At 32.2% G+C, this 72,089-nt stretch overlaps 4 protein-coding genes and 1 pseudogene across 4 annotated transcripts; 2 read left to right on the top strand and 3 right to left on the bottom strand.

Annotated features, from left to right (window-relative positions):
• The first annotated feature begins 14,384 nt into the window (after positions 1-14,384).
• LOC131626291 (probable WRKY transcription factor 70) lies at positions 14,385-16,562 on the top strand. Its single transcript, XM_058897123.1, has 3 exons — positions 14,385-14,877; positions 15,278-15,379; positions 15,904-16,562. Exons 1-3 carry the CDS (start codon positions 14,528-14,530, stop codon positions 16,400-16,402), a joined length of 951 nt encoding a protein of 316 aa, XP_058753106.1. The 5' UTR covers positions 14,385-14,527; the 3' UTR covers positions 16,403-16,562.
• A 3,557-nt stretch (positions 16,563-20,119) lies between these two features.
• On the bottom strand, positions 20,120-34,173 carry LOC131626299 (uncharacterized; annotated as a pseudogene).
• A 209-nt stretch (positions 34,174-34,382) lies between these two features.
• On the bottom strand, positions 34,383-34,736 carry LOC131626298 (uncharacterized). Its single transcript, XM_058897129.1, has one exon. The coding sequence runs from the start codon at positions 34,734-34,736 to the stop codon at positions 34,383-34,385; it is 354 nt and encodes a 117-aa protein (XP_058753112.1).
• Positions 34,737-43,469: 8,733 nt separating this feature from the next.
• LOC131626319 (probable histone H2B.1) lies at positions 43,470-49,658 on the top strand. The gene is made up of 2 exons (XM_058897151.1): positions 43,470-43,992; positions 48,802-49,658. The coding sequence occupies exons 1-2, from the start codon at positions 43,554-43,556 to the stop codon at positions 49,233-49,235; spliced, it is 873 nt and encodes a 290-aa protein (XP_058753134.1). The 5' UTR covers positions 43,470-43,553; the 3' UTR covers positions 49,236-49,658.
• Positions 49,659-55,943: 6,285 nt separating this feature from the next.
• Positions 55,944-57,693, bottom strand: LOC131626318 (two-component response regulator ARR17-like). The gene is made up of 5 exons (XM_058897150.1): positions 57,402-57,693; positions 57,104-57,180; positions 56,529-56,606; positions 56,349-56,419; positions 55,944-56,241 (listed from the first exon to the last, which is right to left on the bottom strand). Exons 1-5 carry the CDS (start codon positions 57,535-57,537, stop codon positions 56,145-56,147), a joined length of 459 nt encoding a protein of 152 aa, XP_058753133.1. The 5' UTR covers positions 57,538-57,693; the 3' UTR covers positions 55,944-56,144.
• Positions 57,694-72,089: the final 14,396 nt, after the last annotated feature.

The following is a 72,089-nucleotide window of genomic DNA, read 5'->3' as shown; positions in this document are numbered from 1 at the left end:
TCCCGACTATATAAACTTAATAGCACCACCGCCTCTTAAAGGTACACACGATTTCAATCCTGAAAAGCCAACACTAAGTTATGTATGAGAGTGTTTACGGATACTTTGCACATCCTTATCGATAAAACACCATCATCCTAATAACCTACAAATTGTATGGTGAATAATAACATGTTTTAATTATTTTGTTATAACAAAAAATAAATTAGTAGCTAGCTTCATAAAAATATAGTTATGCGAAGTTCACGTGTATGTTTGGATTGGCGGTGAACGAAATTAATTTTAACATAATTGAATTTGATAGAATTAACTTTAACATAATTAAATTTAGCAGAATTGATTTATTTTTGGATACATTTATGTGAAAGTGAATTGAACAATACATTTCAGTGTAAAAATCACTTAAAATTTGAAAGCATAAGCTACAAATTTTAACTTTAGGTAGAATCAATTTTAGAGGCAGAATCAATTCTACATTTAATAAATCAAACACCTCAAACCCACTCAAAATCAATTTTACACAGTTAAAATGGATTGCGCCATATGTTTCAAGGTTTATGTTATGAAGTGGATAAATTATATTTTATGTGAATTTTAAGTATTGATTTGTAAAGCAAAATTCCTGAATTAGTGAATGTCCACATCCGGTGAAGATTTCTTTTAAGCTTTTTAAAAAATTTGCTTTTAATAACGGGAGGACTTCAGTAAGTTTCCCGTATCTTCAATCAGGTTTCTTTTCGGTCTAACCAGGCACCTGAGAGGTACTTGGCCCCTGTCGTGCTCCAACTCCAAGAGATTTTTTTACCACTATGCCACTTTTATGGAACTTTAATACCAGAATGCCACAAAGTGAAAAAAAAAATACCAGAATGCCACACTTCCAGTTGGGATCCGGCCAGGCCTTGGACGGACTGGAAGTGGATTTTTTTTGCAAGTTGGGGTCCGGCCAGGGGTGGGCCGGACGCAAACTAAGCCTTTTTTTTTTATTTTAATTGATTTAAAGAATTATTAATTACAATAATAGTTTTTTTATTATAAATAATGATTAAAATACAATAAAATATAATAAAAAACATTATAATATAATAAAAAAATATTTGCCAATATTTATTTTAATTGAATTTAAGGATTTATTAATTATAAAAATTGTTTTTTTATTATAATTAATGATTAAAATATAATAAAATATAATAAAAAATTAAAAAAAATACTATTTTAATTATTAAAAATATGAGTAAGTCACGGGTTGGACGAACATGTGTCGGTTCGGCCAATAGATGGACGAGCATGTGTAGGTTCGGCCAATAGAGGAACGAGGACATATATTGGCCGAACCTACACATGCTCGTCCATCTATTGGCCGAACCGACACATGTTCGTCCAACCCGTGACTTACTCATATTTTTAATAATTAAAATAGCATTTTTTTTAATTTTTTATTATATTTTATTACATTTTAATCATTAATTATAATAAAAAAACAATTTTTATAATTAATAAATCCTTAAATTCAATTAAAATAAATATTGGCAAATAATTTTTTTTTATTATATTATAATGTTTTTATTATATTTTATTGTATTTTAATCATTATTTATAATAAAAAAATTATTATTGTAATTAATAATTCTTTAAATCAATTAAAAAAAAAAGACTTAGTTTGCGTCCGGCCCACTCCTGGCCGGACCCCAACATGCAAAAAAAATCCACTTCCAGTCCGTCCAAGGCCTGGCCGGACCCCAACTGAAAGTGTGGCATTCTGGTTTTTTTTTTTCACTTTGTGGCATTCTGGTATTAAAGTTCCATAAAAGTGGCATAGTGGTAAAAAAATCACTCCAAGAGCTCAAAGCAATCTAGTAGAACCTTAAAAGCGGATCACCTTTGGAATGGGAAGAAATTTACAAAAAGAACTTGAAAGAGAAATTTCAGAAACACACTTGAGATCCAAGGGATTTAAAAATAAGTTAAGCTAATAAATTAATCCGGGTATATATATATATATATATATATATATATATATATATATATATATATATATATATATATATATATATATATATATATTGATAATTATCATCTACAATTTTACTAAGTAGATGATAGATTATCATTTGTTAAATTCAAATTTAATTATCATGTATGAATAATTTTTTTAAGAATATCACTACATATCTCCCGTCTGTTGAGCTTAATATTTCCGCTTTTATATGCCAATCAAGTCTTTCAAGCTATGAATATGGTCATATATAATATAGCTCAAATATACCTGCGCATTATCATTCTCGGTAAAGGATTACAATTAACATAAATTTATGGCTTGTTCAAGATATCGGTAGTCGAAGTAAAATAATTCATGACAAAATCTCTGGTAAAAACAACCAGTAGACAACATTAAAATTAATATCCAAAACCATTACATGTTTCAGCAGAAAACAACATAATTCTACTGTTATTCAGCTACCTGTCATTAAATTGATCCAAAAATTCAAATTATTCTTCTCACTTCTCCATTTATTTTTGCTCAGGCTCTGGCTTTTCAAAGAAGGTCTTCTTCAAAAAGCCCCAAGGCTGCAAGTGATTTTAACAACAAAAAAAATGCATTAGAAGTTTAGAACTGCACTGAGATTTAAGAATAAACAGTGTATCAATACATAAATAACAGCAAAATGTTCACATATCAGCACAAATTAGAAAAGTAGAGCAATTCATTAAAAGCCATTTATGCCCAGATAGGAAGGATTTTCAAGTCAACATCCTCGAGATCACTGAAAATGCTTTAATGAGAAGAATCAACAAGCATTCTATTTTATTTGAAGACTTGTATCCGACTTAATATATTAAATTTGGAGCGAATACAGTAGTCCTTTTCTCACAGCTGCGTATGTAAGGCTTTATCCTTGTTTACGGTTATAAAGATATAAAAGTTATGTGCTGGACCCTTATTACCGAGGTATATGCTACAAGGAAAGGATGGAAAATAGAGGGTAAACACGTAAGGGTAAGGAGGACAAAATAGACAGGCATTTTCACGTTGTTGAATCTAGAGCATGACCAAATGCCGGGCTCAAAAAGACTAGTGGGAGTTACAGGTTTAAATGGGGGAGAAATGAGAATACAAGGGGGAAGGATAGGTAGTATTTATGGAGGGGAATGTTAGCAGACCCCGTCTATGATGTGTCGTGATCAACGTCTGGGTATTTTACTAAGAAAGGGGTAACTTCACCTCTTTTTTGCCCTTTCCATTCTCTTTTATGCTTGAAAAACAGTAACTGCCTTCAGTGGTTTCTGTGGCAATTACCTCTGATCGAGTATTCTTTTTCCCGAGTACATGGGTTCTCCACTAACTCAGATTGTTTTCCCCTAAGACAGGAATAATGCACATCGAGTGGAAAGAGGATAGGCTTAGCATTCAAATGTAGGCTGAATACCAGGTTCATATGATCCAATTCGACAATGGTCAGTTTTGGGCTTTTTAGTTTAACCTGAGAATCTTGATATAGGAAGTAGTCTATGACAGTCCAAGTAGAAACATATGCATGCATTGAGAGGAAAAGGGAGCGTTTAGGCTAGAGGTCCGATGCATCCGTCTAGCTCAATTTATATTTTCAGATTTCCAATTTTCATTTCTAGTAAGGAGCTAGTCTCTACTGTTTTTGTTGGTAAAACAAACAGTATCATAATTTGTGACATACAACAATAATTCCATTTAAACCATTATCCGATTCAAAGAGAGAAGGCTAAATTCAACAAACAACAGACTCAACAGAAAAGAATTCCATCACCATCAGAGACAAAAACCTGATACTAACCATCCATGCCAAACACGTTTGGTCCACCATAAAGCAGAACAAAAAGTTCAAAAGCTATGAAATAAAATTGTACAAGACATTGATTACGCATATCAAACAGACACCAACGAGACTACAAGAGCAAATATTGTGATGCGCACAACAGATCTACGTGTTCGTGAAATTTATCATTTATGACATGATTGCAACACGTGATTGTGGATTCAACTAACAACGATAGGTCAATTTCATTAATTATCGGTCATTTCAATAAACAAAGGTCAAAAAGATAATAAATAAATAAAACAGAATATTGATTTCATGAATGAAACATGAAAACATGAATTTTGATTAGAATAAACAGATAATTGAGGATCGAAAGCGAAATTTCAGATCCAAACACGGAATAGCGAACAAATTCTTAACATCGGGTATAATCTTCGTAAGAAGATTGAAAAGATGGTTACCTGGACAAGGTAGAGAGCGCCGGTGGCGGCGGTAACGCCCCACAAGGCGGCGGATTTGACGAGGGAGGGTTGAATACGAAGCTTCGCAGGTAAACCGGCCATTTTCCCAAATGTGAAATCTCGAATGCGAAAGAGAACCCTAGTAGCAGCACTTACAATTAGTAATTTAGTAATTCCAGATAGTCGGAGAATTATTATTATATATCAGTAATATTTAATATTTATTACAATTTTTTAGGACCGTTCCGTTATTCCAGTTCCAATCATTTTTCGGGTTGAAAAGGAATCGAGTCGAATTTGCTTCCACTCAGTTCGATTCGTTAAAAGTTGTTCGAATTTGATTTTATGATAAATTTTTTTTAGCTCAAACTCGATCATTAAAAATTGTTCGAATATGACTTTATGATAAACTTTTTTTAACTCAAACTCGATCATTAAAAATTAGTCGAGTTCGAGTTTGAGTTCATCACCAATTTTTTTCAGCTCAAATTCGATTTGTTAGAAGTTCACAAACATTTCGGTTCAACTCGTTAGGTTTATCTTGTTAGATTCAACTCACCTATTTCACGGACTTAAAAGTAATTTTTTATAGTCTATTATATATATATATATATATATATATATATATATATATATATATATATATATATATATATATATATATATATATATATATATATATATATATATATATATATATATATATATATATATATATATATATATATATATATATATATATATATATAATATTTTTTAAACAAAAAATATTAAAATAAAATAAAAATTATAAGATCGGAATTTATCCGATGTTAATTTTATTTGTAGAAATATTTTGCTCGAGAATATAATTTATCAATTAAAACTGTTAGATTAAAAAAATATATGATACTAAAATTTCGAGCAAATCTGTAAACCTACTCTTAAAGACAATATAATTTATCTCATATATAATCGAATTAACTCATGAAACTAACGAGTCGAACTATGTATAGTTCAAACTCAGCTCATTTAATTAACGAACTTAGTTTTTAGCTCGTATTCAACTCATTTGATTCATGAACCTAGTTCAACGATTTAATTTTCGAATCGAATTTCAAATTATTTTTAAGTTAGTTTGGTTCATCTCTAATTCCTCGGCTCAAATATATTTTAAAAATGGAGAGAGAGAAAATATTATAATTTTTTTAACTAAATAAAAATCATTTTTAAAATTTTTAGAATATAAATCAAATAACTTAACTTTTATATTTTTTAGAAATTAACGAGAATCAACATAATAGAAATATAATAGAAGTATAAAGACAAATGAGAGAAAGACAAGAGATAAATAATATTGTCTTATTCTCACTTCATTGTTTATTATTCTCACTTCATTGTTTATTATTCTCACTTCATTGTTTATTTCAAATATAATATAAGTCATCATTTATAAAACTTATGTAATAATGGAAAATCTATTATCTATCTATTATAAATATCTAAAAAATAAAGTACCTGAAAATTACGTGATAAGCCCTCTGATTAAAAGTCTAAGTTAACCTAATTATAAGGGATATAATTGACTTTTTGCATCATCCTGGCTTTATATTCATTTGGCATTAAATGCCGCTGATGTGGCACACTTATATTTTTTTGTTGAATTTTATATTATTTTTATTTTTATTGCCCCTAATATCCCACTAAATCCTTATCCCACTTATCACATTAATTATGTTGCAACATTAAGAGTCTGTTTGGTAAGAAAAAAAAAAGAGTTTTTAACTTTTCAGCCCGTATTAATAAAAAAGCTCTGTTTGGTAACTCTATTTTAGCTTTTAGCTTGTAGCTTTTTTACTAGCTTTTAGCTTTTTTTTCAAAAGCTAATTGAAATAGCTTTTGAGCTTGTAGCTTTTAGCTTGTGAGTTTTTCTTCCATTAATACCCTTATTATTTTAACTAAAATATATTATTACCCTCATTAATTAAAATGCCATTAATGTCATTTTGTATCTATAAGCTAATGAAACAGTTAATTTACCAAACACTCACATTAACTTATCAACTATCAGCTACCAGCTATCAGCTACCAGCTATCAGCTAGTTTTACCAAACAAAGCATAATACTGGCGGCGGAATATGAGCAGCCAGACGCTACATTGAGTATTTGGAACGATTTTCAAACAAAAAATATCCTTTCCCAAGGAACGATTTTCAACCAAAAATATCATTTCCCAATATGCAATTGTTTGATTACTAGTGAACCATATTAAAATGGTTCCATACATTTCAAATCCTACCATTGTTGTTCTTCATCCAAGCTTTTCTCTGTGCTCATCTTATACGTTTTTGGTTTTTGGTTGATTTTCTCTGTTCTCATCTTATACGTTTTTGGTTTTTGGTTGATTTCGGCTGTTTCTGTTGATTTCTGTGGTTTATGTGTTCTGTTGTGATTTTTGATCATATATTCTAACTTCAATATTATTATTAATATGACTAATGAAAAAATTAAAGATTAGAAAATATATTATAATATAAAAATTAATAAGATTATAAAGTATAGTATCGTCAGCAATCTAGAATAAGTACATAAGTAATGTGTGAATCTATTAGTATCAAAATTGTATGATAATATGAAATTTTTTTAATTATTTTATGATCACAAAAATAAGATAATATATAATTATATTCTGATACTTTCCATATAATTGTTTTTAAATTATTTATGTTGATAATAAAGAAATATATGAAACAAATATTTATAATTAAAAAGGTACTGGACAGAAAACATAAGTTATGTATGAATCAAACGACATTAAAATTATACTTTAATATAAACATTTAATAAATGTTTTATAATCACCAAAACAATTACCCTTATGATATTTTTTGATTTTTTAACTTATATTTTTATTTATAAAATTTTACAATAATTTATATATGATTTTTATTTTTTTTAAAGATTTTTATTGAAGATTAGGTGTCATACATTTTAAATTTGGAAAACTGGATTAATATCTAAAATAAGTTTAATAAATTTTTAATATTAATTAATTTGAATTCAAATAGGATTTGTTAACTTTTTCGGTTACAAGTCTAGAAATTAAATCTATAGAATTTTTAAAATCAAATAGTTTTATTATTTAATCTCACAATTATAATTATAAATTTATAAAAACTTTATTAATTTATAATAAATTTTTTAATAATATAATTGTTTATAATAATACAATTGCAACCTATATATTGTGTCTCTTTTAAAAATAAATTATATTAAATCATTATTATTGATTTGGAAACTAAATCATATTATGCTAATTTCACACGTTATGTTTTTTTATGCAAATCAATCCGTTTATGATGTTTGTACATAGATTTTATTACTAAAATAAATATTTTCGTCATTTATACAGTTTTATTTAAGTTTTTCTTTTTAAAATTTAGTAATATATTAACTATAATTAAAACTACTATTAAAATATAATAAATTATATTAAAATTTCAATTTATTAAAAAATATTAATGTTTTTTTTATGATAAAACTGTATTATTTATTATGAAAAAAGAACATGAGACAATTATGATATAAACATACATAAATTTGTTATGAAAAATATAAATTTATCATTCTTTTTACATTACTACAATTATATATAATCATTTTATTTAATTAGTACACATAACATAAAGTTTTATTACCGCATCAAAAGTAAGTTTTGTCTCTTTATAAAAACGTAGAAAATAATATACATTAATTATAATAATTTTAATTATTATAATAATATACATTAAACAATAAAACTTTTAAGTATTTGACGGGAGCTGTGATACATTTTAGAATTGAAAAAATGGGCTAATATCTCAAATAAGCTTAATAAATTTTATTCTCTAACTATGTTTAATTTCTTTATTAAAATTATATTTTTTTAAACTTATAAAATTATTTTATATTATAATAATATATACTTTAAATGTAGAAACTTTTAAGTATATACGGGAGCTGTCGTACATTTTAGGTTTGAAAAAATGGGCTAATATCGTAAATAGGTTTAATAAATTTTTAGAATTAACTCATTTGAATTTAATTGGGGTTTGTTAACTCCTCTGAATTGACGGGTAGATGTGAACGTATCGATTCAACTAGAGTTTGTTAACTCGTCTGAATTGACGGGTAGATGTGAACGTATCTCTTAGATAACAGCTATTGACTAATCATTTTAATGTGTATCTTTTAACTATTTCTTTTGTTGTTGTTTTATAAAATTGAAGTTATAAAAATAATTATAGAATTTATTATTAATACGAATCAATGCTTAAAAGATGGTACATATTATTAGTATATAATTGAAACTACGTAAATATTTAGGAATTGCAAAATAAGTTATATTATGTTTGATATTTCAAACACGTGAATTAAAATTTAATAAATTATTATAAGTTATAACTATATTAATGTTATCCAACTGAAAACATGGTGTCATACTTAACAATTTAGTCATTGATACGTGTAATGTGAATCCAGACACGACCCGTACGATAGCACGGGTTTCTTACTAGTTAATATGAAATCTTCTAATTGATAGACATCCATAATCATGTCATTTATAACACTCTCTCTTAAATATTCATAAAGAATATGTTTGTTAAAACCTTATTAAAAAAATACTCAGTGCAAATAAATTTAGTAAAGTAAAAAGAGTACAGTATTCTTTTAAGATAAATTCATTTCACCCTGTCAACTAGAGCTGTCAATATGGGCTACCCGGCCTAAACGGGTCAGTCCTGGCGGGCTCTGGGCTTTTCAGGGCTAGGCCAAAAAGGCCTAGAGTAATATGGGCTCGAGATTTACTACCTGAGCCCGGCCCTAGATGCTTCGGGCTACCCAGCCCTAAATGGGCTTTTTTTTTTATTTAAAAAAAAAATTCCATAATATTTATTATAAAAAAAAATTTAAATTATGTTATTTTAAACATAATACATTTTAAGTACTACATTATCTCTTATAAATACTATAATGTGTTTCTAAATACAATATAAGTATAAATTGTATAAAATAATACTTGAATATTATTTATAAGAGAAAAACTAATATAATGCGATGAAAAAAATGTTGATTATATTAATATATAATATTTAAAAGAGAAAGATTGAATAAAATAGAGATAAAATTTAGTGAACTGAGAAAAATCGATATGCTATTTTGGAGTAAGATAATATAAATATTAATATATTTTTTTAAAATTTATAATTATGCGGGCCTAATGGGCTAGCCCTAATGGGTAGAGGGCTTTTCAGGGCTGGGCTAAAAAGTCCCTGAAAAATATGGGCTCTAATTTTAAGGCCCAAGCCCTGTGATTTTTCGGGCCTAGCAGGCTGGCCCATATGGGCTAGCCCATTTTGACAGCTCTACTGTCAACGATCATTCTTCGACCATGAAGATCAATCTTTTATACGTTAAAAGTTTCACTAGGGAGTGACTTTGTGAAACTGCCTGCAAGATTATCACGTGAACGAATTTGTTGGAGGCTTATATCACTACTTTTCTTAAGATCATGAGTGAAAAAGAACTTTGAAGAAATATGTTTTGTTCGATTTTCTTTAATGTAACCATCTTTCAATTGAGTGATGCATGAAGAATTATCTTCATGTATGGTTGTTGTAGTTTTTTTAGAAGACAACCCACAAGTCTGTTGTAAGTGTTGAGTTAAAATTTCAACTAAATGTATTCTCTACTTGCCTCATATAGTGATGAAAGTGTTGCATGATAAAATGAAGTTGTTGTCATGATTTGTTTCATATATCTCCATGAAACAGTTGTACCACCATAAGTAAATAAAATATCCTGTTTGTGACCTACCATTGTGAGGATCTGACAAGTACTCGGTGATGTCGTTCGGTGTGTCTAATGCTCCAGGTGTGTTCATAGAGTATATGAATAGGATCTTTCATCCTTACTTGGATCAATTTGTTGTGGTTTTTATTTATGATATTCATGTGTATTCCAAGTCATATGAAGAGTATGGAGGACATTTGCGAGTTGTGTTACAAGTTTTACGAGAGAAGCATATGTATGTCATGTTGTCCAAGTTGAGTTCTGGTTGCGAGAAATGAGTTTACTTGGTCATGTAATCTCCAATGGTTGTGTAACGATTGATTTGTCTAAGGTAGACACAGTGTTACAATGGGTGGCTCATAAGTCAGTTACTGAGATTAGAAGTTTTATGGATTTGGCTGGTTACTACAGAATATTTATCGAAGGCTTTTCAAATTTAGCTTTGCCTTTGACTAAGTTGACTCCAAAGGGTGTTGCTTTTGTGTGGGATGTCCATTGCAAATAAATTTTTTCGAGAACTGAAGAAGAGGTTGACGATGGAACCAATTTTAATCTTGCCAGATGAGAAGGAATCTTTTGTTGTATGTTATGATGCGACCAAGATGGGCTTGAGAGGCGTGCTTATGTATAATGCTTAGGTTGTAAGTTATGCTTCAAGACAATTGAAAATTCATGAGAGGAATTATCCTACCCATGATTTAGAGTTGACAATTGTGGTGTTCATGCTAAAAGTATGGAGGCATTATTTGAATGGTTTGAGGTGTTTAGTGATCGCAAGAGTTTGAAATATTTGTTTGATCATAAGGAACTGAATATGAGACAGAGAATATGGCTCAAATTCTTGAAGAACTATGATTTTAGGTTGAGTTACCATCATGGAAAAGCTAATAAGGTGGCAGATGCGTTGAGCAGGAGATCCTTGCATATGTCAGCACTAATGGTTAGAGAATTTAATTTGATCGAGCAGTTTTGAGATCTTAGTTTGGTGTGCGAAGTAACTCCTTGTAGTGTGAAGTTGGGTATGCTGAAGTTGACTAACAACTTTCTTGAGGAAATTAGAGAAGGTTAGAATTCAGATTTGGGATTAATTGATCGCTTAGTATTGATCAATCAAGGTAAATAAGTGGACTTTAGAGTTGATAAGAATGGGATCTTAAAGTTTCTGGACAGAGTTTGTGTGCCTCATTTCCAGGAACTTAAGAAGATTTTGGAAGAAAATCACATGAGTAGTTTGAGTATTCATCCCGAAGCCACTAAAATGTACCAAAGTTTGTTTACACTTGTTTGATTTGTCTGAAGTCGAAGATTGAACATCATAAGTTGTCAGGACTGATAAAACCGTTGAGTATTCCTAAATGGAATTGGGATAATATCTCTATGAATCTGTGACTAGTTTACTGAAGACTGTTAGAGGAAATGATTCGATTTGGTTTGTTGTGGATAGTTTGACTAAGTCAGCTTATTTCATTACGATAAAACATTTTCCATTACACAAGTTAGCAAAGATCTACATCAGTGTGATTGTAAAGCTGCATGGTATTGTTTTTGACAAAGATCTGAGGTTCACGTCAAGGTTTTGAGAGAGTTTGCAGGAAGCCTTGGGAACTAAGTTAAGGTTGAGTTTTGCATACCATTCGTAGACGGACGATCAAACTGAGAGGTCTATTCAGTCTCTAGAGGATTTGTTGAGAGCTTGTGTCTTAGAGTAAGGAAGTGCTTGGGACAGTTAATTGTCGTTGATTGAGTTTATTTATAATTACAGTTTCCATTATAGTATTGGAATGACACCTTTCGAGGCTTTGTATTGTAGGAGGTGTATGACACCTTTGTGTTGGTACGATTTTGGAGAAAGTGTTGTGCTTGGGCCAAAGATTATTCAATGGACTATTGAGAAAGTTAAGATGATTCAAGAGAAGATGAAGGCACATCACAAAGCAGGAAAAAGAGTTATCATGGTAAACGGAGGAAGACTCTTGAGTTCCGAGAGGGTGACCATGTGTTTTTTGAGAGTCACTTCAGTGATTAGTGTTGGTCATGCACTAAAGTCTCAGAAGCTTACTCCTCGTTTCATTGGTCTTTATCAGATTATCCAGAGAGTTGGAGACATTGCTTATCGAGTTGCATAATCTCATCGATAAAACACAATGACTCATATAATCACACCAAAACAACCAAATAATATATTAAATAAATAAATATAATTTTCAGGGTGTTACAACCCTCTCCCACTTGAAGAATTTTCGCCCTCGAAAATTACCTAATGGAAACAAGAACGAATAAGACTCTCTTATCTGGTCCTCCCGCTCCCACGTCATACTTTCACCTGCTGGTCCATCCCACGACACCTTCTCTAAGGCAATATCTTTACCTCGCAACTACTTCACTTCCCGTCCTTCTATTCACACTGGTGACACTTCAATGGTCAGGTTATCTCTTACATGTATATCATCCATTTGAACCATATGTGAAGGATCCAGAATGTATCTCCTCAACTGAGACACATGAAACACATCATGAAGATTCAAAAGCGATAACGGAAAAGCAATCCAATAAGCCACCTCACCTATCCTCTTTGAAATTTGATACAGACCAATAAAACATGGTGTAAGATTTTGCGACTATAAAGCTCTACCGACACCGGTTACTAGAGTAACTCTAAAAAAACACAAGATCATTCACTTGGAATTCAAGTGCATTCCTCCCCTTATCATGATAACTCTTCTGACGACTCTGAGAAACTTTCATCCTCCCTCGGATCATCCTTATCTTTTCAGTCGTCTCTTGCAAAATCTTAGGTCCGAGCACAACACTCTCGCATGATTCATACCAACACAACAGAGTTCTACACCTCCTACCATACAACGCTTTGTACGGTACCATACCGATACTCGCATGAAAATTATTGTTGTAAGTAAACTCAATCAATGGCAAATGGCTATCCCAAGATCCTCCTTGGTCTAACACACAAGCCCTCAACAAATCTTCTAGTGACTGAATAATCCTCTCGGTTTGACCATCTGTATGCGGATGATATGCTGAAATCAACCTCAATGTAGTACCCTAGGCTTCTTGCAAACTCTTCCAAAACCTCTATGTAAACCTTGGATCTCTATCTGATACAATACTCGACGGTATTTCGTGCAACTTCACGATCTCTTCAATATATATCTCAGCCAACTTAGAAATAGGATGGTTAATCTTCATCGGTAAGAAATGAGCCACTTAGTCACTACACTAAGTGATCTAATCGGGAGCTTCTTGGGCAAGGTTGAGAATGAATTTCTCCTTCCTAGTGTGATTTAATCACAATTTGGCTTTTGGATCAAATGAGATCTAATCGTGGAATTTTGCGAGAATCCGTTGTCGATTCCCACAAACAACGTCACTGTACTGAAACTATAATTGTGATTGATTCATAGAAATAAAGTTCTGATATAAGGGTGTAGACACAATAGCGGTGATGAACTAGAAAGGTTAACCTTGTAAATCTTAAGTCATTTACAAAGCTTATAAATGTAAAAAGAGTATGCATACCTTATGCTTTCACCATGTCAATTATATATGATGAATAATTTTAATAAACTCTATCTTATTAGATTAAACCCTTAAAACTAATTCGTATTAACCATTTAACCAACTCAAAACATTATTGGATAGAAAAAACTCCTTTTAACATATTTGGCCCCAAAACTTTTTGAGAATGACTTCAATAATTAAACTTCTTTTTATTTAGTTTTCAAAAAAAAAAAATTTTAGAATATGATGAGCAACCCACAATGAAATTTCTTAACAGGGATGAATTGGGAAAGTTGTAATAATAAAAACACACATGAAATGCAATGAAATTTCTCTCCATCTCCTTCCTTATCTCTTCTTGATTATAGACCCGTAGATATCCGAACTATTTACGCCGCCCACCACGGTGGTGGGCCATTTTTAATCAGTACTACAATACTTAACACTTAAATACATATATAATTGCGTTGGTGGACAGATAAAAATTACCCTTTTGTTTGGTAGTAGCCACGTTTTAGCATTAATTACAAGTATATTATAAACTAAAAAGTGGTCCTTAGAAATGACAAAGAAATTCATCAATAATCATAGATTAGTACTACTAATTACCTCAGATTTAGATTGATTATAGATTACTAACATAGACAAGTTGATTTTTATGAAAAAAAACAAAATAAAATAGCATCAGCATTACATAAGAAACCCACGTCATGTTCACCTTTTGCAAACCAAGCCAAATATAAATTTATCATTATATGTGGAAAATTCTAATCATGTTTTCACATTTCAACATCATATACCTTCCTTCCTAATATTTTCCATTCATTTTCATCCCACTTTCCTAGAAAAACTATACCTTTTTTCCACCAATATATTTACCAAATCTTACAATCCCACAATACCAACAACTCGAACAAGATCCTTAGACACTACACTAAATTAGCAATGAGTGATGTTGTTTCTGCCACCAAGAAGAAGTTGCTCATTAAGGAGCTTCTTCAGGGTCAAGAGTATGCTACTCAGCTGAAGTTTCTGCTTAAGAATCGTGTTGGTTTAGGTTCTGATGGGTCTGCTTCGGTTAAGGAATTGGCAGCTAATGTGCTGAGATCTTTCTCTGAGACTATTTCTGTGGTGACTTCTGAAGGTTGTAATTTTGATGAGGTTGCTTCAGAGGAAAATGGTTCATTGGTTTCTGCTTCTTGTAATGATGATGTGAAATCTGAAGATTCAAGTGAGAGTAAGAAGAGATTGTTACCTAATAACACTAAAGATCGAAGAGGTTCCTACAAAAGAAGGTTTTTTTCCTTACCTTTTTCATCGAGTCTTAAGTAGATTCGTGTAGATTAGTCATAATTTAACCGTGATAAAATAAATAGAATTCTTGATTTATTATAGTTTAACGGTGACAAATCATTACGAAACTCTTTTTAATCATCTGCATATTCTAAAAGAAGGTCCTGATTTTTTACTGCTTTATTGGTTGAAAAAACATATTTTTAGTTTATTTGAGTGGATTTTTGCTGAATTGGGACATGTACGGACAGAAGGAAAAACATGTTTTTTTACATGGATGGAACAAAAACATGTTTTTTTCATATGTAGATTTTTTGTCTTGTATTTTTCAAATTTTCATTTTGTACTTGTTACATGGCATAATAGGAGGAAAATTTATATTTACCCTAAATTATTGAGCAGGAAGACTGATGAGACAAGAACCATAGTCTCTAAAACAACTGGTGACATTCATTCCTGGAGAAAGTACGGACAGAAGGAAATCCTCAATTCTCAATTTCCTAGGTAATTATTGTTCTCCTCTAATGTTTTGTCGGTGGTATTTAGAATTTGGTTTTAAACATTTCTCTATTTCTCTCCAAGATAAAGTGGTTAATAGAGACAATTAATTCTAGAAAGTTAGTAAACATGGATACAAAATAATTGTATTTAAAGTCACATATCTTTCTATGTTAGGACTTGATTGTGATTTTTAAATAGTTTTAGAAACTAGTTTTTAAATTATTTACTTTTTTTTATCCAATACTTAATTCACTGTTTAATTAAAATTCAATTAAAAATTACTAATTTATACCAGAGGTATAAGTATGAATGAACATTCAAACTCCTATTCATACAAGTCAATTCCTGTGTCAATGTCGTATTCAGTATATTTGTCTGTGCGTCAGTGATTCTAAATAAATGGTTAAAATTAGAACAAAAAGCCATATGACCACTAATTATTCAAATTTAACATAGATTCTTTCGATTAATTTTTCCGGGTTTCTGAAAAACTTGTCTTCTAAGAAACCTTTTTACTGAATTTACAGGAGCTACTTTAGGTGTACCCGGAAGCATGATCAAGGTTGCAAAGCAACCAAACAGGTACAATTGATACAAGAGAATCCAGAGACATACCAAATTACCTACATTGGGTTTCACACATGCAATGCCACTCTACATACTCCACAAATGGTCACATTTTCTTCAGATACCAATTGGGACACATTTCTTGTGAATTCTCAACCTCACTCAAAAGAAGTTCTTACAAATTATATTCAACAGGATTCCCCTATTATGAGCTCAGAAAGAGCAATTGTGAAACAAGAATATCCCAACAACGACGACAGTACTACTACTCCGAGGAGTGTTCTCGCCGATGATTTATTCGATGCGAACATGTGGTCTGATTTTAAGGATTTTGAACTATCCAAGCCAGATGCTAGTGTGTATTCATGTAGTGAATCTCAAAACCTTGAAATTGGTTTTGGGGTGTTTTCTGATTTCAGCAATGATTTAGTATATTTTGATGAAAGGCATTTGATGTAATTAGTTAGCCTTTTGAGTGTATTGTTTAGATTTTGCTTGTGATTGTAAGAGAATCACTTAATTATGTAGAATAGCTTCTTTCTACAATGTGCTTTAGAAAGATTGTACTTAGATGTTTGTATTCATGTATGTAAGTATGCACAAGTTGCTTTTGTTTTTATGTATGCTTGAATGTGTTTGATGAGCTAGTTAATGGCCTATGAAAAAGTAATGAAATTAAAAGTTGTGGGACATGTATCCAATCATCCAAACTTTGAGGTGGGGGCTGAAGAGGAAAGTGACAGAGTGTTATGAGAAACCAATACTTGACAATTGGTCCACATAATATTGTCATGTTTAGCTAAGAGATAGAGAGTGACTTGAGCAAGTTGGATAGAAAGTATATGACCCTATTGGTGTGTGGAATCCAAGGACATGCCTCTCAAGAGGGTAATGATTTAAGGGAAATGAACCTTTGAAAAATCAAAATTTAATGTCAAATTTCATTAGGTTTTTGTGTTCATATCCGAAAGGAAAAGAGATATCATAGATAAATACATATGATGTAACAAAAAAAGCATCAAAATCTGTAAAATAAATAACTCAAACGTATCTAACGGTTTTCTATTTTAAACACCCCTAAACACATCTCATCATTTATACAACCACATCTCATCACTTCTCTATATCATCATTTATACAACCACGTCTCAGCATGAGAAATTCTTACTACACCCCTTGGTCTCTTAGGCACCATGTTGCTTTCAATAATACACACTTGTTTTCGTATATGTATCTCCAAAAACACATTTTTTTACATTTGCGTGAAAACCTTCTGTATGCATATACGGAACACTTCCGTATATATATATATATATATATATATATATATATATATATATATATATATATATATATATATATATATATATCTACGGAATATACCAGATTCAAAAAACCAGGAAATCAACATTGCAAGAGAGATAAAAACAACATTCATAGATAAATCAACATTACATCGATAATTTCACCAGCAAATAAAATATAACATCTCAATAGCCTGGTGGACGCTTGCACATCTCGAAAATTTGCTCGACCATTCTTTGCACTGTCGCTACGAACTCGAGCAGGATTTTCTCTTCAAAACTGAAAAACGTTCGCCACATCGCCAAAACATCCTCTCGGTTCTTAAGCTTAATGTTGCTGTAAACAAAGTTCACTCCATTGTCAAACGAAGGTGAACGATACTCGAGCTTTACAACCTTCCGTTTGTCACCGTAAGGTAGGTGGTAGTGGATTTCGCCAATGATATCGTCGAGCGAGGTGAAATCGTTGAGTTTGAACGTCCTTCCGGGTATTCTACCGTCGGAGTAGGAGACACTTGCGACATACCAACACACGTTGTACTAAAATTGAGACTTTTTGTGTTGGTGTGAAATACAATATTAGAAACCCCAATTTTATAGAAGACCTAGGTGAATATGGACCACCCATTTTCTGTCACATCACGTTCCGTAGATATATCCACAAAAGGATGTTAGATATTTTGTTTTCGTAGATGTATCTACGGAAAAAAGCTTTAAATTTCCAATTAAGAGTCTTCCGTAGTTACATCTACTGAAGTTTCTCTGTTAGTTTTTTTAACATAACATAATTAAATAGCAGTAGCAGTAGGAAAAGAAAATACAAAATAAAGAATACAATGTTATAATTGACAAAAATTGATTACATCCCAATGTTAAAGAGTTCATATATTACACTTTGCAACTAGAAAATACATCAAAAGAACTATCGCCGGCTAAATTTATTGGTGGTTCTAATTTTGACTTTTCCTTTTCGATGTTGTTCAATCTTTCGAATTTGTGCATTCTATCAACAAAGAGATTCAGCCACGTAACAACACCTTTGGTATGATGAAGCGCTCATTCCGGTGACGTAGGTGGTAATGTGGTATGAGGCATCGCGGTTTCAAGTAAATTTTCAAAAAGTGACTCGCTTTTGAAAGCCATCCAATACACATGATACAATCATTTGGATTTGTAGGCGATGCAGTGCGGAGCGGGAAAAGGGTTTCCGAAAAACCATAACACGTCAAGTCAATGTACACCCTATTATACGCGCATGCAATAAGATGTCCCATTTCCGGGAATCTCATCCATTTTGACACCGGTGCGTAAGCGCCTAACCAAGGAACAAGAGCTTCGTTAACCGCTTCAAATTTAAATTCCTCTCCATATAACCGCATGTACGATTCTTTATGCGTCTTCAGCTCTTGGATAAGTTGATGACGAACAAGTGTATGACTATACTCTCCATTACCAAGCAACGCCGAGACGGCTTGGTAACCGCAATTACCGTCCCGTGCAACATTGATGATCCGCTCTATGTAAGGGTGCATAAAAACCGGCATCTCGTCGATGAATGGAATTTTTGACGTAATAGGCATCTCTTTGATGATTGGAATTGTCGACGGAATAGGTGTAGGCTTCAATTTGGTGTAGGCTTCAATTTCATCGGAGCACCCTTTGTCTTAACCGGTTGAGAAGGCGGTTTCATGTCGGTTGTTTCAGGTATCCAATCTTCCGCAATTGTTCTTTAATGTGAAGTTTCATGTTGTCAACGGCCTTCGAAAACCTCTCTTGTATCGCTTCCAATTTGGAAGTAATAGAGATATTCAATTTTTCTCCTTCAATGCAACCATCATCATCAAAACTAAGTCTTTTCCAATGAGGGATAACTTCGTCCATTCTTATTGGCTCACCTAATCTCACCTTTTTAGCAATAAAACAAGCACGCGGGAGACCATAAGTTCTAGTAATAGTGCAACCACACTTCACGCTATCGAAACCGACAGTTTCACCTCGTTTGGCCTCGTGAAAAATATAATTCAACCCAGCCCGAGACATGTTGCCGGTCAATTGAGAATAAAGAATGTTGTCCCTAAATAAATGTTCCAACACTGTAATGCTCTGACCAAATGTGGTTTGTATCTCATTGTGTTTGTTTTTAATCATCAGATTTACGGTGTCCCAATCTCGACACAAGTCACCCTTGCTATTAGCCAACTAATTTTTCAAACTAGCATGTTCGGACTCAACTGTGTTTGCGGTTGTATTCCCAAGATGTCAGATATTATCAGTCCACGCACACACAAACTTCTCCTTCACCTTATCAAGAATGGTGCTTTCAACATATTTCAATAAATCATGATACTTTTCACACACTTTCTAAAATTGAATAACGAGATCGGCGTATAATTATTTTGTTGAAGAATTTACAATACGAGTCCATGCATCCATTCTTTGTTCAACAATCACACCGGGCTTCACCGATTTTCCACCTTCGGTCTCTACTTGTTTCGTCTCGACCACGGATTTAACCTTACTTCTCACATTAGATGTTATGTGATATCGACAAAGTAATGCATTAGAAGAAAGAAATACTTTTGTCACCGCATTCATCAAAGCGGTATCGCGGTCCGCAACAATTTTCTTGGACATCTCGACTTGTTCCTTCAAAAGTGACTAACACACCTCTAATGCCCACCTAAAATTATCCTCTTTTTCATACTCCAAAAAAGCAGAACTAACCGCGTATGTCTTCTCGGTGGATGTAACGCCGACCATCTCAAATAATGGAAGTCTATACTTGTTGGTCTTGTAGGTAGAATCGAGAAGGAGCATTGTCGGGAAAGTGTTGAACAACTTTTATCGAATCCAAAATAGTTCAAAAAATATCTCAGACCATAACCTCGTCGTCGCAAGTTCTGTACCGCGACACGTATTTGTTATCATCCAACATCTTCACCAGTTGTTGCATCTCACTTCTATCTCCCCTAATCGCCTTATTGTTGCGGTACCGGATGTTATACACTTGCCTTATATTTGATACATTGTTGGGTTCCTTCTGTTTCAATGTGGCAAGTATATTTTTCAGTTGAACAAGATTCAAGGACATGTCATTAATACATGTCTTCTCTTTCGGATTCAGCCGACATACACTAGGATGACCTTGTAATTTTTCGTACATGTCATGGTTATGCAAACCACAAATAACACTAAATCTCCACTTCTTGCTAGCCACCATGTAACCACGGACTTTAAATGGACACTCGCATTTTCTAGTACCCGTGTCGTCTATTTTAAACTTCCTTAGAGGAGGATGGTATTTCCCGCTTCTTTCGCACAACATTGTTACGAAAGCGTTTCTTCTTGCCGTACCATTATTTGATCTTCCTATTACCGCACCAAAACCAAGGTTAGTTGCATTCCTACGAATCCATGTGAGCATGCTTTCACGGTCATCAAACTCTTGCTTGTTATTAAAGTCACTGCCGACATCTACCGCCTTTACGACTACCCCTTCAACATATGGAGAAACAATTGCGGAAGGAACTAATTCTCTTGAGATATTGTCGGGGTGCACCATACCTATTTATAAACAATAGCACAAATAACACAGAATCACAAGAATGCTTGAAAAAACAGCACAGACACATTTCGTAGATGCACATTCGAAACATGTTTATCTTCAACACATTCCGTAGATGTACCTATGGAAGCAAAGTTACATTTTTTTACAGAAATTTGATTGATAATGTGAACAATGCAACGTGTAAAGAAGAATGTTTACCTGAAATTTTGTCTTCTCTTGCTCCTTTTGATTTGCTGCACCAAAAAGTTGAAGCTTTAGAGTGAAAAATGATATTGATGGTGTAGGATTTTTTAGGGTGGTGAGAGTGAGTGTTGAAAAAGAAATGTAACAATGGGGGAGTGATCATGTTGGTTCAAACTATATCAGATTCTTCCGTAGATACATTTATTTTCCGGCGCTAAGTTGTTTCGTAAATGTACCTACGGAAATTCCCTGAACTGAATTAATCTGCATTTTCTCCCAATATACACTAGTTAAAAATACTGTCATAAATGCGCCTTTGAAAAAATTCAAACTTTGAAGAAAAAAATACTTCTGAATGCGCATTTACGGAAATAGGGAACAAAATTAAAATTTTGTCAAAGTATGTAAGAAAAACAGTGCAAATATTTCTTCTCAAATTTATTTATATTTTAAAAATAATATATCATGACATATCTAACCGGTAACAAATTAGATAATACTTTTTATTGAAAACAAACTACTAAACTATTATATAAACTTAAACTATTAAAATAAAACAATTTTAAATTTACATCCACCCTTGTCTCCCCTAGATCCAATCCAACCCTGATATTTATATAATATACAATGTTTGTACCGGTAGTAAACTAGTAAATTCTATGAAGGAAACAACCATTTCAAATCAACAACACTAAACAATGCTAGTACTACTTGATTAATTTATAAAGTACTAGTAATGCTTATTTACTATAATTTGTTGAAGAAGATACATTGAATAGTTATAAAAAGGTCATATTTGTCTTGTTGTATCATCAAGTGGTTGTTTTTGTTAATAGAAATCATGTGGTTGCAGCAACTAGATGAATTAAATGAATTGAGTGGGTTGCTGTGCGGGTAGACACTTAACATTTTGGGGGGCATCCCTTACAATTACAAGTTGAGACCTTGAAATATCATAATCAAGATGGGGCATGGCATAAAAAAATTGAGATGTGTACAATACATAAGAGACACTAGCTAGACCTATCGTTGTTACTTTTGCTTTGCATTATTAATTGAATTGAGTCTGTCAAAATCTATGTGCAAACTGTTTTGTGGTTTTGTTTTTGTTTTTAATATATCATTATTGATTGATAACTATTCTCTTCTCCTCCAATTTAAGATGGGCCAATTTGTTGTTTAAAAGGGACAAAATCCTTAAAACGCGATTCTAAGAAAATATACTTCTTAACTCTAAATTCAAGCTTAATTAATGAGATTGTGAAATTGAAGCATACCATAGAAAGTCAAAGACTTTTAACCCGTCTTTATCAAGCAAGGATAGAAGTATAAAACACTTGGTATGGATATTTATTTTGTAAGATATATTGGACTGACCACTCTAGTAATAATAAACACAACATACAGAGTATAGGAACAAAAAGATTTGGATAGTTTGAATTGATAAAGAAGAGATCTCTATATTAACTATGTACTGGTGTTTTTATCTCAACAACCTTGTTCGAGATAGAAATCAGAATTATGCGTGAATTGTAATGATGGGTTTTTATGTGGTGTTGCAAATCTCTGGTGTGGTGGAATACGAAAATGAACCTGCAAGATTGTCACTTTAACATCCAAGTTAGTGAATGAATCCAAAAAACATATAAAGTGAAATATGAAAAGTGTGAGGGTATCTTAAGTCTTACGTGTGTAGAAATATATACACATTTGAATTAAATAGCTATTAGGTTTTCTTTGGAATAACAGATTGTCCTTCCTTATTGGACTTTTGGCCAGTCCATAACAATTTCCCCCAAAATTTATTGTATTATTCAAAATGGAAAGTCTTTTAAGATATGTGTCAACCGCAAGATGTTAAGTTAACCATCATTAGTCGTGGAAAGCACCATTTGTCGGTTGCAAAGAAAGTGGGAGAAATGCGCATTAAATGCACGTCTTGTCCAGGCATTGCTTCGCCGAATTTAGTACACGTGGTTGTAATCTCGTAGACTAGGGCATGACACCTTGACTAGGTGTTCGAGTGTGAAATTCTGGTATAGCAGAACTCAGATGTCCCATAGGATGTCGAGACATCTGGTCTGTTATCACACAAGAATTGTTTACCCAGTTCGGTGAAATTGCACCTACTCTGGGGGCATACCAAGCCAGGAATGAAGTCCACTACCAGCAGTATTAATTCAGAGCTAAACTTGTCCCAAGTTTACAATCCCTCACTCAATCCCTATCCAATTACCCTTCTACCTAGGTCCTCCCTATATATGGAATATCCCCATCCCACCTCCAATCATCGCAATGATGTTGTACAGTTCTCCAATCCCAGGAGTTGTAGCAACAACATAATATCCAACAACTCTTCAAGCACCTGAAAAGTAGAAGACATGCTTCCATGATGAGAAGACACACTCCAATGTCGGACAGGAAGCTGCACTTCCCTCCATACTCAGCCTTGACTCTAGACTAAGAACACATACTTGGAGTTACTTAAAAGCTTCCTCCAAGAACAATACTCAACTAATCACCTAAAGGCTTCTGAGTGAGAACACGATGACCATCCCACAAACCGGGTGGTTCATCGACCAACACAACCCTTATAATTTACATGATGGTTGGCTTGGCTTTTTAGGTTACAATGCTTCTATTTATAACCTAGTACCCAACTGGTTTTGGGTTTCTAATCACAGCAAATATGCTGTTACAAATCTCCAAAATATTCTCCTACAAAATAGGCCTTAAATCAAATCTTCCTAATTAATCTCCAAAATTAGAAAGTCTTCATTCAAACATATTTTGATTTGATTCTTTTAGATTCTTCTTTGCGCCACATATGGTTGCATAATATCGATTAGTAATATTTTGCAGCTGTCAATTACTTGAGTCTGAAGTAACTGAAAGATAAGCCCTAGCGTGATGTCGAATGGAACATGTTTCGACATCTTCTTTGACATGTTTCTTCCAAATATTGAAATACTTCAACACAGTTGTGTTCTTCTGTCAAAGTAGATCTTCAACATGTTTTCTCTTACAAGTATAATTCCTACTCAACTAATTACTGCTATATTAGTTTTACCAAACATAATGCCAATTCAGATAATAGAGAACTAACAATCTTCCCCTTTGACTTATTTTTGGCTAAAACTAATTTATACAACCTTTGCATTACAGAAGCTAAACAAATACAATGGTCTTTAATAATTAAGTACAGCAGCAGCAATTTGGAAGTCTTCAGATAGTCACTATTTATGATCTTCAATCTTTGTATGAGACAGTCTTCAGTCTTCGTCTATGATGTCTCAACATCATACTAGGACATCTTCTTGGCAGTCCCAACTCCAATGTTCTCTCTCTGTTTTAAGGAATCGATCGCGTAAGGATGTAAGGAGTGGACAACATGGTCTCCAGGGATGATAAAGCATGTTTACACTTCGGGGTACACTTGAATTGTGCCTTTTTCCTCAACAACTTGTGAAATGGTAATGCATGTTGGGAAGATTTTGAGATGAACTGGTACAGGGTCGTTAGCCTCCCATTAAGCTTCATCGCCTCCTTCTTGGTAGATGGTGTGTTCATCTTAATGATTTCCACACACTTGTTAGTTTTAGCCTTTATCCCTCTTTTCTTCAGGTAATACCTAAGAAATTTTCCTACTCGTACCCTGAAGATGCACTTTTCTGGGTTGAGCCTCATGTTGTATTGGATGACTCTCCAAAATACTCTATTGAGATTCTGGTCGTGTTGATATTTTTGGCTAGACTTTTCAATCATATCATCCATGTAAACTTCAAGCATTTCCCATATTTCTTTGTGGAATATCTTGTTCATCTTCCTCTGGTATGTCACCTATGCATTCTTCATCCCGAAGTGCATCACATTATATTGGTAATTCACCCGTTCAATCTTTAAGGTAATGTCTAGATCATATACAGGTATTTGGTTGTAGCCAGAATACGCATCAGTGAATGACATAAATTTATAATCGGATAATTGTCCACCAAGTTGTGTATGTTCGTAAGGGGTAAGAATCTTTAAGGCATACATAGTTAAGGTTTGTATAATCAACACATATCCTCCACTTACTTGAAGTTTTTTTTAAATAGCACATCTTCCTTTGGAGATGAAGTTCACGTCCAACTTTTTTAACTATCTTGGTTGTTGCTTCTGCCTTTTTAAGAAATCGGTGCCTCCTATGTTAGGAGATGTACATGCTTCGGGATTGACGTTTAATTTGTGATAGGTCACGCTAGGATCAATGTTAGGCATCTCATTTGGTGAGACAGATAAAAGGCCAGTGTTGGATTTTAGACGTTAAATTTTTGATGTATTTATAAAAGGAGGAGTGAGAAATCAATTTTATATAATCTTACAATTTTGTTTGTCTGTGCCGCTATTGTGCAACTTTCAGATTTCATCCATTGATTTTAGGAATTATTGGTACGACAATATAATTTCTTCATATTCTTTTTTAATAATATAATTATTTTATTTTAATATTATTTTTATAATTATATTTAATAAAATTATAATGATGTATTAAAGGAAACAACCGTTTCCTTTAATGATATAATTATACCCTTAGGACTACTATTACCAGCAGAATTGTTTATCTACTTATGAAGGAAACAACCGTTTTAGATTAATTTAAAAAATTTATTTATCCACCTCCCTATGGGGGTCACCCCCAGCGAAAACCCCACTTTACCCCTTCTTCGGAAATGCTTCTCCGAAGTATTTTTTTTCTAATTTTTCTCAGACTTCGGAAGTGCATCTTCGAAAACACCAAATTGGGGGTGTTTTCGGAGATGCACTTCCGAAAACACCTTTTTTCACATTTTGGGGGGTTTCGAAAGTGCATTTCCGAATTATGCAGAAGTCTCTTTTTTTTATGCTTTTTCTAATAGTCCCGTACGAAATATATACAAAACGAGTAATATATACAAAACGAAAACGCCGAACAAAACAAACGACATATCAACGTAAAATACTAATATAATAAATAAAATCCAAATAATATATACAGACCGAGTCATAGTGTGCGAAATATACAATCTGAATACAAAAAAAAAAACTGAACCCCTACTGGGTATGCCTAACCCTCTCTCCCTAGGACCTCCTCTGCCCCCTGTATGCCGCCGCACGGCCCGCATCACCGACGATCCTCTCCACCACGGCGACTGCCTCTGGACCACCCTGATCAATGATACCTCGATCCAACGCGTCCCGCCCAAGCAGTTCTATCCGCTGGCAGATCGGCAGGAGATCAATGGCATGGTCATCCTTGGCCTGCTGGTTCTCCAAGATCTCCTCGTATGCTGGCCTAGGAGCACCGGGAGCTTCGGATGTCATCAGAAGATGTGACACCCGATAGAACCATGTGACATACCCCTCCACACTGTGTCAGTCCTGGGTGACTTGCATGCGACGATACTCCTCCGGAACCACATGACGCTCCCAATCTGCAAATATGCCAGTGAGCTGCACTCGGGTAACTGTGTCGGGAGAAGCCTCAAAAGGTAACCTGGGTATCATCTGCACAAATCCAAACGGCCACATGCACCGCTCAGGGAGATACCTCACCATGGTCTTGGTCCCGCATGCCAACCAGCCAGAATATAATGAGATGCTGTCAAAGGCGACAACATCAGTGTAGTCGGTGAATGACCTCCAACTGATGTCATCGTGCATCGTGCGGTCGAGGTACCCACAGTATGGTCCCAATGCATTGTTCCCCCTCTAGAGAACGTATCGGGCGGCCCTGGGCATGGCGTCCTCGTACGCAGGATCAACGCGGAAGCCGTGGATGCGGGGGAAGTAGGAGATGATCCAGCTCTGAAACACAAACACGATAATGTATTAAAAATAAATACGAAACATAAATAAATGTGAAACAATTTAAATGAAACATACCGTTAGTAGTGTGCAGGATCCGGTCAACTGCCTGGTCCTCCAGTTGAAGGCCTCATTTAGCTTCTAGTATAGGTATACCAGAATAGCTGACCCCTAGTTCCACTGGTGAACGATAGTCAAGTCCATGAAGTAGCGGAGGTAGGTCACGTCGACATATCTTGCACTCTTGTCCACAAAGAGTGCAACGCCTACCACAAACATGAACCAGCACCAGAGAGCGCAGGCACGGTGATACTCCACAAATAGGGCGTTATCCGCCTCCTCGGATTCGGCCGCCGCCACCAGGTGGTTCTCGAAATAAGCGCTCAGTGTGGAGAGCCGGATATGAGGCCCATTTGTCGTCTGACAGTCAAAGTCAGCCATATCTTGCTCCATACCCAGATAGAGCGTCATCCACTCGATGGCTTCGACCCTCTGGATCCGGGAATGGTCCAGCAGCATCCCCCTAATCGGCAAGTGGAGAAGACACTGCACATCGTGCATGGTGATCGTCATCTCCCCAACCGGTAAGTGGAAAGAAGACGTCTCCCTGTGCCACCTCTCCACAAAGGCCCCCTGCATGCTGTGGCTGATGGTGGTATACCCCGTCATGCACAGCCCACCTAGCCCTGAAGCTGTCACTGTGTCGTTAAACCACTGCGCCTCTAGTTTAAAGAGACGGAAAATCTTTCGGGCGTGGTTCACCTGTTTCAAAGTCTGTCTCTCTTATTACAACAAAAACAAAAAACACTGTTGATTAGACTGTTAAGAAAATGTTGAATAAACAGCTAAATAAAAAACGGTTAAATAATAAAGTCAGGCAAATTAAAAAAATACCTCTCCCCCCAGATACGACAAGCGACGTGCTCGTGGTAGGTAATCAGCAAGGTCGTATCACTGGGCCCTCCCGGGTAGCCCTCCTCCTCCTCATCCTCCTCCCCGTGTGGAGGGTCAACATCTGATACCTCCTCCGCCTCCTGGTATCTAACTGCCTCCTCCTCCTCCTCCTCTCGTACCTCCTGCTGGCGGGAAGAAGAGACCCGAGCCAGACGACTCCTGGATCCGTATGAGGAAGTACCCTCGTCCATCTGCACGGGTACGAGAGACACGACCCCGTCCCTGCGTCGACGCCAGCTGCGCCGCCCGCTCGCGTCTAGCCGACGCTGTCTGGGTCTCTCTCCCCTGTCTGATGCGTGCTGGGTTGCCTGTCATGTTCCTGAAAACAATTGAAATCAATAAGAATGCGAAAAGATTAAAAAAAAAAAAAGAAATTCTGGACCACTTCGGAACATCATTTCTCAAACTGGGAATGGAGGTGTTTTCGGAAATGAACTTCCGAAACACCCCTGCGAAGACAACTTCTGCAATTTCTATGGCAGACCCCAAAATCCAACATTAAAACAACTTATAATGATTCTAAACAACCTAAATACCACTACCAACCTACCCCTATATCATTTTTGCAATTTCTAAACACCCTAAAAGAGATTTGAATCATAAATCTAAAGATTGAAAAACTTACCAATTGAAGAGATTGAGTAGCTTTAGGTTGAGATTGAGTAGCTTTTGAGTAGCTTTGATGTAGACTTCAAACTTGATTTTGCAAAAAATCTGAAGAGAGGAAGTTTGATGATGATTTAGGGTAAAAGTGAATGGGGGAGGGGGTTGTTTTGCTTAATCTGCAAAACGCGCAGTATTTCGGAAATGCACTTCCAAAATGCTGTTTTCGAAAATGCATTTCCGAAATAAGACAAATTTTGAAGAAAAAAAAAAGGCGCTTTCGGAGATGCATCTCCGAAAACAGCATTTTTTTGCATTTCGAAAATACATTTCCGAAGTAAGGGGTATTTTGGATAAAAAAAAATTCTTAATTTATAAAGTAATGACTTATTAAAAGAGTGATAATTATTTACTAATTCATTGAAGCGGATGCATATACATTGAATAGTACTCCCTCCGTCTCAAAATAAGTGTCTTATTTGAGCTTTGCGCGGTTCTTAAGAAAATGATTAGATGTGTTGATTTTAATGATAAAATTAATGTCATTTACTAAAGTACCCTTATTTATTATAGATAGTGGAGTTGTTGAAAAACGTGAAAGTTAATATATAGGAGTATAGTAATGGAAAAAAATAATAAATGTTGCATTGGTATTCTAAAATGATATTTATTTTGAGACATAGAAAAAGTGTAAATGAGACACTTATTATGAGATGGAGGGAGTAATAAAAAGGTAATATTTGTCTTGTTGTACCAAGTGGTTGTTTTTATCAATAAAAATCAAGTCAATATTGCACCAACCAAGATGAATTAATTATTAAATGATGTGTTTGAGAAATGTTTCAAATTTTCAATGACTCGTGGATTGTTGTGGGGGCAGTCACTTAACTCTTTGGGGGGCATCCCTTGCAATTACAAGTTGAGACCCAGAAATATCATAATCAAGGTAGGGTTTGGCATAAAGAAATTGATATGTACAATACATCATAGACACTAGCTAGACCTATCGTTGTTACCTTTGCTTTATTTGCATTATTAAATGAATTGAATCCGTCAAAATCTATGTGCAAACTGCTTTGTGGTTTTGTTTTTGTTTTTAATATATCATTATTGATTGATAACTATTCCTTCTCCTCCAATTTAAGATGGGCCAGTTTATAGTTTAAAAAGGACAAAATCCTTAAAACGCGATTCTAAGAAAATAGACTTTTTAACTCTAAATTCAAGCTTAGTTTATGAGATTGTAAATTTGAAGCATAACATAGAAAAGTCAAAAACTTTAAAATAGTCTACATCAAGGATTGAAGCATAAAACATTTGGCATAAAACATGGAAAATCATCATGGACAAAAGTATCCAACAGTAGTATTATATTTAAGTCGTCCAATTCCTCACCCAAGCTAATCAAACTATCATTTTTAGAGTTCTCATATCATGTATAAACAATTTTTATTAGAAAATCCGACAATGCATGACAAAGATTTACATAGGTTGGATCCAGGTATCAAATATAATTTGAAATCAACATAATACAAAATATTGGTGAGATATAATTTGGATGAAAAAGAAACATTTTATACTTAATAAACTAAAGGGTTTAATTTTATAGAAAGAACTGAAAAAATAAAGTGAAGAGAAACTATGATAATTGGAACTAGAATTAGTTATCCGAAATTTAGACTTGGCATTGCAATGAACAAGATGTGATATTAGAGTTGTGAAACTGGGTTAGCTTATATGACGGTATGCCAAATCCGATAAATTATGAGAATATCTTTTTTAATTTTGTACGGGTGAAAAAAATTCTTAAAAACTCTAAAAAAAAATTCGGAGATGCATCTCATATCAAATTTTAAGGCGTTTCAGAGATGCATCTTCGAGCGCACCTCATATCAAATTTTAAAGCGTTTCGGAGATGCATCTCCGAAAACACCCTATTTACATTTTGAACGTTAAATTTAAACATTCAGGAGTATTTTTAGAGATGTATTTTCGAAATAATTCACTTGATACCACCTTGTTGGTAGCGTTGTTCATGGTACAATTCTGTAAAAAAACTGAACCGAACCATACCCTACCATTATATAAAGTCATCCAAACTAAACTAAACAATTTCAATTTTTTTAGAACCAAACTTAATCAAAGGTTTTAGTTATAACGGTTCTTAATTTCGAACCATACCAAACTATTAGAAGACAAATGTTTTCAAACTAAACCATTAGTTAAAGAAGCAAACGGTTGTATTTGGTTTAGAAAAAAAAATCTTTTTTTGTTTTTCACAAAAAATTAATTTTTTTTATTTTCGAAAAAAAATCTACTTTTTTTATTTTGAAAAAAAAAAGACTTTTCAAATATACCAAAAAAAAAATTTCCCAAATTTTTGAAAAAATTGACTTTTCAAATTTCTGAAAAAACTCAATTTTACTGTATTTTCGAAAAAAATCCAGTTACTGTATTTTCCAAAATCTCGATTTTACTGTATTTTAAAAAACTCAAAATTTTTAAAGTATTTTCAAAAAGCTCGATTTACAGTATTTTCAAAAAACTAGATTTACTGTATTTTCAAAAAAACTCAATTTTACTGTATTTTCAAAAAAATAGATTTTACTGTATTTTCAAAAAAAACTCGATTTTACTGTAATTTCATAAAACACGATTCTACTATATTTTCAAAAAACATGATTTTACTGTACTTCTGGGAAAACACGATTTTACTGTATTTTTGAAAAACTTGATTTTACTGGATTTCCAAAAAACTCGATTTTACTGTATATTCAAAAATCTTGATTTACTCTATTTTCGAAAAGCTCAATCTTACTGTATTATCAAAAAATCGACTAAACCGTATTATGAAAAAAACTCGATTTTATAGTATCTTCAAAAAAAACTAATTTTACTGTATTTTCGCCAAATTCGATTCTACTGTATTTTCAAACCTGAATTTTCAGAAAGACTTGATTTTATCGTGATTGTGAAAAATCTTGATTTTACTGTATTTTTAGAAAAACTCAATTATTAGAAAATACATTAAAATCAAGTTTTTCAAAAATACAGTAAAATTGAGTTTTTTAAAAATACAGTAAAAACGAGTTTTTTCTAAAGATATAGTAAATTCGAATTTTTCAAAAAAATACAGTAAAATCGAGTTTATTATAAAATACGATAAAATCATATTTTCTGAAAATAAGGTAAAATGGAGTTTAATAAAATAGTAAAATCGGGTTTTTTTGAAAATACTTTAAAATCGAGTTTTAAAAAAATATATAGTAAAATCAGGTATTTTTTAAAATACAAAAAAACGGGTTTTTTTCCACAAATACAATAAAGTTGGGTGTTTTGAAAATATTGTAAAATCGAGTTATAAAAAAATACAGTAAAACCGAGTTTTTAAAAAATACAGGAAAATCGGGTTTTTCCAAAATATAGTAAAATTGGGTTTTTCTCAAAAATACTGTAAAATTAGGGTTTTTTTAAAAAAATAGTAAAATCAAGTTTTTAAAAAATACAGTAAAATTGGGTTTTCTTTGAAAATACGTTAAAATCGGGTATTTTTGAAAATTTAGTAAAATCGAGTTTTTGAAAATTCAGTAAAATCGGGTTTTATTTTCAGGGAAATTTACTTCTATATTTTTCGTAAAAAAATGACTTTTTTTCTTTAGAAAATTCGATTTTTTGTTATTTTAAAAAAAAATCGATTTTCTAATTTTTTGTAAAAAATCGATTTTTTATTATCGAAAAAAATGATTTTTTTTTATTTTTAAAAAAATCAAATGTTTAAATTTATTTTTTTTTGAAAAAAAAATCATTTAAAAACTAAAATAACAAACGATTCGATTCGGAGTTAATTTGAGATTGGTTAATTATTTGACGGTTCGGTTCTTGAACCATTAATAAAATATAAGTTTGGTGCAATCCACTTTTGGGTTCTTTGTGGAAACCATCAAGCAACGTCAGCTTGAAGCAACCCAACTAGTTTTTCACTCCAATAATGCAACTCTAAAGAACTCATATTGGATCCCACAACTTTACTTTGTATATTAATATTTTATTCATACTAAATTTATATGATTTAAAATAATAATTTTAATTATATTAATTAAATTGATATAAAATTAATAAATTCAAATTAAACTTATAATTTAGGCTTAAACACCTTTGGTCCCTATAAGTTAGCGAGTTTTTGATTTTCGTCCCTGTAAGTTTTTTTGTTTGTATGAGTCCCTATATCTTACTTTTTGCATGCGATTTAGTCCCTAAAGCCAAAATCCACAGGAAAATCTGCAGGTTTTCTTGCGAATTTTCCTGCGAATTTTGATTTTAGGGACTAAAGCAAACGCGAAAGTGAAATATAGGGACTCATACCCAGAAAAAAAAACTTACAGGAACGGAAATCAAAAACTCGCTAACTTACAGAGACCAAAGGTGTATTTAAGCCTATAAATTAAAATGATAATTTAAATTAATCTCAAATACATAACATATAATTAAAAACAATAAAAATAAATAACATCACATAATTAATCAATTTTAAATTTCATCATATTCATGTCCAAAACGTTCTCAAATATACTTGACTAAATATCCTTGAAGTTGACGATGAACTAGTTTTTCACGAATAGTTGCTATTCTTTGAAGTCTTGTTGCAAGATTCAGATGAGGACCGCTAAATGTTTCAGCTGTTGAGTTGTTGTTATCCTCATTATCATAAGAGTAATCAAAATTACCTCCATATATATATATATATATATATATATATATATATATATATATATATATATATATATATGTCGTTCATCTTCCACAATTATGTTGTGCAATATGATACACGCATATATGGTATGCTTGAGGGTGTCCATGTGCCAAGCACGCGTTGGGCCACGTATAATTGCAAATCGAGATTGAAGCACTCCAAATGTCCGCTCCACATATTTTCTAGCTGATTCTTGATGTTAACCAAATAAACTTTTCTTTTCTCCCCGTGGCATTGAAATGGTCTTGACAAATGTAGCCCACTCAGGATATATATCATCTGCTAAATAATACCCTATATTAAATGGTGTCTCATTGATTGTATATTGCACATTGGGAGCATGTCCTTCCAAAATATCGTTAAACAAGTTGGATTGGTTTAGCACATTAATGTCATTGTTTGAACCTGCAATACCAAAAAAAGCATGCCAAATCCATAAGTCTTGTGATGCCACTGCTTCAAGCATGATTGTGGGCTTACCATGATAACCTCGACAAAACTGTCCTTTCCATGCAACATGATAATTTTTCCATTTCCAATGCATACAATCAATGGAACCCAACATACCTGGAAAGCCACGTGAGTCCCCTATTTATAAAAGATGTTCAACACCAGTGTTGTTAGGCTTTCTCACATACTCAGCCCCAAATACAACATTCATGCCCCGAACGAATCTTTGTAAGCACTCAATTGAAGTACTTTCACCGATTCGAACATATTCGTCTACAAGGTCGGCAGGAGACCCATACACCAACATATGAATAGCAAATGTACATTTCTGTAACGGTGAAAGACCCCTTTTACCAGTTGCATCGACCCTTATTTGGAAATATGCATCATGATTTCCAAGGGCATCTACAATTCGAAGAAATACATGCCTATGCATTTTGAACCTTCTTCGGAATTGAACATCTCTGAATACTGGATTTTCCGAGAAGTAGTCATTGAATAATCGATTGTGCCCTTTTTCACGACTCTGATCTACCACTATTCTCTTTGACCTAGAGGAACTTCCAGATTGGTCTTCATCACTGTCGTCCATAAATTCTTCTTCAACCAACTAGTTTGAATAACAGCTAGTTTGAACAAAATAATATTAATATTAATTATAATTTAAAGTGGTACTAATGACCATTTTACATAGGTGTTGATAACTTAAAGTGATAACTTAAAGTGGTGCTAATGACCATTTTACATAGGTGTTGATAACTTAAAGTGGTATTAATGACCATTTTACATAACTGATACTAACTACAGTCCATATTTTTTCATCTTATTACAATATGTTTCATGTATACTTCGTTGAATATCATTCATAGCAGAAGTGTCTTTCATGATGATTTGCATTGCCTTTACTTCTATCTCGTCCTGCTTACATTGAGCTAGTCTTGCCATTGTTGTTGCTCTTTTATTCCTTGCATCTTGCGTGTCATTTGGAATTTCCTTTGCCTTACCCTTCCTTTTTGCTTTTTTTTGTCCCATTGGACTATTCATTGGTGATGATGAGTTAAGCCCATAACTTGAAAGTGTATCTGGATTAGCCGATGATGCCCCACTAGCAGAATTCTTAGTTATTTTTGAAGAATTTCCAATTGATTCTCCCATCCATTTAGGTTCATCTTTTCACATTCTCCATGCATACTCAACATTGAATGTTTTACCTTCATCCCGAGTAAAAAAAGCATGTGCAACGGCCATGGTATCGATCTCCGATGTCCCATTTTTCTTTCCATTAACAACTGGTTTGTAACACCCAACAAATTTTTGAATAAAGCCATTTATTCGATGCCATCAACATTTTAATTGCCCCGCTAACTTTTCCCACGATTGCCCACAATACTGATTATAATTGGTAGCGATTCTGTACCAAAAACTCTCAACTTTTTGATTTACTCCCACAATTGAATCCTTTGAAACATTGAGCCATGATTGGATAAGAAGTATATCCTCATCCCTTGTAAATTGCTCTCTAGATTTTTTTGTAACGACAACCCTTTCATCTTTTTCATCACCAACTTGAGTAGAAAATGGTGGAACTTAACATCCGGACATAAACCCAATCGGTATTTCTGGTTCATGACAAAAAAATTCATTACTATTAAAATTCATTTTAGGCCTGGGAAACATATTTGGATTGTTTGATGACAGAAAAAATATGGTGGGATTTGTTGACACCGGTGGAATTTGAGAATTTTGAGGATTAGGATTTTGATAATTTTGCATGTAATTGAACATAACTTGTTGATAATGAAAATGATTAGGATCCATTTGGCCTAGACAATTTTTATGAAGCAAAAAGATGAAAATTTGAGAGAGAGAGAGAGAGAGAGAGAGAGAGAGAGAGAGAGAGAGAGAGAGAGAGAGAGAGAGATTTGAAGTTTAAGAGAAGATGAAAGTAAGAAAATATTTGTGTTGGTAAAATTTGTGTTAGTAAACAATATAAATATAATAAATAAAAAGTTAAAAAAAAAAAAAGAACTAGCCGTTGAACGACTAGTTTAAAGTCATATATTATTAAAAAAAGCAAATAAAGCATATGATTATCAAACTCTACTTGATCATATATTATTAAAAAAACTAAAAAAAGCCGAAGAACATATTGCTTATTTATGAATCGTTCCCCACTATTAACTCACATAGAAAGAGAAAATAATAATAAAATATTGACATCTGGCGAACCAAGAGCAAGAAACCTCCCGCTGGAGGTGCTCTAACAATAATTAATGGTTTGGTTATTTTAACTTCAGTTTGGTACAGTTCAGCAGTTCGGTTCGGTTCATGGTTTTATTGAACTACCCTACTTACTGGTGAACTATTTCATTCTCCTCTTTTCACTCCATAACGAAAAATCCTCCATAAAATTCATCCATTCTCAATCCATTTTTCGTCTTCAAACCAAGTTTCAAGTGCTTTATAATGTCAAAGAGAGCATACAAAGTTGCAATTCCAGATAAACTTTCATCATTTCATCCCTCATTTCCTTGCATTGGAGCTGATTTTTGGATCAAGATATTGTGTTGCTTCGGAAATCCAGTTCCGAAACTCACCTAAATTATTTCGGAAGTGCGTTTTTGAAACTGTTTGTTTTAGAAACAGAATTCTTAACAGATTTTCTGCTTTGCCCGTTTTAGATATGGTGCACCCCGACATGTTTCCCAAAGTTTTTTCGCCCAAGGTGAATGATGATGTTAAGCCAGATGAGGTGAATGATGATGCTAAAATGATTGTTATTGAGATAGTGGGCAATAGTTTTCAAATGATCAAGTTTTCAATGATCATTAACATATGCTTGACTGGGTCTGAATGGAAGCTAGCAAACTCGGGTTTGGCGTTGTGATTGGAAGGTCCGACAATGACAGTAGTATAAGGAAAGCATTTGTAACAATAATATGCGAGAGAGGTGGAAAATATGTTTCAAAAGTTCGATAGTTAAAACATGATGACAACGGATCAAAAAAAATTGAGTATTCGTTTAAATTGCGCGGATCATGTAAGGTGGATGATATGTGGCGGTTTAGTTTCATTTGTGATAAACATAATCATGCGTTAGACACCAAGCTACAAGGTCATCCAATTGTAGGTCGAATTAAGCCGAACGAGAAAAAAAAGTATTCCAAAAATATCGATATTAAAGTTGCACCGAGAAACATACTTGCAGTTTTGAAACACAAAAGACCACAAAATGTTTCAAATATCAAGCGGGTATACAATAAACATTATAAACAGAATATTGCGAGCAGAGGCCCGAGATCCGAAATGTAACAAATTTTGATACTTTTGGACGATAACCATTATGTTTTAAGGTACAAAATGACTGATGATAAAGTAAGTGTTCGTGACATTTTTTGGACTCATACCGAAAATATCAAGTTGTTCAACACATTTTCAATTGTCCTTATAATTGATTCAACATAAAAGACCAACAAGTATATAATTCCGCTTCTAGGTGTCACTTCTACGGAGAAGACATTTTCGGTTGGATTTGTATTTCTCGAATGTGAGAAAGAAGACAACGTTACACAGGTGTTGGACATATGCAAGAGTTTGTTGAAGGATCCACAAAATATGCCTAGTGTCATTATAACCAACCGAGATAACGCCCTTATGAATGTTGTTGGTAGTGTATTTCCTACATCCTATGCATTACTTTGTCGGTTTCATCATATAAAAAAAAGTTCCAAACTCAAACTTGCGGTTGGCACCCAAGATTTCAAGGGTGAGGACGGAAACATACTCAGATCTAGTGTCGTGATGAAGAATATAATGGGTGCATGGAAAAATATTATAAATTCTTTTACAGAAGAGTTGTATGTTGAGAATGATGTACACTTCAAGAGCTTATGTGCCAAGTATCCAAAATTTCTAAAATATGTGGAATCTACTTTTCTTGATCAGGTGAAAGAGAAAGTTGTGTGTGCTTGGACGAATCGGGTTAGAAATTTGGGAAACGCTACAACTAATATAATCCAATATGCACATACGATATTGAAGAAACGGTTGGGTGATAGCAAGGGAGATTTGTGTAGAGAATGGGACACGGTGAACCAAATGCTTCAAAACCAACATAATGAAATTCAAATAACTTTTGGTCGGAGCACAACCGTGGTAGAACACCATTTCAAAGATAACTTTCTATAATCACAGTTGGTGCTTAACATATCTCAAGCGAGATTGAATTTTATCTTTCATGAAGTGAAGCGTGAAGAGACAACGGGGCCGGATTTAAAGTATGGATGTACAATTAGGAAAATTTACGGGCTTTCATGTGCTTGTATTTTGTCCAAAAAATGAAGCTCAATACCCCCATACGCATGGAGGAGGTCTACACACATTGGAAAAGACTTTGATTTGATGACTACAATCCGACGAAGGACGGTACATTGAGTATAACCATCACAACCGAGTTAAAAGTGATCAAGGATATATTTTCTAAAGCGGAAGACACTATGAGATTGCACATTAAAGAACAACTCCGGAAAATTTCCTATCCTATAACCACTGATTTGAAACCTCCTTCGCAACCGGTAAAAATCAAAGGTGCCCCAAAAAAGGTGAAAAGTACACATGATGACAACTAAATAAAACAGACTTTGTCTTAGCATGAAGTTGCTAAGTCACGTTTCCCAGATATTTCAACCCCAAAATCCCAATAAAGTGTTTTCAAGGGAACTCGCATTTCCAAACCATCTCATACACCTCAGAGTAAGAAAACACCATTCCACCACTGATTATTCACATTGATGAGATGCCACATTTTATGCACAAACAAATTGAAAGGATCGTAGATGTGGGGGTGATAGAAATTGTGGATTTCAGGTCGTGCCCATTTTACATGGTAAGGGAGAAGAGAACCACATTCTTGTGCGAAAAACACTTATATCGGGGTTAACGGTGCATAGGGAAGCTTACACAAGACTATATGGGAGTAAGGAAGGATTTGATAAAATTCACAATGCTCTTGTTCCATGTGTTACCGGTTCACACCACTTGAAAAGCAAATGTGCTTTCTTGAAATGAGCCATCTTATAACAAATGCATATGACATGGTGTGTATCGATCTTATGATATATGATTTTTCGGAGACATTTTTCCCATTTCGGAGTCGCCCACCTCAAGATCCATTCGGTCGTATCATTTATATTTGCTATCTTAGATCGCTCCATTTTGTTCAGGTTTATTTGAAATCGGGGTGTCTTATTCCAGCTACATGAGTGGAATGGGTGGCACATTTCGCAAAAGAGAACGAAACTTGGCCGGATCACTTATTGGAAAGAATGACAGAGTTCACTAAATTGCATCACATAGGGAGAAGTCAAAGAAATAACCGATCTTAGATTTAAGTTGTGACAATTCCTTCGGTGCATTTTAGAATGTAATAGAACCATTTTTTGGATGTATTGTCGTGCACAATATAAATTATATACGATTCAATACATATATAATATATCTATTCAACATTTAATCACGCTAACTTTTGCCGATTTAATTGATTTTACGTTTCCATGGTGCTGATTCTGCCTAATTAATTTATGTTTCTGATTCTGCATAATTCATAAATACATTCCTGAATTGTTTATAAAAAATCAATCAGGGAATGTTTCGGATATGCATCTCCAAAAATAAAAGACATGTCTCTAACCCAAAAATACCCTCACCTTGCTTTTGTTTACTTCAATGGTGCAAAATCGTCACTTCAATTTAGGTTCTCTGAGGACATGTTGTTCGCCAATCTGATTACCATACTCAATTCTCTCCTGCAATATCCAAAAAATTAGAAGGTAGTCAAGCTCGATTATCGTTCACCATCATTCGACACTAAAGAAAATGTGCAGTTCATCAAGTTTGCACCGAAGACGGATGACGATTTAAAGGTTATGTGGAGTACTTTCCGCCAATACTCCACTAAGGGTCCGATTGAAGTCGATGCGAAGATTTAGAGATCTAGAGAAGATGTCATTAAAATGTTGTAACGTTCTCAGCTACCCGTTTATGACAATATGTAATGTTAAATTTTTGTTTCAATATCTATGTAATTTGGAACATTTATGTTAAATTTATGTTAAGTGTCTCTGGTTTTTAGGTTTTGTTTATGGAAATTGTATTTCGGAGATGTAACTCTGAAATCCACCAATGGTTGAATTCGAAAATACATCTCCGAAAGCACCTCTAAAAAATGAAATGTGGTGCGTTCGAAAATGCATCTCCGAATTCTGAGGATAAAAAATGAATTTCGCCAGAGACCCCTAAGAAGGTTAGGAGGTATAAAAAGAAATTCTCTTATTTATAAGGCCTATGCCTTACAATTGGAGCTTGATTGTATATGAGCTTTCTTAACCCGATTCTAAAAAGCTCAGTATTCATTAGGGTTAGCCCACATAACTAAAATTTTTAGAAATTATTCTAAACTTTATGTTGTTTCACTAAAAAATAATATATTGAGTTACTTCATTTCATTAAATTTTATCTCTTTTAATTTTTCAATCTTTAGATGTTAAATATTACAAATTAATAAAATCAAATTAATATTTAACTATCTCACTATTCACTTCATATTTTTTTATTCTATTAATTTGTGTTATGTTAAATATGTGTGTATTATTTATAACACTTTAAAATTTGTATTGTATTTAAAAATATGTTAAAATATTTATTTTAAATATTATTGTACTTAAAAATATATTATATTTAAAATAATATAATTTATATATTATATTTATAATAAATGTTATGAAATTCTCATTTAATTTTTTAATGAAAAAGTTATTACAAAAGGCTCATTTAGGGTCGGGTAGCCCGTAACCCGTCTAATGTCGTGCTCGGGTAATGAATTTTGAGTTCATATTTAAATGAGTTTTTTTGGCTCAGCCCTAAAAAGCCCGAGGTCCGCCATAGCTAGCCTGTTTAAGGTCAGATAGCCCATTTTGACAACTCTATATGATACTATGGACACCTAAGGTAGATGACCCATTTGGCGAAAGACCAAAATGAGCCATAAAAGTAGGAGTGCCTTAGTTGATACTAGAACCAACATTAGATGTTGAGGCAACTAATTTTTTTGTTGGAGCAATGATATAAAATGATCATACTTATCTTGAGTAATATTATTTCGATCTGTCAAAGCCACCTTAATATTGGCAATTGTGGTTGAAACCTCAAAAACTTCATTGTTGGACGCATTTATTGGGGAATTTGTCACTTCAAGAAGAATTGTCTTGAGAAGAAGAAAATATTTTAAATATCTGAAAAAATGGTCACTTTTAGAAGGTTTGTCATGAGATGGGAAGAAAGGATGATTATGTTAATAATTTAATTTTCTCAAATGAGGATGAGTATGGTTATAAGAGTGTTGGTGCATTGGTGGTGTCGTATTTGGAAACTGAAAAAGTTGGGTCATGAACTCGATATGCTCTTATCATATGTGTCAAAGAAAAGAATACTTTGAGACTTTGAAATTGGAAGATGGTGAACTTGTTCGAATCGATGCCAAAGAAGCTTACATGGTCAGAGTATGTAAATTCACAAGGGTAGACTTCTAGAAACATATGGAGGTGTGAAGTAGGAAACCAATAAACTAATCTAATTTGAAGGCCTTCAAATTTTTTCCCGCGAATCAAACTAGTCCAGTTTGATGGTAAGGTTGTGTTGCGAGTCTTCAATGTGTATCTAGAAGATATGAATGGCTTCAAACTGTGTGAAAAGGAACCTGGAGGATCAAAGCTCATCATGAGCATATATGTTACTTTCACTAAGACCCGTAAAGAGAGAGGAAGAGTAAAGTTATATAGATGAATATGTTAGAAACCATGGCGAATAATACTTAGTTTGAGATTGAGGCTCTTGCAATGGAGAATATGGACGAGGAGGAAACTAAGGCTTATAATCCTTTTTCTAGTGAGGAAAATTTTGCAATGACTTCTGAATTTTCATTTGACTCGTGATAAGTCAAGGAGAAATATTATACCATCTCAAAGAAAATGTTAATGATGACCTTGATTGTTATGCTATGAATGCAGCCAAATAGACTGCAAGACTCAGAAACGGAAACCTTTAAGGAGTTATAAAAGAGAGAGAGAGAGTGAGATATATTTAAAAAATATATTTTTATATAACTTAAAAAAAATTGTCAAAAAAAATATTTAAAGATTTTAAAAAATCCAGATTTTTTGTTGTTGTGATTTTTAAAAAATGAACACTAATTTAGTTTTTGTTTTCGGATATGAATGTCCAAAGTATTAAATTTGGATGTTCAAACTATTTTTTTGATAAAGGCAAATATCATTAAAACGGAGAAATTATAGACCCACGCTAAAAAATGCGCAACTTTAAAGTTAGACTGATCTAACTTGTTGAAACTATGAATTTGATTAAAATTATATTAATAAATAATAAATTTTTAATAATTGAAATAGGATAAATATATTGATAACATACATAATTTTAATCAATTTGTAAAATGAGAAGAAATATTTTTAAGAATTTTTTCATAATTTTTTGACCAAAAATATATTTAATATGAATTTTAGAAGTTAAAATAAAATTAATAGAAAAAAATAAAGCACAAAAAAAGTCAACGCAGTGGTTAGTTAACATAAAAGAGTCTAGGGGTGTAATCAAATCGGTTTGGATTGGTTTTTGGACAAAAAAAGGTCCGAACCGATAGTATTTTCGTCGATTTGGTTTGGTTTTCAATATTTTTCAAAAATGGAACCGAACAAAACTAACCGGTTTGGTTCGGTTTGGTTTGGTTTGGATGATTGGTTTACAATATTTATTTTTTTAAATATTATATTCATCAATATATTCTCCACTGTCATATTTTTTGGTGTATTTTATGCTATTAATCCATGCGAAACAATGACATGATTTTCATTGCATCATGAAATAAGTTCACTATCAAATATAAAAGTTAACATTTGACATCAGAATGTTAGAAAAAAAAATTCAAAGCTTAACAAATTTAACACATCAAAACACACAAAAATTAACATGTTTCACATCTCAAACACACATCAAAAATAATTCGTAACAAGACTAGAAGGAATTTTGTTGAAGAAGAAGAAATAAAAAAGGTAAAAAAAATATGAAAATTAACTAATAGAACGGGAACACAAAGAAGACCACCATAACATATCACAAAGATGGTAATGAGAGGAACAATGGTTGTGGGCAACAATTCACTGACTTATAGTTTCTATTTTCTATGTTTTAGAGTTTGGTTCTAACTACGTGTTTTGTTGAAAGGAAGGAAGTATAAACAAAGATGAATAATGGTTGGACAAATAAAAAAATTGAGCTTAATTATGGATGAAATAAAATATTTAAAGTGTCACTATTTCTATTGTTCGATTCTTAAAAACTAAAACTGAGAACCGAACCAAACCACTTCGATTTTTATTGGTTTGGTTCGGTTTTAGAATCAAACCAATAACAATCAATTTTATTTCGATTTGATTTAGTTTGAATTATCAATTTAATTAAATTTTTCTAATCCGCTTACAAAAGACCTACCTATAACAAAAAAAATATAAATTTTTTTTTTATTATAATTAAATAACTTAAAGATCCCAAAAATAATTTAGCTAATTTTTTTTTCTCTAGAAAATTCAGAAGATAGTAATTTACTAATTCGTAGGGATTAAATTAAAGGAGATCCGTATCCATAATCATATCACCCATGGCCATAGCATCTTCAAGATCCTTGAATCAAAGCAAGATCTGACCGTCTATCACTCATAGTGCAACGGCTAAAGGAGTTCCATGTCAACGATCCGTGAATAAGTAAATAAGCCAATAACAACGCGAGAACCATCTTATATATAAATCCTCTCGATGCTAATCTTCCTTCAAACTCATTTCCTGCATTCTTACATCACTTTCCAAACCCTAATTTCCCCCCGAAATTTCAAATTCCCAATTCCTTCAATGGCGCCAAAGGGAGAGAAGAAGCCCGCGGAGAAGAAACCCGCAGAGGAGAAGAAGTCCACAGTAGCCGAGAAAGCTCCGGCTGAGAAGAAGCCAAAGGCCGGAAAGAAGCTACCCAAGGACGGTGGTGCTGCTGCCGGAGACAAGAAGAAGAAGAGAAACAAGAAAAGCGTGGAGACATACAAGATCTACATCTTCAAAGTTCTGAAGCAAGTTCACCCTGACATTGGTATCTCAAGCAAGGCCATGGGAATCATGAACAGTTTCATCAACGACATCTTCGAGAAGCTTGCTGCTGAATCCTCCAGACTTGCGAGGTACAACAAGAAGCCGACGATTACTTCGAGGGAAATTCAGACTGCAGTTAGGCTTGTTCTTCCTGGAGAGTTGGCCAAGCATGCTGTTTCTGAAGGAACAAAGGCTGTCACCAAGTTTACAAGTTCTTAAAGTGTATAATTTGTAGGATTGTTTCAGTAGTGGATCTTGTTAATGTTTATCTCTCTTGGAGTTAGGTCTGAATTAGTGTGTAATTTTCTTTTGAAAATTAAATGAATATCTTGGGGATGAATCGAATTTGTCTTTTAAGCGTACAGATGATTTTTATTTTTGCAATATCTTTATTTTATTATGTGAATTAAGGAATGGCTAGTTGAAACGGTGATAATATTAATTTCTGGTTGCACGCATTGTGTGATGAATCTTTGATCAATGCCCTGCAAATTCCTCATAATCTGCATCTTCTATTGCATTCTACTGCTAGCGGTTTTATTTCTAATGCAAAATTGAACATTCCTTTTGAACTTCTGCTTGCCTATTCAGCCCTTCAATCCATAGTTGACAAGATCACCATCTCTTTGGTTGATAAAGATTATAAGTACATGTGGAACCATTTCCATGATGGTGAGCTAGATGCTTATAGTTTTTATTGTCTTGTTGGTCATCATGTTAGTTGGGTCAATATCTAGGATGCAACTATCCCCAGTCCAAATCTATTCTTCTCTAGAGATGATTGCATGGTAAGTCCCAGTCCAAATCTATTCTTCTCTAGAGATGATTGCATGGTAAGTGTCCAACATAAGACAACCTATCTTAGAGAGGCTGCAACCTTCCTTCCGGATGCAATCTTTGTGGTGTTGCTTCAGAAATTTCCAATCACATTTTTTAAGATTGTATTTTTAATAAACACTTTTGGTATTGGTTAGGTTCTATCCTAAATTTTTAATGCAATTTTATTGTCTTAAATGATCCTCTAAAGCTTTGCTCTAAAAATTGGTCTCCTCTTTATGAATTATTTGTCGTGGGTGGCAGCCATCATAAATTGTTTTAGTGTGATTTGGTATTGTAGAAACCAACATAGATTTTATGATAGGATTGTAGAGCCTCATCATCATAGGAGTTTCTTTCTCTGAAAATAATAATATCTTGTGTGCCAGTTTTTTTATTATTGAATTTGTTATAATAAAAGTTATCAATGTTACTCCCTCCGTCTCATAATAAGTGTCTCATTTGCACTTTTTCTGTGTCTCAAAATAAGTGTCTGTTTAGAATATCAATGCAACATTTATTAATTTTTTCCACTACTATACCACTATATATTAACTTTCACGTTCTCCAACTACTCTACTACCTATAATAAATAAGGGTACTTTAGTAAATGATATTAAATTTATCATTAAAATCAACACATCTAATCATTTTCTTAAGAACCGTGAAAAACTCAAACGAGACACTTATTATGAGACGGAGGGAGTAAGTTAAAGAATACTCATCCTCCAACTTTCAATTGGGTTAAGGGGAAGAAAAATTCTTATTAGTAAGAAAATGGAAAAACAAGAATAAATTCAAACCATTTATTATCATCACAACCCCATGATCCTAATTAAAAAGAAAATTAAATTTAAAATTAATTTAAAATTCACCACTAAAATAGTGATACATATTCATTCTTGCATTTCTTCTTCAAATTGTTTCGTACTAAATAGCACTACCCTAAGAGCAATAGCGATGATGCTTCAATTGGTAACTCTGGACCATCTTCTTGTGGTGGCCTATTCAAAGCTAAGTTTCTTGGAGCTTTTGCTTACAATTTAGGAGTTTCAAAATCTTTGGTCGCTAAATTTAATGGAGCAGTGTATGTAGTAGATAGATAATAAAAAAGGTTGGTTTAATCTTTGGTTGAAAACTAATTCTATATTGGTTTTCTAGCTTTCAAATCATCTAAAGTTATTACTTGGCAACTAAGAAATAGATGAGAGAATTATTGGCTTCATTTTATATCATTTATGACTTTCATTGTTATTCACGTTTATAGAGAAGAGGACTATTATGTTGTCAAACTTGCAAACTTAGGTCACTCTCTGACCTCTAATACACTTGATGGTTTAAAATGTCTCCTCAACTTAGAGAAGATTTTACTAAAAATATATTGGAATTGCCCTTCTTTAAATTTAGTTAGGTCCTTTTGAAGGCCAGGTCTTTGCCTCCTATTTTCTTTGTATTGTTTTTCCCTTTATTTTATATATTTTCTTGGGGCTTGCTTCTTTTGCAAGCATTCTTTATTTCAAAAAAATACTAACAAAATAAAAAAAAAATAACGAAAATGCAATCTCAATAAAGATTATATTTCATGCTAAAAATATACTCCTTCTATCATAAATCGTAAGACGTTTTGGCCATTAAACACGAATTAAGAAATATAATTATTTCTTTATGAGAAAGTGAAATATGTAAGAATTTACATAAATGTCCTTCAATAATTATATTGGGAGTCGAAATTAAAAGAATTGAAAGAAGAAAGAGAAATAAATAGTAAAAGTTATATTAAAAAAAAAGTCATTAATGATGTATTAGAATTATAAAATGATTTATAATTTGAGACATATTTTTTAACAAAGTGACTTATAATTTCAGACCGAAAGATTATTTCACAACATAATTTAACATCTATGATACTTGCAATATTTTTAAATAATATTTTTTTACATCCGGATAAAAATAAAATAATAAATCTATTAAATGTATATATTTTTCCTCTTACTAAATAAAATCATATAATATTAATATTCACCTATAATATTTTTTATTTATAAAAGTATAGTAAATAGTTTATTATATGTTTTGGGCCGACTCATGGATAAAGACTTGATAATAGAGAAATGAGAATGAAATGGAGAACATGTAATCTCTTTTTCTACTTTGAGTAGGTAATTCTGTATGCAAGGACTTTGCTAATAGGCTAGATCAATTGCAAGGACTTTGCTAATAGTCTAGATCAACCGGACGGCTAACCATTATCCATGCTTTTAGTTACCAGCCTTTTTTCAATTTATAAGAAAAACATGTTATTTTTCAGGTATTCAAATTCATTCTCTCTCATACATTTATTTTGACTCTCACATTGACTTGTGCGTTGGAGTGTTAATCTTGTAAGTCAATCCCCTCTCTACCACATCAAAAGCTCAAAACCACAGTAACAAGCTATGCATCCTCACTTGTCAATCAATTATGGTTCCGTTATGGAACAACACAAAAATATTATACAATTATACAATGAAACATAAAAATAAAATGATCCACTAATTACTCTTCATTTTATAATACATTACTATTTTTTTTAAAATTATATAATTATTTATTATATAATATATAAAATATAAAGTTAAATAATATGGTCGGAGTTGGGGAATCCACGGGATGGATGATACTTTCCCAATCTTCGTCCCAAAGTGTCTTCAGTGGAACTTTTCCCTCCATTTCCACAAAGAAAAAAAATCCACAATTCCAATGCTTCGAACAAATAATTCTCAGAGAGATTTTCATTAACAAATGTAAATTGACATCCCTATTCATGTTCGATGGTCGAACCGAGACATAAGTTACGAACTCTTGTTTTGCAAAACTACTTTTTGCTACCTGTCAAATCCAATGTAACCGCTAACAGTGCAAATTATCCCCTTTTGACCTCATCAAAAACACAACCACTACGACAAACTCTATATCCTCACTTATCAATTCATTATAGTTATGCTACGCAGGGCCGGTCCTGCGTCAGAGCAAGCAGATCACAACTCAGGATCTCAAAAATTTAGGGGCCTTAAACTATAGATTGAGTATTTTAAAAATATAAATTGTGTTAAGGCTGTATATATTTATTGTTCAGATTATTTAATCAACCGATTAAGTTGGTCGAACGTAAATGAATTAACCTAGGTACCAATAGATAATGTTTTCGAATCATGTTCACACTTTTTTCAATTAATTGTTTTAAAACATCAATTCATTCAAAAATTATAGAAATAAATGATACCTATGATATCCACCATTTCACACCTCTTAAATTAGTATTTAATTTTTTTTTATTATTTCAATTTTATTTATACTACTATATAACTAATGTAAAATTTTGAGTATTCTTTTAAAGTTATATCCTTAGAAAAATCATGTATTAATATATGTTTTGTACAAAAATTATTTATTTATATGTACATGTTAGGTATTATTTGTACATTTATATTTTTTATCTGTCAGACACGTATGATTGATCCAATAATTCTTAGATATGATAAAAATTCAATAAATAAAAAAATTTTACACAAAAAAGTTATGAAAAATAATTGTATAAGACGATTCTAATTTTGATTAATTAAGTCTATTTTATTATTTGCCTCGGGCCTTTTGAAACTCAGGAACAACCATGCTGCTACGCAACAAACTAGGAAAAAATCACCTTACATTTTTGTTGATATTTATATGCATGATCTTTATAAAGTATTATATTTAATTCATTCTATAATTAAAAAAGGTTATAAATAAATTTTTATAATTTTCTAAAAACATGTTTTAAGAACCCATTAAAAAATTAAAAGTTTCTAAATTCTAATAGATAATTATGCTTTATTTAAACAACGGTCAAAGTTCAGAAAATAGTTTTGTTGGGATTAAAATCATTAAATTAAAGCGGATCCGCATATATCCATAATCATCACCCATAGCATCTTCAATATAGTTGAGTCAAAGCAAGATCGTGACCGTCTATTACGCACAATGTAACGGCTAAAGAAGTTCCACGTCAACGATCTGTGCATAAGCACATAAGCCAATAACAACGCGAAACACATCTTATATATAAATCCTCTCGGTCCTTATTTTCTTCCAACCTCATTTTCTGCGTCTTATTTCATTCCAAATTCCAAACCCTAAAATTTTTACCGAAATTTCAAATTCTCAAATCCTTCAATGGCGCCAAAGGGAGAGAAGAAGCCAGCGGAGAAGAAACCCGTAGAGGAGAAAAAGTCTACCGTAGCCGAGAAGGCTCCGGCTGAGAAGAAGCCAAAGGCCGGAAAGAAGCTCCCCAAGGACGGTGGCGCTGCCGCCGGAGACAAGAAGAAGAAGAGAAACAAGAAGAGCGTAGAGACATACAAGATCTACATCTTCAAAGTTCTGAAGCAAGTTCACCCTGACATTGGTATCTCAAGCAAGGCCATGGGAATCATGAACAGTTTCATCAACGACATCTTCGAAAAGCTTGCTGCTGAATCTTCAAGACTTGCAAGGTACAACAAGAAGCCGACGATCACTTCAAGGGAAATTCAGACCGCAGTTAGGCTTGTTCTGCCTGGAGAATTGGCCAAGCATGCTGTATCTGAAGGAACAAAAGCTGTGACCAAGTTTACAAGTTCTTGAACTGTATAATTTGTAGGGTTGTGTATCTGAAGTGGTTCTTGTTAATGTCTATCTCGCTTGGGATTAGATCTGAATTAATGTGTAATTTTCTTTTAAAAATCAAATGATTATATTGTGTATGAATTGAATTTGTTATTGGTTCTTTTCATAATATTTTTAATTCAGTTTTCGAATTAAGGAATAACTGGTTGAAGAAAATTAAGTTTCTATTGAAATTGTGTTGTGTAAGAGTCATTGTTTGTAATGTTTGTAATTTGAGATGAAATCTGATGCAACAGGTTCAAACCATTTTGCCATCAGCGGTTAGGGACTTTGAAGTCAACATTCATTTCTCGGATCTTATCAAAACCAAAGAATCCATTGGTGATTCTTCTTGAATCTACCAAACCCTAGTGAAGTCTTATCTATGGTCTAAAGTAACAAATGTAAGTGTTAGTGATGTTAGTGGATTGTTTTTCTTCTGATTTAATAGCAACAATATTGTCTATGTTTAGGAATCTTCAATAGAGAAATCTAATTCAATTCTAGAACCAATACCAAGTCAATGACATAGAAATGACTAATAATATTATCTTCCAAGTTATCATTTTCATTTTGCAATAGAGAAGCATACTTTATACCCCGCTGGCCACCATGCCTCAAACTCAGAAATGTTTGATCAACTCTCTGCTCGTTCCTTTGGATGTACTAGTTTTCTAGTTAGATTTTGAATTGAATTGATTGAAGGAAGCATTATCATCTTTTTGGATCTGGTAATTTGTAAGTTTTATTTGAAACCCAAAAAATTGAAATGCAATAAAGTAGTTTGATGAAATACCAAAGTATTTTGGATATGCGTCCGATTTATAGATTAACTAAAATACCAAAGAAAATACTCATCGTTAATTGGCTTAATGGTGATTAATTTAATGCTAAACTTAGTAGAGAAAATCACGGTTCGAACCGGACTAAACCGGGTGATAAACAAAAAAAAATCAAATAAGATAGGATGTAATATTTTTTAACCTTTAAGAAATTATCTCATAAACTTATTTCACATATAGTACATACAGTTTTGTCACTCTCTATTATCATATTAGGATGAGAATCTTTTATTCCTATTGGAATAACAATTAACCACTTATAACTTCTCACTTTTAAATATTTATGTCATTTACTTTTTATTTTAAAATTTAAATTAAATATATTTTATAAATATTCTTAGCAAATTAAATTACTTACAAATATCTTGATAAGAATAAAATTTTCTGTATAATGTTCCCAAAAATAATATTATCAGAATTATATTTTTAATTCTTGAAACAAACACACTCTAATAAATTATACAAAAAATATAAAGTAAAATATAAGACGATTTCTCAATGCACCCCATGAATCTCTCATACACCGCGTGAAATTCAAAAAATGCCCCTAGTTTCCGTAGAAGCATATCTGGAAGAACCTTTTTTTAAAAAAAAAAAATTGATTTTTTCCGTAGATACATCTACGGAAGCGTTAAAACATATTGGAACTTAAGATTTCCCAATTAATTGAGAAATTAATTTGAGATATTCCCACTTAATTGAGAAAATACCAAGAATTAATATGTTTTAAGACTTCCGTTTAGGGGTGGCAAAACGGGTCGTGGCCTGCCGGGCCGGCCCGCGCACCCGCCAAAAATTGGCGGGTTGGGTTGGGATTTTAGGCCCTCCGCTCGCTCAAGCCCACCCCGCCAAAACCCGCTGTCCGCCATACCCGCCCCGCAAAAGCCTGCCGCCCGCTCCTCCTCCAAAACTCACTCTTTTTTTAGTTAATTCTAATAATTGCAATTGTTGATAGTTTATTTTATACATTTATCTATAAATATATGTAATATTTTTTTAAGTAAATTTGTTAAAAAGTTGCTTTTATAAAAAATTGTTTTAAAAAATAAGTGAAAAGTTTAATTAAAGGTAAAAAAAGCCTATTAATCTATTAAAAAATATATAAATAAAAATAGGCGGGTAAGCCCGCCGCCCGCCAACCCGCCATCTTGGCGGGACGGGCATGACTTTTATGCCCATTTCATTTGCCGGGCATGCCCGCCCGCTCGTTTTTTGGCGGGCATAAGGTGAGGCAGGCGGGGCAGGCGGGCCGTTTTGCCAGCCCTTCTTCCGTTGATGCATTTACGAAAGAGTTCCCTAAGTGCAGCTACGAAATAAAACAACGTTAAACAAAAAAAAGATGTTTCTGGAGATGCATCTATGGAAGCACGATGACACTTTTGCCAATTCGATGGTGCATAAGAGACTTATGGGGTGGAATGAAAAATTGTCAAATATTAAGGGTAATTATACATAAAATATAAAGGGTGAAACATTTTAAAAAAGTACATAGAATTAAATAGATTTTTTTTCAATAATTGAATAGGGAAAATCTATCCCATACACCTATACTTATTCCCGTACCCCTTACATTTTGTAAAATATTTCAACCTTTCTCTCATTTGATTTTAACTAAATTACCATTTATTCATTGAAGTTTTTCGAACATTTGGAAGAGCTTGTACCTCAAGTATGTACCGGATAGCTGTCAGAAAAGAGTTCTTATACCTTTTTTTGGTTTACCAGATAACTTAAAGTTATGTTATCTTATTTCTATTTAGTTTTTCTCGTAGAACTAATTTAGAAGTTATCCAGTTTGTAATGTGTAGTAGATATCTTTGGCAATGTTTTCTGATGAAGATATATATGTGTACCGGAAAACTTGTGGTTAAGTTATCCTATTATGTTAGTTATGGACAACAATTACAAGACAAATAAATATAGACAACCTCCATTTGAAATTTTTGGCATGACATCAATCGAGCTGACATTTAGTGTTGCATTTGCTTATATGGAATGTGAGAAGATAGAGAACTTTTGTTGAGTGTTGGATAAGCTGAAACAATTGTTGGTCAAGAAAGATTTGTGTCTACAAGTGATTTTGACTGGTTGAGATCTTGCCTTGATCAAAGCAATTGAAGTTGTGTTTTCAAGGATGATTAGTTTGCTTTGTCGATTTCACATCAACAGAAATATTGATTCAAAATGCAAGCAATAAACGGTGAATGATATGCAAGAGGCGATAGACATATTATGAATGAAAGTTGAATGTGCTAGTGATGAGGCCGAGTATGATCAACAATTTGAGTAAGCTTGTGTAGATTGTAATAAATATTATAATAAGCACTCATGCAAAAACAGACATGACACACTATCTCACTAAATGACACTCCCAAGTACTCAACAGCAAGGGCAACAACTTTTTTAGTGACATCTCGAGGGGTCCAGAACAAGCCTCTAATGGGTAGATGAAGCAGATAAGAAGCGCAATCTATTGTAATGCTCATCTCACCAAGTGGCATGCGAAATGACAATGTCTCTGAATGTAGTCTCTTTATAAAATGGTGATTCCACGTTTGTGTCTATCATCCTTAAACAGTTTCTCTGGAGTGAAGATAGACTAGATTGAGTCATCCAACTCTCCATCTTTGGTGGGAGATAATGAGGAACCTTTCCTATAAGCTTGATCATATGCCCAACGAATTTTCGTTATATATATATATATATATATATATATATATATATATATATATATATATATATATATATATATATATATACACAAAATTAAATATTATTCAAAATAAACTAACTATCATTTACTTACCTCACAAATCCATAAATGACGAGCAACATGGTGCTCTTACTTTATCAGAAGAGACGTATCATACGACCCCCTGGAAACCCTCAAGTTAGCATCATTGCCAAAAAAAATACATTCACAAATTAAAAAAAAAAGTCAAACCGAATATCTTTTTGAAAGATTACCAATTTCTAAAAAATTGCTCTTCCCGAAATACTTTCATAAAGATTTTTCAATTTTGTCTTCCTACTAACCGGATAAGTTAAAAAGAGTTCTGATAGTATCAAGGGACCATAATACTTTCTTAAACAAATCTGATATGTTTCATAAACCAGAACACATACTCAACGATTTTCTGTTTGATTTTTATGGACCAAAATACTTTTGGAATGACTTTTGGTACAAATTTTTTTCATCTTGCTCAAATATCTTGAAAAATGAATGAGTAAAAAAGTGAAAAAAAATCAAATATACTATTTATGTTGTGATATTTTAGTCAAAATTAGTAAAATGTAGGGGTAGGGGGATAAATGTGGGGTATGAGATACAATTTTCTTGCATATGTACAAACCAAAATTTAGTTTCGTTCTTCTATCGACATAAATTTTAACTCCTGCAAGAATGTTCGTCGTTAGACTATATCAACAACTTCATAGTCATAGTTAGAGCCGTCAAAATGGGTTAGTCCATATGGGCCGATCTGCCAAGACTGGAAAATCACAGAGGCGTCCATATTTTTTTGGGTTTTTTAAGCCCGGTCCTAAAGGCTTTGTTTGGATGAGAGAAGATTGTTGCAGGAAAGAAAGTAATAAGAAAGAATGTTGAAGGAAAGAAAGTAATAAGAAAGAATATTTAAGGAATGAAAGTGAATGGAAAGTGAGGAGAAAGTAAGATGATTATTTAGTTGTTTGATAGAAGTAAAAGTGAATAGAAAGAGAGAGGAAAGAAAGAGGTATAAATAAAAAATGATAAAATACTCTTACATAAAATGATAAAATTTGTTAATCATCTTACTTAAAATGTTTAAAAAAATTATTAACTTTTTTATTAAAAGACAGTTCACTCATGTCAAACCAACCTATTATTTAAAACTCTAACAATAAAGAAAACAACAAATATATTATAAAATTAAAAAGAGAACCCTATATACTTATGTGCGCAAAGCAAGGATATATGTGACATTTTATCTATAAAGAAAACAACAAATATATTATAAAATTAAAAAGGAAACCCTATATACTTATGTGCACAAAGCAAGGATATGTGACATTTTATCTAAAAAAAATAACAATAAAGAAAAGAACAAATATATTATAAAATTAAAAAGGAACCCTATATACTTATGTACACAAAGCAAGGATATATGTGACATTTTATCTAAAAAAATATATCAGTCTTCTCAAAATTAGGGGTGTGTAAAATATTTGAATATGAGACACAAATCCATAACCAAATTCAAATTCGTTTTAAATATTCAGATATAATTAAATGGTTATTAATTGGTTTAGTTATTAACGTTTTGGTTATCCATTTATATAATTCATATATAATTAAATGGTTATTAACCGGTTAAATTATTTTTGGATTCGGTTATAATCCGGTTATTATCCAAAATTTAAAATTAATCTAAATATTGTAATTTTCAAAATAAAAAATATTTTTAAAATTGGATTTTTTTAAAAAACCTATTATATAATCATAATCAAATTTATAACCAGTTTTATTACCAATTTTGATAAAAATATGATTATGGTTATATATTCAAACCATTTAAATGATTTAAAAATGGTTATGATTTGGTTTCTAAAAATAACCAACCATGCACATCTTACTCAAAATTGGGAAACTTTCCATATTATGTGAGCTTCTATCCCTCTACTTTCTCTTAAAACAAACATAGTGAAAAAATTCACTAAGCATTAGGGTTAACCCGGGCCGTGGGTAGCTATGCCTGTTAGAGCCGCATAACTAATTTTTTTTTATAATTATTTTATGTTTTATTTCATAATTTTCGGGTGTTCTATTATATTTATGATAAATCTTATAGGATTTATAAAAAATAAAAAATAAAAAGTTCGTTTAAGATCAGATAGTTCAAAGTCCGTTCAAGGTCGAATTCAAATAATTATATTTTAAATTATTTAGTCCGATTTTTATTAATCTGAGGTCCGTCAAGACCCACCCGTTTAAGACTAAAAAGCCTATTTTGACCGCTCTAATCATAATTGAGAATTGAGAATGATAGTTTGAAATTTGATAGCACCATAAACAGAAGAATTTGGTACACCATAAGATGAGAATATATCCTCAATGGCTTTTGAGTTGGGCCTTCCTTATTTCAATATAGTTTATTTGTATTTAAAAAAATTCATTAACCCAACCAAAAGGTAATACCATAAAAAAGAGATAGATTAGGCTACAACACAATGAACTTGAACTTGAAGCTTCTCAAAACGAATATTCATTGCTTAAATAATCATTCTTAATATAATCACCCTCTTTCTCTTTTTTCCAAAAGCCACAACACCACCAGATGCTATTCACCTCATTCTAATACTACCACAAAAAATTCTAGGTAAGGTTGATTGATCCAATGATTTTGTTGTTTTTTGTTCTAATTTCAAATACTGATAATTATTTCATGAATCTTTTTGTTAATTTTGTTGTTCAGGGTTATTATTATTGATAAAATGGATCAACAACATGAGCAACAGAACCGTAGTTGCAGCAACAAGGTGAAGAGAAAGAACAAGTTCATGAAAAGATGTTGTTCCTATCCATGTCGTGCAGTATCTTACATGTTTAGAGGTTTTGGTAGATGCTTGTTTGTCACATGTTACCCTGTTGTTCAGTGTTTTGGTTTAGATGAACACAAACATAGCCACCATAGAAAACACTTTGATTGGTGATTAACACAAGTTTGAATAAAATTGTTCTCAATTTTGGTTCATTATTACCCTTCCTGTTTTTGCTGTAAATAGCTTTTAATCATATTCTTCACATGATTGTATAAACAATTTGGAATTTTTGCAAGATATTCAAAGACAAAAATTGTTCCAACAACATGAAATTGATTCAAAAAGACATGACTTATATTATAGAAAAATAAATTGGTATACATAAAATAGACAAGACTAAACTAAACTAGAGTTCAGCATCTTCAAAATAATGATAAGCATTAATTCCTAAAATTAGCAACATTTTGGTTAAGGCCTAAGGTAAGAATTTGGCACTGGAAACCAAATACTCTTTGAACATGAATTTTCACCTTCCTAGATTCATTAACTGACATGTCAGTTCTCTTACATCAGATTGTTTGAGTGGCTTTAGCATGAACATTTCAGCTCCTTCTTCTAGACACCTGATTTTTCAGCAGAATAATGATTGAGTAAGTTAAACAATAGAGAACTAACAAGAGACAAAAAATAGTATTGATGGATGATGTGGTTAGTGGTAGAGACAAATTACTTGTTGATTCTTGTTGGTATGTTCTCAGATGACATGATTACCACTGGGACCTCCCTCATTACAGATGATTGCTGTTTAACAAAAATAGAATTAGTTGTGGTTAATGCACCAATGTGCAAAATAGTATTACTCCTAAACAAGATTTTGAAGAAACCACCAAATCAACACTATCATTAGTACCTTGATTTTCTTAAGTAACTCATAGCCTGTCATCCCTGGCATGCAATAGTCTGTGATGATTAAGTTTACTTTGGATCTCTACAAAACCACAAATACTAGTCAGCAAGTGAAAAATCATTTATCCACCACCAGTGTGCTTAATCTAATTTGGAGTCAGTTCTGTCATTAAATAATTTCAATTTTTTCTCGATCGCAGTTGCGGGGGATCGAGTGTTTTTTGAAATGTGCAAATAAAGATAAAGATAAGCATATCACATAAAATATTTATTTTCATCAAAGTGTCAGGTTTTCTCAAGTTTTCATAAACTTTGCTTAGGTTATCTACTATTTAAGTGTGACAAATGAGACAGGGGCCTATTTTGACAAGTATTTTAACACAACAAATATTTTACGAAACTTTTTTAACCCTAGTTTAAACATACTAAAATATGAGTAAATTTGCGGTAGCACACCCTCGAAAACGACCCTGATTTTAATATTGAAATGACAAACTTAAGCAAGTAGTAACATTTAGGTAAAATGTGTGCCAAACAACAGAACTCTGGTTTCTCTTCAAAAAGAAAAAAATTACTTACTCCATTCAAGGTGTTGTGTTCACCATTTGTCAAGCCCAATAACTCCAATGCCCTTAGCCCATTTTCAGCAGTTGTAACTATATAGTCCATTCAAACAAAAAGCCCATTCAAAATGAATCACCAAAACAAAATCATCAAACACAGAGAACGTGTGATATAACTAAGCATAATATTCTTCTTTCATTACACAACAAGATAAAAGATACGTGTAGTGTAAAACTAGTTATGATGTTGTTAAAAGTAAAAGAGAAGAAAAACAGAATATGGTTGAGTAAGAGGTAGGTATAGTATAGTATACCTCTGCAGGAGGAATTTCTAAGGAGTTTCTCAACAAGTTTGCGATCAATAAGACTATCATCAACAGCAAGAACATGAGGAATGTCACCACTTTCCATGACCCAATTTGAAGAAGTTGAAGATGAAGCAGAAGCCATGAATGATCTTAATAAAGACAAGAATAAACCACTCTCTCTATAATAATGACAATGAATAAGAAAGAAATAGTAGTAAGAGAAAACGTAGTTGCAATAAATAAAGGAAGTTACTACAATCTTAAATGTGGAATAGAAAAGGACGAAAAGAAAAACAAAACGTAGAGAGAAAAAAACATAAAAGAAAGAAAGAAAGTTGAAAGTCACAAGATATGTATGAAGGATGTTATGTCCTACTATATGTAAGGAAATGGAGCAGGAGAATTTTAAAGAGAGAGAGAGAGTGTCACAGATATTTCGTGATCCTTTTGGGGTATCTAAGGATTCGATTCAGTCCCCCACCTTACCCTTTATATTCAATTACCAAATCTTGTAATCTCTCGTCATCAATTCATATCTCTCTCTGACTCATTTCATTTATACTTTTTTCTTCTCTCTCTGCACTAGTATCCATGCATGCTCTTAATATTATGGCATGGGATGAGTAAGAATAAGATAGATAGATAGATTTTGTTTGGTTTCAATACTATTCGAAATAACTCAATTAGTTTGGTTGAATAACATATCCTTCTCTTGAAAAGTGAAAACCAATATTAAGTTAAAGATTTTTTTTGGTAACATAAATAGAGATTAAATACTAAAAAGGTAATTGAAAACGATTCTTTCTTTTTTTCAAATTAAGAATTGTTTGAGTTTTTTATTTTAAGAACTAAGAAAAATAATTAATACTTTAATGATTGAAATTATTTTATTAAGTTATTTTTCTTATTTTAGTAAAAGAAATTGTTATTATTATGAATTAGTCTCTCCATCATCATTATTATAGATAAAATTTATTAAATAACATATGTATATAATTTATATATAGATTATGATAAATTTTAAAAAAATAATTGTTTATATATAATAAAAATTTATCATTTTAATTTTATACTTTCTTCTTATAATAAGTGATTCATTAATTAAAAAATTAAAATATGGATCATTTTCAATTTCCAATAAAATGCAAATTATTTTTTTTTCAATTATACCATATAAGCATTAATTATACCATATAACTAATATGAGGAATGCTACTCTTACACTATATTCTTACACCAATACATACATCCAACACTATTCACCGTATTTATATGGTGAATAGTGTTTTTAAAATAATTTTTTTATGAATAGTGATATGCACATGAACAGTAAATAATAACAAAGTTGGTTAATGATATATAAAAAATTGGTTAGTGAAGTTATCAAGTTGGATAATAAATGCCAAGATGTTAAAATAATTTAGTAAAATAAAGTTGGTTAAAGAAAAGTAAAATATTGGTTAATAAAGTAATGAAGTTGGTTGATAAACGTTCATATATTAAAAAAAAAATAGTAATAAAATAAAGTTGGGTAATGGAGTGTAAAATGTTGGTTAATTAAGTTATGAAGTTGGTTAATAAAAGCCCAGACTTTAAAAATAAAATTTAATAGTAAAATGAAATTGGTTAATGAAATGTAAATTGTTGGTTAATGAAGTTATAAAGTTGGTTAATGATGCAAATTTAAAAAAATAAAAATTATTTATTATTATAATAATATTTTACTGTTCATAAAATATATATTTTTATTTAAAAAACACTTTTCACCGTATAAATACGGTGAATAGTGTTGGGTGTAAGTATTTGATGTAGAAAGTTGGTGTATGAATAGCATTACTCAACTAGTATTATGTTCATTATTCTCAATTCAATATATTTTATTTTTTATTCAATTAGGCGAACTAACTGCCAAATATAGATGGTCAAATTCAACATGTGACACTCATATTGAAGCACCACCGCACTAGAGCACAACATTATCTTCAACTCACCCGTTGGTATTCAATAAATATCGTCCCATATTCAGCGTTGTATCCACCAATGACGATGATAATTGTCATATCTATATAAGTTTGAGTGTGCACCAAATTACGATTCATTTCACTCACTCGTAAATTTTATTTCTTTTACGTTGTTGTCTTGAGCGTTGGAGTGCTAACCTTGTTGGTACTTTTCATATTCGTTCACTAGAGACATATACCATTGTGTTGGAAACCATTCTATAGTTGTCATCATCAACATTCTACTCATTTTTTATTCCACACTAGAATAATGACACACTTTATGGAAATCGACTTCTAATTCTCAGGAATTACCATTACATTCTCTCAATCTCTTACATTGTGTTGCCCTCAAGCATTTTTTGTTAACTGTTTCAGACACTATAATCATTTTCATTGTCGAACTCTGGTCGATATTTACCTTACTGAAAATGTTTCCAATAATCATATATAACGGTAGGATCCAAAAGTAATATGATCTAACACTTATCATAACACAATCCTCGTACCTAAAGTTTGGTCGATTGTTTAAATACTTTAAGATATTTTCGTGTTAATTCTTACTCTTAAGAAGGAATAACCACTTCACAAGACGTTCAGCTCTTGATCATTTCACTCGCAACACCACGTCAAATTCCTCAACCGCTTGTAGATTCTTCCCTCAACCTCATCCATCCAACAACATTTTTGTTTCATCTCGCGCAAGAACCTTATCAATCATCATTGATCCATTCTTTTGAACTGTATTTATCACGCAGTCTACAATAGCTCCAAGCAACATTGGGAAGATACAATATGAAAGAACCTGTGACAAGCATCAACAACTTAGTGTAACAGCAAAATCTTAATCTCCTCAATGAAATACTTCTCTGCATAGAAAATAATCAATAGAAAATTCCTCCTTGAATTGCAAATCAGATAGAGGTGTTACAACAGGATCACTTTGGAGCTCCTTGAGAGCAACTCCCATCAATGCTACATCACAGCAAAAAAGAGTGTCAGAGTTTCCAAATAGACGTCATCACTGCCATCCCGACCATGATTCCCATTCTCATGACTAATGAGGCAACAATAGCATCTACACCATACCCGAAAAACTTACTTGTAACACCCATAAATCTATACTACACAATAAAACATACATTTACAAAATTAAGAGTAAATAAGCATGCATCACATGAGGGCATCACACACTTTCGCCAAACAACACTTTAACATGCAATGGTCACATACAAGTAACATAGAATCGAAGATTCAAAACAAACATGCAAAACCACAACGGAATAATTGTCTCATCAATAAAATGGTAAACTCTCAAATGATTCCCATACATCATCCGCCATATCACAATATCTCGGCTCAAAGGCCACTCATCAACAACACAACATATTCAAATCGGAAAATACATAAGAGTAAAATAGATATCTCATGCACATCAAGGCAAAGACAATAAACCCAAAATCCCATGTGTTACATTAACCAGAGCACGACAAGACTACTTAGTCAAGACACACTAAAAGATATCTAAGCTTCCACGCTAAACCTCCTCCGAAGCACCACTATCCTCGATACCTGAGCGATGTCACAATAGAACATCATTCAAACAGAAAGGTGAGAATTTAAATCATTGTAAATAAACATAATAATAGGAAATGTATAACACAACAAAAACACATTCCAGGAATTCATCACGCTTCATATAAACATGCATCGTATTTACTTATTAAGAATCACATGTTTATCTCATACGACATATCATCTCGAATCAAGTAATCATGTTCAATTACTACAATCATCTATTATATCACGAACATATATCACAACAATTTTATGTTCATTCATCATCACCAAGATCCACATATATGCACACCCATAACATCATTCCACACAATCATATCACATAAATCACACAACATTAACAATTCACACTAACACGTGCGACTCAAGTGTGACTCAATGCGATATGCATGTGGATCCCTCTGTTATCATTTCCGGCAAGCCGATTGTCCATCTCTCGAACTAGATAACCCCCTCTAAATCTCCATTTGGTGTTACGCTTTCAAACTGCATTCGACGTTAGGTTTAGGACAAGCAAATAATCTTTCCATGATTACCCAACATTGTCTCTTTCAAAGACTCATGCTAGTGTAAGTTGCAACAAAACAAGACTAATGCAAATAAGACGATCGCAACCTCTTAAAATACATAAGCATATCACATCCAACATTGCACAACATACACAAACATGACTTCAATCCCAAACAGTGCATCAATTAGCATACATCATCTCCACATCATTCAATCACATGTATTCAAACATGGTATAACATGTATTGCATAGTCATTCATCAATTCACATCATGACACATACATTTTTCAAGTGTTACGTTTCTCATATAAATTTCTTCATAAACCATCTGATACATGCCAAACAATTAGTCAAAACCATCTGACTAGCTACCAAAATGGGATGAGCAGGTTCTTGTCACTTTGTGGCATGCTTTCCTTTTGTTTTTGTGTGTGTGTCCAGGGCCGGTTTTGGGCCCGTGCAAGCTGGGCTGTCGCACAGGGCCTCCGGAAAATCGGGGCCTCGATATTAGATTTTTGAACTATAAAATTATAAACTTAAAATACATATATAAACATGTTGCAGTTAATTATCAAATACTGTTAGCGGCCCAGCGGAGCAACAAGTCTCCTATAAACTCTCCATCCTGTGTTCAACTCTTGCTGGGTGTTGTTTTCTCCCATATTTTTATATTTTAATTCATTAACTAAATGTTACTACTCATTTGCTTGTTGGGTGATGTTTTTTCCCATTTTCATCCTGAGTATTAACTAAATGTTACTACTCATTTGGACTATTATTTTTTAGTTTCGACTAATTTTTAGTATTTCATTTATGAGTCAAGGTTTTATTTCCTTTTGAAACCACTTATATAATTTTATTTTATTATTCATATTTTATTTTTTACTAAAACCAATTTATATAATTTTATTTTTATAATCAACTTTTAAATACAAAATAATTTTTTTCATCTTCATAATTTTATTTCATTTATTAAATAAAATTTAAATATTATTTATAGGTCAAAATTAAATGTTTAAAATTTTATCATATAATAAATTAATTTATTATCAAATTTTTAGGATGAAATATAATATGTTATTATTTTTTACTTGATCTATTGTTTTTCTTTTTATTGTAGAAAGATGTATTGTTAACATTTATTTTGTAATAATATATTAGAAAGTTAGTAAAATTAATATTATTCTTAATTAAGTCATCCTAATTAAATAGAAAATAAAATGATAAATTAAGTTATCAAGTTTAAAATATTTTTTGAACAATCTAACTTAAGTTAGTAAAAAAAAATTTAAAATATTTATAGCTAATTTCTTTAGGGTCTTCAATGGAAGATGTCTTATTAACTTATTAGAGTTGGTTGTTTTGGGGGAAATAACTTTTTACGGTTTTAGTGGTACGATTCTAGATTTTAACCTTAACAATTTTACTATCAAAGAAATCTTCCCTAAAGTCCAACATATTTTTTCAAGTTTTTTCAAGTTTCTTATTTAGTAAAAGTGTTCGAGACATGAAAATAAAATTTGACACAACCTAAAGATAGAAAGTAGTTTTTGAGTGTTTTCAAGTAGCACATACTTTCAATTTTCTCCTAACTATTTCTATTGATGAGTCAAATTAATATATCTAAGTCTTAAAGTATCGTATTATTATTAGAATAGGGCCTCCAAATATTTTTTAGGAGTCAGATTTTAAAATTAGAACAGGGCCTCCAAATTGTTTGAGACGGCCCTGTGTGTGTCTATGTTGACACTGTGGGGTTTTGATTGCTTTATTCATATATATATACAAAGTTTGTGATAGCACGCCAGAGTCTTTGTGATGGGACTTTGAACTCATTGGTTGTACGCCAAAATCATCGTTACCTTTCATAATCACAAGGAAAAGATATAGTTTAGTAGAAATTTTTCTTTATTTAATTGATTAACATGGTACACGGTAGTAATTCTTTATCGCTTTTATAAAGGAATATAATTAAAATAACCAAGTAGTTATGCCACTACTTGTTGACTTTGCTCGGATAAGCTATTTTTGCTTGTTTAGTCGAGATACCTTACTTGCAAGAGGTCGGATAACCATGTCTCTTAATTTTCTGAGCATGGAGGCCACATTGATCTCCATGGCTTTATCTTCACATTCTTTTTGGTCTTGCAGCAAAGTTTTATAGATCCTCTTAGCTCTAGATAGCTCGGTGCTAATTGTCACCAGCAAATCGTGGACGTCGTGGTACTTCAGCTTGAGATGGACATGTAATGTACCACATCAAATGTTGCTACGAAGGGCTGACATAAGATGCATTTGTATCTGCTTCTTTCAAGGAACTACCAGAAATTGTGAATTAATAATTATGGTATTCATTCCTTATCCCAGGGTAACTATCAACTCGATGTATCCCCGTAGATGGGTTACGATGATGTGTAACACCTATAGGTTGGACCCTTCATAGGGCCACAAATTCTCGTTTTTCAACCGAATCTTCTTGAAGAGACGTGAGTACATGATGTCATCATAATTGCAACCATCAGTAAGTACTCTAGAGATGTCAAATTTGGAGATCATGGTAGCTATTACCAAAAAGAAAATATCGTTCGGGATCCTATAATCTTATAGGAAATTTGAGGATTGGACACTTCAGGCTCTTAGTCAAAGTGCTTCCGTCTTTCTTGCTGACAACCTTAATTCAACTATCTTCCTCTTCAATATACTTTTGGACGGGTTACTCGCCCTCAGGGCACCAACACTGATGGAAGTGATGTATGGTGTTTCCCCTTGTGACTATTTGCCTCCCACTACTGGTATTTTTTCCCTTGGATCCGACAATGGATTTAACAACCTTCTTAGAGGTTTTTTTCTTCTTCGAGGATCATTTCCTACCTCTCTTGTTATGCTTGGTGGATTGCGCTAACCTCGCTTTTCTTGATCAGCCCTTCACTTTCATCTTTCTTATGAATGCAAATGTTTGTTTTGTGGTCATGGCTTTTGCGGAAATAACAACATTTTGACTTAGGTATTTGGGAGGACTCCTTGGGCGGGTATGAGTTCTTGATGACAAATTCCTTAAACTCCGTGTTTACACATTCTTTCCAAATTTTATCATGTGAGATGTTCATGGGAGTATGAACATCAAATTTAAAGTGGGACCCACATTCACATTCTTCTTTATACTTCCCGACATCTCTTTCTAATGGCTAGCTAGGTCCAGGGATTCTAGGTCATTGGTTAGGCCCTATGGATAGGATTTTCTCTTCATAGACGACGTAAATTTATGCCCTACTAAGTAAGTATTTCAGGTCATGAGCCTTATTGTTCCCAAGTTTCTCTCAAAATAGTCAGTCTTGCCTTAAGCCCTTCTCGAAAATCTAGGACTTCAAACATTCAACTAAGCCTCCCACGACCGTACCCACCTTGGTAAAGCATTAATATACTCGTGCAAGGTTTATTTCTTGCCTTGTGTGATCCAATTGAGTAGAACCATGGTCATGGATTGCCTCTATTGAGCGGTGATGTGACTGGTAAAAGACTCACATATGTCAGTCCAAGAATCTATATTTCTATCAATAAGGGATTTAAACTAGGCCATCATTAATTCGTTCAAAATTAGTGCAAGAAGCTTGCACTTTGCAGCTCTGTAGGCGTGGTTGTAGTTTAGGCGGTCATCTACATGCTTGACATGTTCGTCCGTATCCCTGGTTTTGTCATAGCTCAATAACTTTTATGACTTCTCTAGTGATCTCAAAACCTACTATCGAGGATACGAACAGAGAGGATACTCTTATTTCGCTTTGAGTTTGAGCATCTTTTAAATATCTTTCTCTCTTATAAGGGCCGCGAGCTTCTAGAAGAGTATGGTTACCTCTTCCCCCTTCTGGATCAAGGGAGAGAGTCTAGTGAATGTGATGTTAGTGTTGGCTCAACGAATTTTGGACTTCTTCTTGATGTGTTATCGTTTGATCGGTGCTGGCTCAGGGATGAATGCTTGGTTCTTTCGTGACGTTGCTTCTTGCATGGTATTATTTCTTATATTGACATGTTGTAGACTCTCTTCAATTCTGCATATTCTTTCTACGAAGCCTTGAGAATTTTGTTGTTGCACCATCTTATAAACACTATTTAGAAGGTAATTTGCTCCATGCATGCCAATATTAGCCTGCAACGGCCGATAACTAAGAAACATCTCTTTTCCTAGTATCACAAGCAATGGTGGAGGTCAAAGTGAAGGTTCACCTTGGTGGAATTGGGGAACATATTTGAGGAATGACATAGGTTGAAAGACTCCCTGACCTACCATAGGTTGGACAAGACCTTGTTGTGAAGGATTAGATGGAAAAGCCATTAGGACTTGATCGTTCATCCCCTGAGGAAGAGGTGTAGAATTTCTGGCTTTTCGTTGGACGACGGAATGAGTAGCTTTGGATGTTTCCTTGGTTGATGAGTATGATGGAGGATTTGAACGAGAAGAAGTTGAAATTCGAGAGAAGTGATCATAAAATTGAGACATGCACTTCGAATGAAGGAGATTTGGATTTCTGACGGAGGAGGCTAGATTGAATCAAGAGAGGTTCGATCGCAGAAAGTCGTAAGAATCAGAAGTCGATTCCCACAGATGATGTTAATGTTCTGAAATGGAATTAGAGTTGATCGGAAAGTGAAGATGCAAAGCTTCAGCGGTTTTCAGCTTCCAATGTGATGAAGAGGGGACAAACCTGCAAGATTAGCACTCAAATGCTCAAGTTAATATGAGAGTTAAAAGCGAATTTTGAATGAGAATTAATTTGAATAGGTGAAAAATGATGTGCTTCCTTCTTCAAATAAGAGAAATAGTTAAAAGACGTGAATTGCGGTCAGCTGTTAAATTGATCTGGGCGATTGACTGGGTCATCGTAGAAATGTTTGCATGTTCAAAAAAAAATAATCTACACATTGTGCATTGGATGTTCCACTGCTTCTTTGTTGGACTTTTGCTCTCTGAATCTTGTGGACCGCCTAAAATACAACCCATCAAAGCTTAAGCTTTAATATCATAAACATTTTAATTGACCTATCAATTAGGGATGGCAAGCAGACCCAAACTCGCGGGGCCCACCTGCACCCGAACCCGAGTTGACATGGTTTGGGTTCGAGTTTGGGTGCCACTCGATATTTCGGGTGCGGGTTTGGGTAGTGTGAAACCCACACTCGAAATCCGAAATTACACTAATAGTTACACTTCTTTATGACATTTGATTTTATTTTAATCTAACGGTTATTAAATGACTTTTGGACTCACATGATTCTTACTAAAGATAGATTACTCCACTTTTGGTAATAAATAAAAACATGATTCTTTTTTATATTTCATTTAAAAAAATCAAAATTCTCAAATATTTTTCACGATTCTTAATAAAAAATATTTTCTTAAAATTTTCAAAATAATATCACTTTTTGTATTCAATTAAGGTAAATAACAAATTATGATTCTAAATATTTCATAAAAAATCACGATTATGAATAAAAAATATTTTATTTTTATCTTTAAACACTTTTTTTTTAATTTTCTTTAAATCAATTTCTATTTTATTAACTTAAATCAAATAATGAAACTAGTACTTTTTAAATAATAGAACAAAATAATAATCAAATTATGTGAAAAAAATTAAATAACAAGTAAATAATATATAATAATTTAGTTTTGAATAAAATAGATAAAAAATAAAATAAAATGAATTTTAATAAAATGATCACTTTAAATTGTTATATAAAGTAATCATTTTATTGAAATTCATGTATTCATGTAGTAATCATTTTATTGAAATTCATGTATTCATGTAGTAATCATTTTATCTCGTAATAAATAAAATTGTGATTCTTTTTAATATATAAAAATATGCTATATTAATTTATTAATAATAATTTTTATTTTTAATAAAAAATTTGTTCCCTCTCAATTTTAAACAAATTTTTCTATTTTTGTGTTTTACTTAAATTAAATAATATTTTAATCACTTAAGCTACACTATTAAAAATATTAAAGAAATTGTATTAAAAATAAAATTACAAGTAATGTGTACATAAAAATATTAAGAAAAAATTGTATTAAGTAAAATAAATATGAAACGAATTTTCATAAAATTATCACTTTATGTATATATTTTTGGATTTACAACATAATTATTATGCATAAATTACTCGTTATTTTTTATTTTTCTTTAATATTTTTAATACAATTTCGTAATATATTTAAAAACTTTAAATTTAATAGTGTTGTTTAATTGAATAAAATATACTTTTATTTAAGTAAAACACAAAAATGAAAACATTTATTTAAAATTGAGAGGATATAATTTTTTTATCAAAAATAATAAACTAGTATTAATAAATATTAAAATTGAAGTTTTTTATATATTAAAAAGAATTACATTTTTATTTATTACGAGATAAATTTAATCTTCTCTCACTTTTGATAAATTTGGTTTATTATTTTCGTTAAAATTAATATAATGTATATACTTTAAAGAAAATTTTAAAAAATAAATTTATTTACAAAATAGGAATAATTTTTTATTTTCTTTAAATTATATTACATGGATTTTAATAAAATGATCACCTTATATAACAATTTAAAGTGATCATTTTATATATTTTTATCTATTTTATTCACAATTAAATTATTATATATTCTTTACTTGTTATTTAATCTTTTTCACATAATTTGAATATTATTTTGTACTATTATTTAAAAAGTACTAGTTTCATTATTTGATTTAAGTTAATATAATAGAAATTGATTTAAAGAAAATAAAAAAAAAGTGTTTAAAGATAAAAATAAAATATTTTTTTATTCAGAATCGTGATTTTTTATGAAATATTTAGCATCATAATTTGTTATTTACCTTAATTTAATACAAAAAGTGATATTATTTTGAAAATTTTAAGAATTTTTTTTATTAAGAATCGTGAAAAATATTTGAGGATTCTGATTTTTTAAAAAGAAATATGAAAAAGAATCATGTTTTTATTTATTATCAAAAGTGGAGGAATCTATCTTTAGTAAGAATCATGTGACTCCAAAATGTCGTAAAGGAGTGTAACTATTAGTGTAACTTAATGGTGTAATTTGATCTCTCTTCATATATATATTGTGGAAATTTGTAGGAAAGACGTATTTTATGTATTTTGCTACGGGTTTGGATTTAGGTGAAAAAATCCGAATCCAGCGGGTGTGGGCGTAAATGTTATTTTGCCACTCGAACAACATTTGGGTTTATGTTTGAATGTCAATTTCGAGTGCGAGTTTAGGTAGTGCAAAACTCACAAATTTAGGTAGTGCAAAACCCGTATCTAACCCGACCCGTTGTCATCCCTACTATCAATATAAATAAGATCATCCATTGTCGGTATGTGTTGCCCATTTGTTTGAATTTGAATTATAAAAAATTCAACTCAAGGGGGCAGAAACAAAAAATTGGTTAGAGAAAAAGACAAAATGTGAATTATGGGAAGAAATGAAAAAAATAGTTAAGGTGAGAATGTGAGGAGCATAAATGATTAATGTATACATAAAGATAATTTGCATGTTCCACTTTTGTCTTTTTAGGTGGAAAAGACTTGTTGTGCTATATATTACCGTGAGCAACTTGTATATAGAGGATTTGATGTTTTCATAATTTCCCATATATATCAATCAGATATCGTATCTCCAGCTGTTATAGAATCTAAGCATATTATCGACATCGAGTATTGAGATAAATTGCATCATAAAATGTGCATATGATTTTTAAGTACAAAAAAATCTAGTATCTATGGGTCAGAATCTCTATTTTGGTTTACTTTTACTTTTTATAGTATAATTATATTATGTATACTTCTTGTTCTACTGACTGTTTAACCGTACGGGTTGCATCTTAGTTTTAGTATATCAACGTGTGATTTTGTCATCAAAATATTTGTTGCTTTGCTGCTATTACAGAGAAAGATTCACCATAGAATCTAAATCAAATTCGTGTCAAAGTGGTTTTTCTTAGTCAACCAGAGTCATTGAATGAGTTAACTAAGCAAATCAAATTTTGGAACTTGGTGGAGTCTAAAATCTAAATGGTTCTTTGTTACTTGTTCATTTGTTTAGTCAATGAAATTCGTGCAAACTCTAGTACATGTTTGGTACTGCATTGAGATTATTTTGCACCCTGTGGCATTCAAACGTGGAAATGGAGGATCTCAACTATAGATTTTACATTTACGTGAGTTTTTAATGTGATTTTTAATGCATTTATGAGTTTATTGACTCAAATATTTGACTAATTGATTTGAATCATTTTGTGTCTGACTTTTTACTTAAGGGTTCAATTTATGTCTATAAAATACTACTACCTCCAGTCCTATTTACAAGAAAAGATTTCTTTTTTAGATACATTGAATAAATAATGTATATGGACAATATGTTGTCCAGATACATTATTTATTCAATGTATCTAAAACGAGAATCTTTTCTTTAAAATGAGACTAGAGGGAGTACTATGATTTAGTGCACTCAGGTCTAAGATATATTTCTCCCGACTATAATTATAAGGAAATATTCTCTTTTTAAGTTCATTGTGGTCTTTTATGTAGACTAAATATATTCATTACTCAATAAACCTAAAAAGAATTTTTTTGTTTATAATTATAACCGGAGGGAATATGTCAAGATCTAAGTTAGAGAAAACTCAATTATTAAAATGATTAACGATAATACTATCTTCGTCTCAAGATAAAATCTTCGAAGGTTGTTTTACACCGATTAAGAAAGTACTTCCTCTGGTCTCAAATATAAGCAAAAAAAAAAAGAATTTTATGGTCTTAAATATAAGCAAAAAAATCTATATTTATTACATTCGTCATTCAATGTCAATATTCCAAATATATTCTTAAAATTTTTTTACATTTTAAATATTTGCAACAATTTTCAAAGTAAAAAATAGGGATACAATTTGAAAGAGTAAGAATTAAATGCATTGAGACTATGGGTAGAAGTAGGCCAGACCGATAACATGGGCCTAAATGCTAGCCTATATAGGCTCAGACCATGTCACACATTTTTTTGTAATAGAAAAGGCCTAGGATTTTTTTATAAACCTATATAGTTAAATAGGCTAGGCCTCGGGCCCTAAAAAAAGCCTTTTAAGCCTATCAGATCGGCCTATTTAAATAAATATGAATGACTTTTTATCATCATTATGTTTTGTTTTGTACTTTGAATTAAAATACATAAATAAAACTTGATTATCTTGAAGACCTTGTGAAAATAAGATGAAAACACGTGATGAACATTATTTTCACAAGTTCTCTTAAACAAATAGTCTCACAAAACTTATGCTAATAGGTAAGTTAAAATAAGTCAATGTAAACAAATTTTTAGCGTATTGGTTTTTTAGTTAGTTGGTCTATTTAAATATTATTTTAATTGCTTATATACATATGTCTAAATCAAATAGGCTTTTATGTAGGCTAACAGGCTAACCAGACATTCGAAAAGGCCATGCTCAGGCCTAAAAATAAGCCTACGACAGGTTACAGGCCAAGCTTAGGCTTCAGTTTTTTTGACAGACCAGGCTCAAGCTTGTCAAAGCCTAACTCGGTCCAGCCTATTTCCACCCTTAATTGAGACATCCTTCTTAAAGGGTGGTTTTTTTTTTGCAAATTTCCTTATATTTGAGACCGAAGGGAGTAATGAATAAATGTAACAATTTTATAAAATTTTCCTTAATTGTTATTGTTGCAATTTTATAAATGCAAAGTGAGATTTAATGCATTGAGAGTAGTGCGGAAAATATTAATTAGAGATAAAATTGATACAAATTAATTAAAGTTGCATTGAAAAAGCAAAACGACACGTATTTTGAGACAAATTTTTTAAGCTAAAAAGACATTTACTTTTGAGAAAGCGAGTAAAGAAAAATAAACTGAACAAGCAGCAAAGCCAAAACTCTAAAAGGGCAGGGTAACTTCAATCTCCCTTTTTTTATGCTCGACAACTTACCCAATTTGCATTCGAATTGAGTTGACTTGAACATTAAGTAAAGTGTGATCAGTGATTTCCTTCATATCCTCCCTAAAACATTGTGTCATACCATAATTGCATAAAATTGCACAAATCGATACACTAGACCCATTACAATTTCTCTCCCCTTTGATAAGATCCAAGGCCGATTTTGGGCCTGTGCAACCTGGCCCGTTGCACAGGGCCTCAAAAACATGGGGCCTCATTTTTTTGGTTGATGAGCTTTATAAAATTATAGAAAAAAAATGTTAATATATAAGATTTGCTGAATTCACTTTCAGTATGACAACAGCAGCGCAGCGGTTGCATGAAATGTTTTGCGAGAAGTCAACGTGCGTTCGAATCAAATATCAAGTATTTTTAACATTTCTTCGTACAAAAGGAATGAAAGTTAACATTTCTTTTGTTTCAATTTTATTTTATTTTCTTAATATAAATTTTAAAAAGTATTAATATTTTATAATTGAATATTTAAAAATCTATCATACGACGAACTTATTTATCATTAAATTTTTATAATAAAATATAATACATTATTATGTGGTTTTGTCTATTTTTTTATTTGGAAATTTATATTTTTTAATTTTATTTAT

Source organism: Vicia villosa, unplaced genomic scaffold (assembly GCF_029867415.1).
Source record: "Vicia villosa cultivar HV-30 ecotype Madison, WI unplaced genomic scaffold, Vvil1.0 ctg.000282F_1_1, whole genome shotgun sequence".
NCBI lineage: Eukaryota > Viridiplantae > Streptophyta > Magnoliopsida > Fabales > Fabaceae > Vicia > Vicia villosa.
The sequence above is the reverse complement of the archived record's forward strand: the minus strand, read 5'-3'. Positions and strand labels throughout refer to the sequence as shown.

Bases quoted from the DNA above. Each gene is read 5' to 3' on its own strand.
- LOC131626319 (XM_058897151.1), top strand. From the start codon at position 43,554: ATGGCGCCAAAGGGAGAGAAGAAGCCCGCGGAGAAGAAACCCGCAGAG. The intron at 43,993-48,801 runs GTTCTTAAAGTG...TGGCGCCAAAGG, and splicing joins GGCTGTCACCAAGTTTACAA to GAGAGAAGAAGCCAGCGGAG.
- LOC131626318 (XM_058897150.1), bottom strand. From the start codon at position 57,537: ATGGCTTCTGCTTCATCTTCAACTTCTTCAAATTGGGTCATGGAAAGT. The intron at 56,607-57,103 runs GTAAGTAATTTT...GTGGTTTTGTAG, and splicing joins AACACAACACCTTGAATGGA to AGATCCAAAGTAAACTTAAT. The intron at 56,242-56,348 runs GTAATTTGTCTC...CTGAAAAATCAG, and splicing joins ATACCAACAAGAATCAACAA to GTGTCTAGAAGAAGGAGCTG.
- LOC131626298 (XM_058897129.1), bottom strand. From the start codon at position 34,736: ATGGGAGAATCAATTGGAAATTCTTCAAAAATAACTAAGAATTCTGCT.
- LOC131626291 (XM_058897123.1), top strand. From the start codon at position 14,528: ATGAGTGATGTTGTTTCTGCCACCAAGAAGAAGTTGCTCATTAAGGAG. The intron at 14,878-15,277 runs GTTTTTTTCCTT...ATTATTGAGCAG, and splicing joins AGAGGTTCCTACAAAAGAAG to GAAGACTGATGAGACAAGAA. The intron at 15,380-15,903 runs GTAATTATTGTT...CTGAATTTACAG, and splicing joins CTCAATTCTCAATTTCCTAG to GAGCTACTTTAGGTGTACCC.